The following is a 62,977-nucleotide window of genomic DNA, read 5'->3' as shown; positions in this document are numbered from 1 at the left end:
GTTATGTAACATCCCTAGCCTGTTAAGGCTGAGTTTACCACTTTTCTTCTTTTACAACAAAAGCTTTTGCAAATATCTATAAGGTCTATTAGAGTACTTGATTTTTAAAGGATATGATAAATGTATAAAACATTCTTCAAGAGATTTTATTACAAGCGAAATTAGAAAACATTAAACTTTAGTTGCGGAATATCATATTATTACAATATCTGATATGAAAAGACTTTGAAAGTTAATAATTATTCCCCACCCCATTCCGGCCTCCTATTCCAGCGCCCTTTTTACCTGAAAACAAGAAATAAAACTGAATGAGCCCAAAGGGACCCAGCAAGTAAAATCCACAACCATAAATAATTTTACTCCTTATTCTCAGTTTTGAAAATTGTTTTCACAAATAAATATACATCCAGCCATAATAATACATGTATGTACAGTTGCATCTCTCGTAGCATATACGTACTATTACATCTAGTAATAAATCATCGTCATAAATCATTATCATAATGCATCATTATAAATCATCATTGTAAATCATCATAGTATATCATCGTTGTAAATCATCATAGTATATCATTTTCTCATCTTAGGGCCCATGTACACTATTACCCATGTGTACGAGGGTTGCGAGTCCTTGTGACCATGGTACTGAACTGTGGCCTCAGCCATGCTCGACCGTCAATTAACTTTTTTCTTGGTGCACTCAACGGTCATGTTGATGGAATACCACCTTTTGACATAGCCTCCTTCAGTGGTTTCGCCTCCATCCGAGTATCGGTACCGAACTCCTCTCATCCTTACTTATCTTAGGGCCAAAAATACTCTCATCCATACATGTGTCCTCATTTCATAAACATTTAACTCATTTCTTGTACTTTTCTTTGTACTTCTTTTGATGCATCTTAGGGCAACATGTATGAGAGTTTATCACCATTCTTCTTTCTTATAATCATCATCATTTCTCAACTTTTTTTTTTTTTTTTTTCAAAATGGAAACTTTTCCAAATATAAACTCGTTGTGCTTAGAAAACGTTTAAAGAAATAAAAACTTTCTAAATAATTCTTTTAGAAATCTTTCATGCATGCAACATATCTTCATGACAGGTAAATAAAATAATCATTTACAATTTGATACAAGAATGTATAAATAGCATGACATTAAGTAATTTTAGAAGGGGTAGTGAATTTACTTACCTCTAGACTGAAGCTATGAGCAGTCTTTAAACTGCTAAATAATCATCTTGAAAAATATCTTGTTGTTCCACTCTGTTTATTCACAGCTAAATTAATAATAATTCACGAAAATCAATTAACTCCAGTCTACTCCTTTAGGGGAGTTAACCCATTAAAATTCAACCCAAAACATCTTATAACTCAGCTCAAAAATAAAGAATCAACTCCCAACACTAATTCAAAATTCTCAAGAGTGAAACCACCCGATATCATCCTGATTAAATCGAAAGGTTCTCATCTAAGACTCGTTACTCAACTTAAAATCAAATACTCATAGTTAAAGGAAGAAGAATTTTACCTTAGAATAACCCATTTTTATTGTTCTGCGAATTTCTCTTTTGGTCATCCTCTAAATCTCTATTTCTCCCCCTCAGCATCTCACCCGCTTTCTCTTTCTCATGCTTCTCTGTCCATTTCTCATTCTATTGCAACATTCTTTCTCCCTCTGTCTTCTCTTTCTTACATCTGTAAAGCTCCCTCTCTCTCTATCTTCTTGTTTCTTCCTCCCCGTTAAGTAATAAGAAAAGAGAGTAGGTGAAGTCAAGAAAATGAAAAGGAAAGTCCAAACCGTGTGGTAAGAGAAGGAAGGAAGAAAAATTGAAGGAGCAATGAGTGGTAATAAGTGACATTGGGGAAACTGGGGGAGGAGAGGGGTTAGTGTGCTGGTAGAAAATAAGAAAGGAAGAAAAGAAAGTGGGTAGGACCTCATGAAAAGAGAGAGAGAGAAAGTATAGTATAAAGCATTAGTTAATAATTCAAAGTAGGAGAATAAGTGAGTGTGGGGCTGCTGTAAAGAAAAATGGGGAAATGAGAAGAAAGAAAAATAAGAATTAGGTGGATTGGTCGGCAAAGATGGGGGAAAAAATAGTAAAAAGTAATAATAAAATAAAAGAGAAAGATAAGGTGATTATGAGCAAGTATTGTAGGTTAACTCGCATTTTAAAATAATTTGTCTATTGTCCTCATTTAATCAATCACCAACTATTATAATCATACTCCAAATTCTATTAATCGGTCATCAATTATCATATCTCTTAAATCACCCAATAAATATAATCAGATATAATCTCAAATCAATATTATATGATCTAATAAATTTCTCAAGAATAAATACCATTACTTAATCATCATCAAATAAATATATCTAAAATAAGACTTTTAAAATCTAGGGCGCTACAGGTTATCATAAAATAATAACAATAATAATAATAAATAAATAATTGGAAAATCTTAGCTAACAACAAGACGAAAACAAGATTTCTCAACCAGTCTGGTTCTACCCTTTTTTTTTTAATGAAGACCTAAGTTTTATTTTAAATTGGGTCATAATTTTTTTTTTTTCCAATTCAATCTATAAAATTTCTATAAATCTGTGAGAAAAGTAGGATGACTATCTTTATTAATGTATTTTTGGAGGTGTTTTTGTTTGTTTTGTTTTTTTTTTTAAAAGTGTTTTATTGTGAGGTACAGGTCAAAACTGTTTTTGTGTTTTTATAAGTGTTTTGTGTGTGAGTTGTTTGTTAATGTTTTTGATTTGAAAAGAAAACAAAAGACAAAACAAAAATTTAACAAACAAAGCCACATGCTTCTCACATGCTTTATTAAAAAAAAGTATATACTTTCCATATGTTCAAGGTACAAAGACAATTTTATAATTTGAGTTGAAATTTTTTTCTCCAATCTAATTTGAAAAAAAAAAAAAAACTCTATTCAAAAATTAAATAGTTAATATTAAGTGAATGACAAAATTTTTTTCCAAACTGGTATGGAGGAAATATCCTCAAACTCATGTAAAATAGTGCCAAGCGTCTATAAACATTTAAAAGACACATTAAATTTAGTCTAAATTAGTAAAATTACTATTAATGATGTTAAAAATTTAATGTGCCTTTTAAATGTTTATAGATACTTGACACTATTTTACATGAGTTTGAAGATATTTCCTCCAAGCCGGTTTGAAGGAAATTTATGTTCGTAGGTGAATGAAAGATGTATCCTCCTATTGCGGCCAATTTTTAATGCTTTTCATATGCTCAATGTACCCAAGACAATTTTATAAATTGGGTTCTCCTATCCAAAAAATCCAAATGGAAGGAAAACTTTATTCAAAAATTAAATAGTTCATATTTAGTGAATAAAAGATTTGTTCTCCTATTATACATTCTATTAACTTGATATATGTTCAAAGTAATTTTAAATTATTTTTAAAAATACATGTGAGAATTACATGTTTTATTAAAAATATATACTACATATAAATTTTAGACAAATATCAATTAAATAGACTATATTAAGAATTTTTTTCTCACCCAATCTAAAGAAAAGTTTTATCCTTCCATAGAATATAATGATTGAAAATATTTAAAAAATTATTTCATATTAGAATATAAAATCTATGGAAAATAATTATTAAATTTTTCGATAATTGGAAATTCTATATACAAATTCCGTATATACTTTCTCTTGGAGCTCACTCACAGTCACGGGAAAATGTCTTTGAGCTCAGATTCGCTCTGGACGCTCGCGCTTTAAATTGAATGCGACCACGTGTCCCCCGACTTTCTCTAAACAAAAAGCGCCAAAAAAGAAAAGAAATTAGTAATCAGACACCTGATCCCAAAACCAAGCGTCACTCCCACTCCCACGGCCACGCCCACGCTCCCGCACGCACACCGTCAACACTCGCTGTTTGGCTCCATTCCCATGTGATCGTCAGCTCCTCACGTTCACGTTCACTCCAATCAAATCCTTTCTTCCTTCTTCCATCTTCCGATATTTTCCTCTTCTCCTCCGAATACTCCAAAACCAAAAGCTCTCTCTCTTTGTCCACTCTCCCGTTAATACCACGCATATTCTCTCATTTTTTGACTCCACCATAGAAATCAATCAAAATATCTTTCTCTGATTTTCTCTGTTAAATATCTCTCCCTCCTTGTGCTTCATCTTTGGACTCTTTCGCAATAGTAGGAAAGCTCAGTTCAGTGTATTTATATTCCTTTTCGTGGTTACAAACAGAGGCCTTGTTTTGCAGATTGTTATGGCGGCTATCAGAGAAGCTAATGGTTCCGCTGGTTCTGCCATTTCTGCTAAAGTGCCTGCGGTGGCGCAGCCGCTGGCCGAGGAGCCAGCGGCGATTGCGTCGAATATCAATTACCACGCGCAGTTCAGCCCTCATTTCTCGCCTTTCAAGTTCGAGCCCGAGCAAGCCTACTACGCGACAGCGGAGAGCGTTCGCGATCGTCTCGTGCAAGTACGATTTCTGAGCCTGTTTGATGTTTGTGATTGAATTGTTAGATTTAGGCAGTTTTCAGATAATTTATTGCTTAATTTAGTTTTAGTATCATGCTGATTTCGCTAGTTTTATCCGTATTTGGAGCTTTATAGATGTAATGTACTACAGTTCTTGTGATAGTTTTTGGGACTTCTTGTTCTAGTGGAGGTGCTAACTATATTTTGTGTTAATTTTTCGTCTCGGATTTGATTCGTGCTTGTTTCGCTTAGACTGATATAGACTATAGATGCTTGATTCGATAGATGATAGCAATCGGACTCGTTTTCGGATATTTAGACATGCGTCCGTGTTTTTTTTTTTTTTTTTAAAGTTCAGTTCGTAATGGTTTCACTATGGCAGTATGTCAGATATTTCAATCGAATTGGCACCGTGTGTTAGCAATTTGCAATTACGCAAAAAGTTCTCCTTGGAGAAGCTTGGAGAAATTTTTGGCCTATGCGGCACATAAGTTTTTAAAGGCAAGAGGTGCTATTTGTATGTTCATTGCATGCTTTTGAGTAGGGGATGGTCTTGTATTGTTATGAGAATAATCTCAAAGAAAGAAACAGGGGAAGTAGAAATAAAGGAAGTGTTCATATGGTTTTGAATTCATACAATGGTTATGCCCAATGTCAGCAGTTAAGTATTAGGTTATTTGTATTTAGTTATTCATAAAAGCTGGACTACTGGTGTTACTGTTAATTATTGATAATTTTTTTTTTTTTTTTGCAGCAATGGAATGAGACCTACGTTCATTTTCACAAAGTCGATCCCAAACAAACATACTACTTGTCAATGGAGTATCTTCAAGGACGAGCTTTGACTAATGCAATTGGGAACTTGAAAATTCAAGATGCATATGGTGATGCTTTGAAAAAGTTGGGGCATAAACTCGAGGAAATAACAGAGGAGGTAATCCTCCATTTTCTATAGTAAATAAGCCTTCATTGACAAAAAAACATGTAGGCTTTTTTTTTTAATGGAGTCTTTTTCCATGTAATCTGTTCGACATAATGGGGGATTAGAATGGGTTTCTCCTAGCCACACACACAGATTTGTAGGCGTGAGCCATCAATAATCATAGTGCCTTGTTCCATTTATAGTGGGGGTCCAAAACAGAAATCTGATTCCACTATTTCATCCTGTCATTCTTCTTGATAATAACTTATCTGTTTACTAAATTGGATTTTAGTTCGTTTCTAACAGATCTAGTGACTTTTATTCAGTTTTAACATGCAGTATGTTTATGGTCATTAGAAATGAACTTTTGTAGGAGAAAGATGCAGCTCTAGGAAATGGCGGTCTGGGAAGGCTGGCTTCATGTTTCCTAGACTCAATGGCAACATTGAATTTGCCTGCATGGGGGTATGGTTTGAGGTACAAATATGGGCTGTTCAAGCAGCGATTTGCCAAGGAGGGCCAAGAAGAAATTGCTGAGGATTGGCTTGAGGTTTCGTTTCACCTGAAAACTCTGCTAAGTATTGTGAGTTCATGGAATGCTATTAACACTTTTGTAAAAAATTTGCAGAAGTTTAGTCCTTGGGAAATTGTTAGGCATGACATCGTATATCCTGTCAGATTCTTTGGCCATGTTGAGGTTAATCCTAATGAATCGTAAGTGTCAATTGAAGATTTAATTCTTGTTTGTATATTTCAGTCCAAGAATGGCTTCTTCTTTTTTTATGACCAACAGGTCCTAAATAGTTGAAGATTGCTTTCTTATTATAAATTCATATGCAACTTGATTGCTCTCTAAAACTAAATAAGTTCACTTGATGATGCTTCTGTGTATTGCAGCCGAAAATGGGTTGGTGGAGAGGTTGTGCAAGCTCTGGCTTATGATGTACCAATTCCAGGATACAATACTAAGAATACTATTAGTCTTCGTCTCTGGGAAGCAAAAGCTTGTGCTGAGGATTTCAACTTATTCCAATTTAATGATGGACAATACGAATCTGCTGCACAACTTCATTCTCGAGCTCAACAGGTTGGTTATCAGTTACTATAGTTATGTAAAATAAAGTTACCCAGCCAAATCAAGATGAAGAGATAGTTGCACAAACATACTATAGTAATGAGAATAGTTTATTAATGATTTTCATTTTACTGAAAAGAGTGGTCTGGCAAGCATTTGTGGACCTACCCCTTGTATCAAAGAACAGGCACTATTCAGTTTGTAAAAAACAAATTTCATACTATGCTAAGCCTTTACCTTTCTCCTTTGGCTAAAAATGTTGGTTTTCTATTAGTTAAATCTATGCTTATGACTGGATCTCAAATTAATTAATATTCTGGTTAAATTTACACTTAACAATTATGTATGTCCACATGCTCATGCTTCTTAACGTTCTACGGAAATAGATTGGTATTAAATTCTGCTTTTGCAGATTTGCGCTGTTCTATATCCTGGGGATGCCACAGAAAATGGAAAGCTCTTACGGCTGAAGCAACAATTCTTTCTCTGCAGTGCATCGCTTCAGGTTCTCTAATTCCTTCTTTATTTCATTCTCTGTTCTTGTCTGTATGACTTCTCTCATTTCTATTGTGCTGAAATGGTACCAAAATGCTTGCATTTTATAAGACACTTATCCCAGTAATGTGAACTGGAAGTAAGAAAAAGCCATTTATCCAGGGGAGAGATTCAAACTCATAGTATGTTGGTTATAGTGCACAAGGATGCATAGGGCAACCTCTCTTAAATATAAAAACCAAGAAAGGTCATCACACTGGCATTATGCTCGCAGGGGATTCTACTAGGATGATGTGAGGTTGTAATACATTATGGATACCTTAAGTTGAGCCTTAACACTTGGTTTACTGTTGGCAAGGACACCCTGTAAATTGGAATTATTACAAGTTAATTGCCCTTGCATTCACTGATTAGAAAGCCATGTACAGTTGTTTGTCTAGTATGCGGTTCTTACAATATCCGGCTCTAATCTTGGGACCAATTACAGGACATCATATTCAGATTTAAGGAGAGGAGAGTAGAGAAGGGATCAAGGCAATGGTCTGAGTTTCCTAGCAAGGTTGCAGTACAACTGAATGATACTCATCCTACGCTTGCAATTCCAGAGCTGATGCGATTACTATTGGATGATGAAGGACTTGGATGGGATGAAGCTTGGGATGTCACAACAAGGTGCTTGTGCTTTATGTTTTTTAGAATGTTTTTCACTGAGGTTGTTGCAGCACACCCTTCTTTCTTTTGTGGTCTTTCATCATGTTTGCATTGCACTTTTGTTAATAAGCTCAAATTCAGATATTAATGATTGAACCAGGACTATTGCCTACACCAATCACACAGTCCTTCCTGAAGCACTTGAGAAATGGTCACAAGCTCTGATGTGGAAGCTTCTTCCTCGCCATATGGAGATCATAGCAGAAATTGACAAGAGAGTATATTGCTTACCAATTATTCACCCCCTCTTTTCTTTTGTCTCTTATGTATTTGTATTTTGAGTATGGAACCGTAAATATCTCGCAGTTCGTAGCAATGATTCAAAAGACACAAACTGACCTTGAAAGTAAGCTTCCCAGCATGCGCATTTTGGATGATAACCCCCAAAAGCCAGTTGTGCGGATGGCAAATTTATGCGTTGTTTCTGCACATACGGTAAGAGGTGCATTCTTTGGAAATCTATAAATATTATGTCTCATGTAGCTCACTCGATGTAGTCTTTACCTGTCTATAGATTTATTGTTTGTCAGAATTATTTAAATATCTGGCCTTAGTGTCATCCATGAATTGATGGTACTGCGAAATGCTACAATTCCTTTGCTCTGAGTTTGTCCAAATAAGTCTTATTATTAGGGGTGGAACTACTAAGCCCCTCCCAAACCTCAAAATGTACTCTAATTTTTTTATACCCCAACAATTTTTTTTTTTTTTTTTTTTTTTTTTTTTTTTTTTTTTTTTTTTTTAATTTTTGCCACCGCACCTAAAATCCTAATTCCACCCTTGCTTATTATTATCATGTTGGAGATACCTTTTATTGGTGTGTCCCCCCCGCCCCCCGTCCCAAATCCTGTCCTCTTGTATTGATCTGAATTCTTTCTTTGAAATTTTAGTAACTCATTGTTGGCTATCTCTTTATAGGTAAACGGTGTTGCCCAGTTACATAGTGATATCTTGAAGTCCGAGTTATTTGCAGACTATGTTTCTATATGGCCATCAAAGTTCCAAAATAAAACCAATGGCATTACTCCTCGCCGATGGCTCCGATTTTGTAGTCCTGAACTCAGTAACATTATAACCAAATGGTTAAAATCAGAACAGTGGGTTACCAACCTCGACCTACTCGCAGGTCTGCGAAAGGTATGTATTAGAAATAATATTTAATATATTTAGAATATTTTTCTTTTTCTCCATTGTAAAACAGCTTCCTGTAGTGTACAAAGTTTGTATTCATTACTGACACTTTCTCCTATAGTTTGCCGACAATGCAGGCTTCCAAGCTGAATGGGCCTCTGCCAAGATGGCTAATAAGCACCGTTTGGCACAGTACATAGAACGAGTGACAGGGGTGGACATTGACCCAAATAGCCTATTTGACATACAAGTCAAGCGCATCCACGAATATAAGAGACAGCTGCTGAATATTCTGGGGGCAATTTATAGGTACAAGAAGTTAAAGGTATAAAAGACATCCTATGCGTACATAGAATTTAAATATCATCCTTGATTTAGCATAATTCTTGTACTATCTTTGAGAACTTTCTTGAAAATGGATTATTATAGGAGATGAGCCCTGAAGAGCGGAAGAATACAACGTCACGCACCATCATGTTTGGTGGAAAGGCATTTGCAACATATACAAATGCTAAAAGAATAGTCAAGCTGGTGAATGATGTTGGTGCTGTTGTCAACAGTGATCCCGAGGTCAATAGCTACTTGAAGGTAATTTGATTCGAATTGACTTTCCATATGAAGTTATTGCCGACAAGGATGGTTCATAATATATGGGATTATGAGCCACTATTGTACATCAGGGTCTCAGACGGATTACTACCTATTATCATTAACTTGTACAAAGCTAGAATTATCCGTGAAAAATAACGTTTGATCTTTCTGTTGAATGGCCATGCATGCGTTTTCTTTTCTCTTTTGTGTGTGTATTAGATTTGTTGTGAACCTGCTGAAAGTTAGGTTTATGATGCTTCTTCATTATACATAGTCAAGCAGCTGGTCATTGATATCAATGCAAGGCACAGTTTCTGGTTCAATGTGTTTGACTTCATGGTGCATTTAGAAAGTGATGAAGGAGAGAATCTTTAGGATATGAATAACTGTAGTACCTTTGTGATGTTCCTCAGGCTAGTGTCTTCTGGGCTTTTAACCATAGAATTTACAACCCTTGATATTCTTTCTTTCATTTTTCGTTTTCGTTTTCGTTTTTATATTTTCTTTTAAAAAATTAGCATATCCTTCTCTCTGGATTTCAGAATTCGCCATAATTTGATTGCTATGGGATAGCAACAGCTCATTCCTATAAAGCCATATTAGACATTTTGAGACAAATATCTTTGTTTATAGTTTTTGCATGCTATCTATCCCTTAATTGAGTATTATAAGTCTTCCTTATTACGCTGTGTGAGTTGTACATGTGCATACATATTATAGACTTACTCACACATGCTATCAAGGTTTATTATAGACTTAACTGCTTGTTACTCGCAAAATTTCAGGTAGTTTTTGTTCCAAATTACAATGTATCTGTAGCAGAGATACTTATTCCAGGAAGTGAGCTGTCACAGCATATTAGCACTGCAGGCATGGAAGCGAGTGGCACAAGCAACATGAAATTTGCACTCAATGGTTGCCTCATTATAGGTACTCTGGATGGGGCCAATGTAGAAATCAGGGAGGAGATTCAGGAAGAGAATTTTTTCCTCTTTGGTGCAACAGCAGATGAAGTGCCTAGGCTGCGCAAGAAAAGAGAGAATGGACTGGTACGAAGTTGCAATTTCTTAATATTTGGTAAAAAAATTCTTTTTTATATCTTAAAAGATGTAAATGGTACAAAAGCTCCTCATTCCTATGGATCCTTGTACGCATCTTGTCCTATCAGGAAAATTGCATTGGCACTGCCTAGATTGAATGGCTGAAAAACATGCCAAAGCCTAATTGATATAGATTAAAGCTAGGGCCTACTATAGTTTAGTAAAGCCAAAACTATGACAGGATGAGTTCCATAAACATACAATTACCTCAAGAATTGCTAGTGGCATGGTTTCAAATCAAGTTATCTAATGCATTAAATATTTAAATCTACACAAGGACCTTCCTTAAAGCCACTTCTGATTCAAAAGTAGTTCTTCTGTTCCTCATATATTATTGGTTTTTTTTTTTTTTTTTTTTTTTTTTTTTTCTCTCATCATATGTTTTCCTACTGTTTTTCTTCCTGTTTGTATTTGAGTATATTGGCTTACCAGTGAGCTACCAATTATTTCCTCTTCTGAGATTGGCCCTTCTTGTGAATGACACAGTTCAAACCAGACCCTCGGTTTGAGGAGGCCAAGCAGTTTATTAGAAGCGGGGTGTTTGGAAGTTATGACTACAACCCACTCCTCGAGTCTCTAGAGGGAAACTCTGGTTATGGTCGTGGTGATTATTTTCTTGTCGGCCAAGACTTCCCAAGCTACATGGATGCTCAGGCAAAAGTAGATGAAGCTTACAAGTAAGATATCAGCACCCCTAAATTTTAACGTCACCCTACAAGCTACGTAGACTGAAACTTCTTGTTAACATGTATGTAAGCTACTAGTAAAAAAAGCTTAAGCTTGCTAGTCGGACGCCTCCTTCACCAGCCTAAATAAGTTGATCTCTTCCTTAAAATGAAACTACAACCCTTGTCTGGGTTGTTAAGCTAGCAAGCTATCATTCGTAGCTTAGATTAAATATGTGAACTTGATCCAATGTGCTGAACAGCTCAAGCTAGGCTAGTTGGACAGCCTCCTCACCAGCCTACTGAAGCCAATTAAGCTCAAGAGTTGAGCATGAGCCTAGCCAATAATGCAAGCCCGGCCTGGTAGGGCGTGCAATTTGTGGTCATTCAAACTGGACAAGGATCCTCTCCATTTCACTTGAAATGGAAAGGAGCCATTTCATGGTTAGGATTTAATATTATTGCATCTAATGGTGTACATGATGCCGTTATATGCAACAAACCTTGACTATGAAATAAAAAGATAGAAATGCACCTACCTTAGACACCCAATTGAAGACTTTGCACTATTATTAAAATATTGGTGGACAAGGAAATCATGAGATATAATATATATAACTTGAGCTTCTAATTTTCCTTTTCATTTAATTATTGCAGGGATAGGAAAAGGTGGCTAAAGATGTCTATTCTGAGCACTGCTGGGAGTGGGAAATTCAGCAGCGACCGGACAATTGCTCAGTATGCCAAAGAAATCTGGAGAATTGGGGAATGCCGTGTACCATAATTGCCTCAAAGGTCCCGCTGGCTCCAGTCTTCATATAATACAATGCTGCATAAGATAAGAAGCACAAAATGGAGGGCGAAAAAATAAAATAAGAAGAATAAAAGAGGAAGGCAAGATCCACATGTACCAACGGTAGATTAAATTCATCACATTTTGTTTTGCTTAAAACATTATAATTTGCTAAGAAATAAGTTGAGGGTTAGGAATTTTATTTTTGAATAATGTGCCTTATCCTTTGTTGTATATGCACGATATCCTTCATCATAATAATTTGGTTTTTCCTAAGAGGGGTGAAAAAATGTATGGAGAGGAGGAAAGGCTTTGTTTAGATTGTTTTGTTTTTTGTTACGACCATATATATATATTTATAGATGTTTGTAACAACAATGAAATGACAGTGCCTTATAAAGATTTATATGCAATGATAAATTTTGTAAGGTTTTATCCTTCAATAAAGAATTTCTCATATGAGAGAGAGACCAAAGTTGAAAATTGATAAATTGAATCCTTTTTCTTTTCATAAAAAATAACCGTTGCATTTTGGATACTACATGCAAAATGTAATTTTCCGTGCAAGTAGATGTGAATCATTTGCTTTTTTAAAAATAAATAAATAAATTTTTAGACTATAGTTTTTTGATCTATTTGAACAAGCTTGAATCTGTAAATGATGTGTGTTAATGTGAATTTCATCAACCTTGATCAGAGCTGCTCTATTAATGGTTTACCACATTGACTAGTATCAATAAAACCCTTTTGACCAGTCATCAAAATCTCTAATATGTGTTTGTTGTGCGAAAGGTGTTGAAGCTCTCACACAATCATTCAATCAGAACAAATGTGATATAGTATTTAAAAGAAAAATAAAACAAAAGGTGACGGTGATTGCGGGGCAAGTTGATTTAAAGCAATAAAAGTTCCGGTTGCCAAGTAGCCAAGCAGTTTAGTATTTTATTATGGTTTTCTCATAGCCAATTCATTCAATAATATATTTTACCCTATTTGAAGTATGATTAATTTGGCGTTTTAGCCTCTAAAATTCAGAAAGTGACAATCACAAACTATCAAATCATGATAAGTTTGTCACTTCATTAAGCTTCTGTTTTTTTTTTTTTTTTTTTTTGGACCGAATGGAAGTCATGTACCATTTTCTGCCAAACTACCCATAGAGATTAAGGTACTTCAGCCACCCCATTTGGTGAGATTGGGGGTGTAAAAACACCTTTTCTCCTTGTGGACCATAAAGGTGGTACTTTCGGCAACAAAAAGGCAAACCCACCGCCCTCAATTTTTCTCTTTTATTTTTTTATTAACACATTAACTCAGAATTTAGCAGCTAAAAAGTCACATGCAACTGGAAGTTTTGACTTGTCATGGTTCGATAGTTTGTAGGGTTAAATGTCACTTTGTGAACTTTACATACTATAACACAAAAGTGATCATGATTCGATGAGTGAAGCGTATTTTCGCCTTCATTAGATCTCCACTTGCGTCTTCGTTTCTAACCCTGAAAGTGTCATCATACCAGAGCAATCACAATGCCAACCCGCATCAGTTACGACAACAACAAAAACAAAAACAGCATCATACATTCACACACAAGACAAGATACTTAAAGCCAACTATTATTACAACAAGACGTAAATACTCGATGAGAAAGACAAGCCATAAACTCCCAAATATACAGTCAGTTGTTTGTCCACAACAATATCTCAAGACCAGAACCCTAACTAGCTAAATAGGCAGATAGCTTCTCACTCTTTATACGAGCTAGAACAACTAACAGACCTTGAAGCTGATCTAGAACTTGGAGTCGCACTAGGACTCCTAGAGTAGCTTCTAGAGTATTCACGCCTTGATCGAGTGCGCCCCGAGCTCCTAAGTCTAGGGGAAATGCTACGAGAATAACTCCTCCTGGAACTCCTCAGTCTAGGCGAAATGCTGCGAGAGTAGCTCCTCCTCGAGCTCCTCCTCGGCCTGGGTGAGACACTGCGTGAGTAGCTCCTCCTTGACTTCCTCCTTGGCCTAGGTGACATGCTTCGGGAGAGAGAACGGTACCGATGCCTCCTACTGTAACGGTCATCAGGTGAGTAATACCTGGTATCATAATGAGAGTAGGACCGATCCCGGCGGCTGACAGGTGACCTGCTATAAGGAGAGCGAGACCGAGAGTCGGACCGGCGCCGGCTGTAGTAAAAAGAGTATGACCTCCGCCGGTCATAATAAGGGGAGTATGACCTCCTACGGCTATAATAGGGAGAATATGACCTACTCCTACTCCGTTCTGATGAATAACGTGGCGAGCGACTGCGGCCCCTTCGATAAGGAGAGTAGCTGGGAGATCGCCGAGAAGAGTAGCTAGGAGATCGCCGAGGAGAATAGCTTGAAGATCGATGGCGCACTATATGCAGAAAAAAGTAACAGAAGAAAATAAGACACAAAAAGACAATACATCCAAGACAAACAGAGCCATCAAGAAATTAATTTGGAGTATAAAAACATTCTTACCGTGAACTGTTTTCAATCCAAGGTACCTTCCTGGAGTAGGAGTTCGCCCTCTCCGCCTCCTGGCCTGTAACAAATGCAAATCAAGCATGAGATCGTGAAATTATAAGTCAACTCAAGAGATGAGGGCCACAGCTAGATCGAATCTTATATAAGGGAAAAAGAAGGGAGAGAGAGAGATCAACAACACAATAATAAGAAACTGAAACGTCACTAAATATTTAATTGCTAGAAAAAGGAGAGAAATGCAGGGCATACAACCCCATGTCTGATACTTGATGTATTTGATTTGTTTGTTTAGTTGTAGTTTGAGTTTGGTGAAGAGCTGCTACACACAGCTAACCTGCTGCCACAAAAACTTCAAGTGGAAAGAAGCAAACAACTTTCAAACTCAAAACTAGTAGCAAACTATCTGATATTTTGATACAATGTTGAAAGGAGCGCAGCGGCCAGTAACTAATAAAGCAGCCAGTAGTCCACAAACAAAGTTAAATGTCAGAACTTTTACCTTCTCCACCATTATGACACGGCCTTCAAGAACAGAATGGTTCAAATACTTAATGCAGCGATCAGCCTCCTCAACAGTTCCCATCGTAACAAACCCAAAGCCACGGGATTCTCTGGTCCAGGGATCAACGACAAGATGAACTTCCGCCACCTATAAAAGAAAGATCCCAATAGATTATGCACAACATTCTAAACCCCAATAAAGAAAGTGACTCAGAATAATAAATTCAAAGCTGACTGACATTTCGAAGCCAAGATCATTCAATGGCAATAAATTTAGCAGGGAAAGATGAAGTGCATACCTTTCCCTCACTTGCAAAATGCTTCTCAAGTTCTCTCTTTGTGACCCGAGGTGACAATCCTGTCACATACAGATTGTTACCAGGATTTTCCACCGAAGGGCTCCTGCAGCCAGATCAAAAAGGAAATGAAACAAGAACCATAAGATAAAACAGAAGAAACACTGCGATCCAAAACCAAAGACAATGGAAATTTTATGCCACTACCTTGACCGGCTCCTTGATCTTGACCTCGACATAGACCTCGACAGAGACCTCGAGACAGACCTGTGCCGCCTGTATGGAGAAGGAGATCGAGAATACCTGAAACATTTTCAACATGTAAGGACATAGTGATGAGAAACATCAACATTAATACAACCACATTGATAAAGCCATCATCACCCATTCTCAGGAGCTCCATTTGAATTGCAGAGAGCCAACAAGAGAGAGGGGAAGAGAGAGAGAGAGAGAGAGCTGAGAGATTCACACTCTATGCTGGCTTGTGGAGAGCACACGGCTCCCTGGTTGTACTAGGGATTCTTTTGTTCAGATGTCTATTTGCAATTTCCATTGCAAAAGAGGAAGCCCCCAAGTTGGGAACAGTCATTGGTATTGAACTTGGCACAACTTATTCTTGTGTTGGTGTCTACAAGAACGAGCATGTTGAAATCATAGCCAACAAACAAGGAAACTGTATCACCCCATCATGGGTTGCATTCACTGAATGCGAGAGACTGATCAGTGAGGGCTGCAAAGAACTAGGCAGCTGTCAACCTTAAGAGGACCATCTTTGTCGTCAAAAGGCTTATTGGAAGAAAGTTTGAAGACAAGGAGGTTCAGCGGTACATGGAGCTTGTTCCATGCAAGAATGTGAATAAGGATGGAAAGCCTTACATTCAAGTGAAGATTAAGGATGGTGAGACCAAGGTTTTCAGCCCTGAGGAGATCAATGCTATGGTTCTAACTAAGAAGAAGGAAACAGCAAAAGCATTCTTTGGGAAGAAAATCAAGGATGCCATTGTCACCATTCCTGCATATACTTCAATGATGCCCAGAGGCAGGCTATCAAGGATGCAGGTATTATTGCCGGACTGAATGTTGCCAGAATTGTTCACGAACCAACCACAGCCACCATCACATATGGTTTGGATAAGGATGGTGAGAAGAACATTCTTGTTTTTGACCTAGGTGGTGGGACATTTGATGTCAGTATCTTCACAATCGATAATGGTGTTTTTGAGGTCCTTGCCGCTAAAAGCGACACTCATCAGGGAGGTGAGAATTTTGATCAGAAAATTATGGAATACTTCGTCAAATTGATAAAGAAAAAGCATGGAAAGGACTTCAGCAAGGACGATAGAGCTCTTGGGAAGCTGAGGTAAGTTGAGTGTGCCAAGAGAGCTCTTAGCAGCCAGCACCAAGTCCGTGTGGAGATTGAATCACTTTTTGTTGGTGTTGACTTTTCTGAACCACTGACCCACACTTAGTTCGAGGAGCTGATCAATGTTTTGTTCAGATCCGGAAGACCATGTGACCCGTAAAGGCTATGGAGGATGCTGGATTGGAGAAGAACCAGATTGATGAGATTATTCGTGTCGGTGGAAGTACCAGGATTCCAAAGGTTCAACAGCTTCTTAAGGACTACTTTGATGAGAAGAAACCAAAAAAGGTGTGAACCCAGATGAAGCAGTTGCTTATGGAACTGCAGTACAAGGAAGCATCTTGAGTGTAGATGGTGAAGAAACCAAAGATATCCTTCTCCTGGATGTGGCTCCACCAACCCTTGGAATTGAAACTGTGGGTGGAGTGATGACCAAGTTGATCCCAAGAAACACTGTTATCCCAACAAAGAAATCTCAGGTTTTCACTACTCACCAGGATCAGCATACAACCGTGTTCATTCAGGTCTTTGAAGGTGAGAGGAGTCTCACAAAGGATTGCAGGATGCTTGGGAAATTTGATCTTACTGGAATTCCACCAGCTCCAAGAGGAACCCCTCAAATTGAAGTCACATTTGAAGTTGATGCAAATTGGCATCCTAAATGATAAAGCAGAAGACATGGCACTGATAAATTAGAGAAGATCACCATCACTGACGACAAGGGTTTCCTGAGCCAGGAGGAGATTGACCGTATGGTTCGTGAAGGAGAAGAGTTTGCAGAGGAACACGAGAAGGTGAAGGAAAGAATTGATGCTCGCAACAATCTTGATACCTGTGAGAAGGACAAGATTGGGTCCGCTGTGAAGGACACCCTTGAATGGCTCGACGACAACCAGAACACCAAGAAAGAGGACTACAAAGAGAAGCTGAAAGAGGTGGCAGACAACTTCAATTGCATCATGTACTGGTGAGAAACCAGGAACTTGAAACGAGGATGAGAATATAGGCTTTATGCAATGAGACTATACTGTATTTATTCTCATGGTGGAAGTTATAGAGAACATACTTTCAGATGGTTTGTTATTACTTGTATTTGTTTCGTTTTTGTTAAAACAACTCTTTTTTCAAAAATAAAAAATAAAACCAGCATCGCATCTCAGAAAAACAAAACGTACCTTGACCTTCTGGAGTACGACATCTGTAACGGCATCAAACAGAAACAGAGATCAGTACTCAGAAGACAAATAACACAAAAATGCAGCCAAAGAATATTAAAAAGCAATCACAAACATATACATCCATAAGCGAAGCAGATAACCCTCCTAAATATCAAATTTCCAGGAAAGATTTGTCCAAGAAAGCCTTTTCCATGAAAACTACAAAAAAAGGATTATTTTTCTTATCAGAGCACTCTAAGTTACAACAAATTTATCTCTTTTCATTTCCGCGAAAACATTTTCAGTTCCTATATTTCTTAACACCATCACAATTCTAACAAAAGAAGGCTTCAAATATTTATTGAAAAAAAAAAAAAAATCGCAGAGCAACCTTTCCATCTCAAACCACAAAAATATCAAATCGATTAGATGAAATGATTTTCTATTATCTCAAATGATTTTCTCTGCTTAGAAAATCGAAAACAATCCACAAGAACGAATAATCAATGAACTTTCTCCAAAGAGTTCTATTCTTAATTACGTAATTATCAAGATCAACGTATAAAAATAAAATCATATTGACAAAAATCCATACAAAACTAAATCTTATTATTCTCGCGGGAAAATTTTTAGATAGAAAGAATCAGAGATCAGTCTAGTAAAAAAAAAAAAGGCAAGCAAAAAGAAGTGAAGAATCATCCGTATCTAATATAAAAAATCAACAATTATTTCACAAGCAAAAAGAAGTGAAGAATCATCCGAATCTAATATAAAAAATCAACAATTATTTCACAACCAAAAAGAAGTGAAGAATCATCCGAATCTAATATAAAAAATCAGCAATTATTTCGCTTAGTCAATCTCTATGAGACACAGCATAATTTGACCGTATATACAAAATCAACAATTATTCTCTTCAAGAAAGAAAAAAAGAACCTAAATTACCTATAGTGAAAGCCTAATTAGATCAAAATTTTCAAAAATTCAGAACTGAGAGAAAAAACAAGGTCCTACACATCAATATCTACAGCAAGCCTTGACGATCGAGAGCTCACCATAGCAATCGATGGCACAGAAACTCGTGAATCTCAGAGACTACTTCACCCTCTCGATCACACAGTATGGAATGGTTTGGGAATAAAAAAAATAGCGATGAATAGGGGAAAGTTTATATGGCAATGGTCCTACGAGAAGCTTCTGGAGAAGCGGACGCCAAACTCAATTCAATTCCGGTTTAACGGTTTGTGGGGACTCCCCACCCGGTTCGGCTTTCTGCAGTTCGTGAGCGGATCAACAAACGCGCGCCACGTCTCGGTACGGAGGAGTTTCCAGTCAAATGCATAGGAATTGTGAGTGTGAAATGACGGAATTGGGCCATGGTCGTTATACGTGGGTCATTGCCAGTGGCTGAGTTGTGTGGCCTATCAAATCGGAAAAGAAAAACAAGGTGCAATTTTTTTTTTTCGGTGGATAAATAAGGGATATTGTCAGCCACATAACGTGAGTAACTGATTCCTCTCCCGTTTCATACGTGAGGGCTTCAAATTAGTATCACACGTGGTGAGATACGAGTGGTGCGTGTAGCAATTTGTGGAAATGTTTGGTTTTTTGGAAAGGCCCCTCCTTTGAAAATTACGTGTACAAATTATACACATCAAGATCCATCAATTATTTAAAATTGAAAAATCTCATGTTGCAATACTGTGCTTCTTTGTTTTAAATTTAATGATTTATAAAATATTAGTTATTTTTGTATATTCGAGGTATTAAATTTTAATTTGAAATTGACTTTTATTTTACCAAGGTTTAAATGATTTTATAAACAATTAAATTTAAATAACATGAGATTCTTAAATATTGAGTAATCGAAAGAGATTTCAATCCAAATTATACAATGTTATATATTCGGTCAACAAATGCAATTATCAGTCCAGAAATGCTACTCTTTCCAATTCCGGTCCATTTATTGTGCTTATTTCTAAGATATTGATGTGATTTTTTTTTTTTAGTGACATAAAAAATGTCTTAAAATATATCATATCTTTTTTAAATAGGTGATGTGAATGTGAATGGTGGCATTGCTCTTTTGATTATGCCTTTGACTTATATAATTTTTTTTCACTTTTTTAACCTTGTTATAATTCCAAACTGGACTGAAGTTGTCTAAATTGAGTTAGGAAAAATTTATTGAATTCAATCTATTAGATTGAGTTGAGTTGTGTCCAAAATATATGTAAAAATCACTTATATTTTAGACACGTTAATTTAATTTTTTTCCAACGCAATTGAAAGCACTGTCCTTCCAATAATAATGGACATTTATTATCATGTTCTTTCAAAAAGGATGAAGGAGAAAACTCTTTACTATTTTCAGAATGAAGATCAAAATCTTGTAGGGGATGCCATCATAACATATTGTAAGTTAGAAGAGAACAGACGAAACTAGAAACACAAAATTGTATTTAAAAAAAAAAAATCTAAACTTTCTTTAGGATCATGATCATGATCACCATGAAATCCTAAAGACAGAAAAGCCCAAAAAGTAGCCCATAGTTATAATGCGCAAATTCTTTGATATAGAATACAACTCTTGAATACCGGAATCACCCATATGCAGAAGCAAAGAAATTCTTTGTATCCAGGATGCCAGCCGGTTAGAGTCCATGAGAACTGCAATACATATGACCAAAAGCTAAAAACAGATAATACAAGAAAAGAAGTTTTACTGCTGCGACGACCCTGGTGTTGAGGACCCTGATGGTCCAGATTCAGGAGGTGTAGACCCTGCTGGTCTAGACCCCGGCTGTGCAGACCCTGCTGGTGTAGACCCAGAGTGAGCTGTGGATCCTGGTGGTGCAGACCCAGGGTAAGTAGCAGATGGTGCTGAATGCTGATAATGCTGGTTCGTTGGTGGAGGCTGTGGAGGGTGCATTGCTGAATGATACTGTGGAGGGTACTGCTGATAAGGCATTGGCGGCATATATCCATATGGAGGAGGATACAACTGATGATGATACTGCCCCGGTGGTGGCGGCATACCTTGAAAGGCATAACGCTGGCCTTGTTGCTGCTTCTCTGGACCGGATTTGTTTTCACCTGACCCTGAGGGCCCATTAGAAGCCCCCTCATGGGATGGAATAAGGGCACCCATTCTTTGAGGATCCATTGACGGATAATAGGCTCTCTCCTGCTGAGGTGGAGGTGGAATATTGAAGTAATGCATCGGTTGGTTTTGATCCTGCGGCTGTATTTGGCTCTGCTGCTGGGATATAATTGCCCGAGGCAACATCCCACTATGAGCCACTGCTGCCTGCTGCCTTGCTTCATCTGAGCCTTCTGAATCTGGTTTTGGTGCTTGAGGTCTACCCCACATCAGCTTCAGCCTCAGGCCCTTTATGACCAGTTTGTTAGAGAGCTCTTCCGCAGCCTTCTCTGCACCCTCTCTTGTTGTGTAGGTTACAAAAGCACAAGCTCGTAGGGGCACCATCCTTATGGATTCAATTTCACCATGAGCATAGAAGTTATCCCTCAGGTCCTGTTCAGTGACCCTTTCATTAAGCCCACCAACGTAGAGGGTCTTAATGCTCTCATCATCAGGAGGCTCCAAAGAAGGCATCTCTCCTGCCTTGTTGAGTAGCTTCATTGCAACCGGATCGTTCACTCTGCAATTTATAAAAGATCAGACCAATGATAAATGCAAAAAACTTGTAAGGTTTATGCTCACGTAACAGCGGTATATATCTGTGTAAGCGCGCATGTGCACTCATTTGTGCAAAGCATGAAAGTGATTTGTTGCCAGCTTTTTGACATTAGGCACAGCAGGGAATACATTAGAAAACTAAAAAACTATTGGGTACAAAGAAGGTTGATATGACATTCAAAATTTACAAAAACCAAATGCAGCTGACAAATGGCTAACCGTACAAAAACAATGCCCTGGGAGGGTGGGGTGGTTTGGGTAAAGACTTATTTAGCTCTCTAGTTCACAACTAAGCAACTAACTACCTTTACCACACCCAATGAACTTCATCTTGAAATCAACCAAAGATGTCCAAAAGGCCATGGAAATAGTAATAACCTCTTTCCACCCCTGAATAGGAAGCGATCAAATCAAGTAAGACCAGGCTCTTTCATCCTAACTTACAAAAGGTAGTATTTCGTAAGCAAATAAACTCCTAGCCTTTGGCAGGAAAGACAAACCGCAAACAATTAATTAATTATTAACTAGAACTCATGTAAAAAATAATGATAATGACAAACTAATGCAAGTGTCTTAGTTACCCAAATGAACACAAAAATGAGCATGAAACATTGATCCCCGTTACATTTAAGAGAAGCTTTGCATTCACACCCACAACATTTTAGAGTCAAACCATATAGGCAAGAGAGAGAGAGAGAGAGAGAGAGAGAGCGAGATCAGCTTATATATGCCTAATTGTACTCAAAAAGAAAGAAATTATCAATCACTGGACATACCCGTAGTAACGATCTTTAATATTCTGCTGTGACAATTCCCCAGTTATGGGCATCTCATGTCTGTAAGGGCACTCGGCACCTCTTGTGCATTCTCCCCTAATGTAGAAACTGCAGACATGCGCTCTGTTTCTTTTGTAATACGGTGTTGTTCTCTGAAGCTTCAGAATGGTATCATTTGCGCGAGCTTTTCCAAATGACGATTCATAATCTATACCAGCCCTAGCCTGCATGAAGTATAAGTAATGACTTGATAAGCACAAAAGAACAACAAAAAACAGAAAAGATGACCGCTACTATCTATGCCAAAATTAGGAATGCAAATAAAAATGCAAAACTAAACCATCTATATGCAGTGAACGCTAATTATCGGTCAGTACCCTCCCTGCCTATATCAATTTTTTTCCACTTTCTAGTACAGTTGATATTGATCTACATCCAACTTACCAAACACTAATTATCGGTCAGTACCCTCCCTACCTATATCAATTTTTTTCCACTTTCTAGTACAGATGATATTAATCTACATCCAACTTACCAAAGCTCTTGCGAGAGAGAGAGAGAGAGAGAGAGAGAGAGAGAGGGCTTATACCTTGTTTAGGACTTCTGTCAAAAGAAATGAAAAAAGCTAAGGTTTTATACAACGGCATGTGCTAAACCCTAAAATACTGCAAAGTCCCTCGTGAGCAGAATTCAGTGACTATAACATGTTCCAGGACAATATTTTACTTATAACTGCTGAAGAGGAAATAAATAGAACAAGTGAGCAGAATTCTGTGACCAAAGAGCTCTAAGAAGAAAACCCGAAGGAGATTTACCAAAATCAGAGCATCAATGGAATACACTTGGTAGTTATTCTAGTATGGTTACTAAGACACAAAAGAAGAACCAGGTCATGGAGGGAGATGACAGACATGGATAGATGATTAACAGAGTCAGTACCATGTGCGAAGTGCTGGACCAGGCTTATCAAAAAGAAAAAAGTGCTGGACCAGGAGAAGGTCAATGAAATCATGGGAGCTACTTGACACACAGAAAATGACTATCAATAGAATCAAGGAATAAATTGAAGACTAGACAAAGGAGATCAATGGTACACATAATCTTTTATCTAACATTTTCTTTCATGGATTATGTGCAAGACCCAAGCAACCATGTAGAACCACAAAACTAAGACACAAACACTTCAAAAATGGAAACTACATAAGAAATGATTTGGAGAAGCTCCAAGGAGCACGAATTGTGCCAAGTTCTGAAAAAATTTGCTCTGATTTCATCATTCAACAATGAGACTTGCTGAACATGCATAATGCAAATACAAATGCATTACATTTCAATGCAAAATAAAATTAGATATTCATCAACATACTCTTTCAGGCATAAAGCTGCAAATGAAAATCACAATAATAGACACAAAAACAGAAACATATCAATTGTTGTTTTGCATCTACATGTTACAGCAAAGTCACTATGCCACTCTGTAGTTTCATTATTTTTGACAATGTGCTATGTATTAAAAGTAATCTTGAGATATGAAAAAGCATACCCTGCGGTCGTGCTCCTCAGCAAAATACTCTCTATTCACATCACTCTTGGGAATGGCATCATTGGAATTGATGGACAGTGCAGTGTCTCGAACCTGAACTGGCAAACCATATTCGAGATCCAGAAGGCAAACTTGGCAAACATTTTTCAACTTACTGCATGTCTGGCAAATCTCGGTTTTTTTAAATCTCGCATCACGACCAGGCCTCCACCTAAAAACTGTAAATGGCCGTGTACAAATCTTGCACTCCTTATCAAAGTCGGCTTTCGTCTGTATCCAAATATGCACGTACCAATACTTAACAATAGTTGAAATTGGCTATTTCTGACTTATCAAAAGAAATTGGCTATTTCTGATAAAACATTCCAAATCTGAAACCACTATTATGAAATTTATATATATTAATAAACCAATCTGAAACCACTATTAATAAACCAATCTTATTAAAAGCGTAAGGCGCCTGAAATTTATATATGCACCACTACTAGAAAATTAAAATTTATATTACTATATTTTCCACACAACTCTTTCACAATCAGCCATCCTATATTGCATTTAAGAATCTCAACAACATAAAAAAAAATGTAGGCATTAGTGATATACAGTTATCAACCAGTTCTACAATAGATTTAAAACAAGTATATGGGAAGAGGTGATTCATGTATGAACTTGAACAAATTGCTAAAGCCCTCTTACATGATTCATAAAAGGACCAAATAACTACTACCGATCACTGAGAAATTCCTTGAGCCCATCATTGTCCTTTTAAGGGCCTAATAATGAATGTATAATAAAACAGTATCAAATTTGAATGAGGTTACGACACACTTTCCAGACCATCTAACATTGAGAATAAACAAACAATCTTCTTTTCACCCCTCCATAAGCACATGGAGAGACACCACTACTAATACACCGTAGCACTCAAAAAAATTCACATACAAACCCAGTCCACCCCTATCTCAGGTCCAAAAAAAAACCCACGATCTCTTTGTGACCCATCGTTTGTCTCTTTACCACATCAACTTCTCACAAATTAGGGTATCCCTTTTTGCCTTAACCTCTTTTATTTATTCATTTATAAGCGGTATCCCTTTTTGCCTTGCTAGTCTCGCCATCTATATTATTAGCCTACAGGAATTCTACAGCATCCGGACAATCCTCAGACACTCCTCGAATAAAAACAAAAACATAGAAAGGGACTCGCATGATTGAATAAAAATTTGCACTCTAACAAATCCAGGGCAGAAAACGAACTCTCATTATTGAATAAAAAACCCAAACAACAACAAATCAAACAATGAAGCTTACTGATTTAGGCATCGCATGAGCTATTTAACCACAAATTCTAAGCACAAATTTATAAAAAATTTATATAACAAACCAAAACTTAGGGTTCCTAAATGATAACAAAGAACTTAAAACTCTAAATGGAAAATATGCAGGTCAATTCAAACAAATAAAACCCTATGGACCGCTAAATGAGATTAGAAGATGATCGTACCATGCGAACGTAGGGGTTGTCACCGAGGCAAGACTCGCAGATGATGGGAAAATCGGAGCGCTCCCAGCCATCGGCCTCAAGATCCCTAAGTAACCTATGCGCCATGCTCGCCTTTGGCTCTGGTTTGCCGTCGGTCAAATAGGGCTTCGCCGACTAGGATTTCGTCACTGAGCTCGGTCTTCAGAGCGTCGAAGCTGCGAACCTTACGGGGCTCCGCAAGAGAGGATGGTTGTGGAGTCGGTTATCCAATTAACATTATTTATTTATTTTCTTCTTCTTCTTCTTTGTTTCGTGCTTTTACTGCCAACGGGCGGGTTACCCGACTCGGTTAAACGGGAATAAATAAACCCGGTGTGAGAAATACTGAAATACAATGAACAAATAATTATGAATTAACATGAAATAAAATTGGTATGATTATTTTTCTTTTTTAACTTCGTTGTTTAAGATAAAAAATTGATGAAAATTACAAACAAAACAAAAAACGTGAATTGAAAGTAAGTATTTTAAATGTTTATAAATTATTCTGGCAAGGAAGGCTCTTATTGAATTTTTTTTAGAGAAAAAAATATAAAACCAGTATCTTAAGATTCATTGCTCGTAACTCATTTTTACTAGGCCTGTACAAGTAGTTGCAATTAGTAATTATTGGCTCTAATCTCTAATCACAACTGCCTAAAATTGTTATTAGATTTTAATAACTGGCATTAACTGCTACTGCATTGTTTGAGTAATTGGCGGTTATTAAAATCAATAACCGACGGCTCATAATTGCTTTTTATATATGGATTTTTTGGTTTATTGATCGTGGTTTGAACCTTTTTGTTGAGCTTATTTTAAATAATTTTGTTCATATATATATATATATATATATATGTATATATTGGTATGCGATTAGTGGTTATAGTCACTCTGTTTATACACCCTTATTATTTACAATTAGCTTGGTATAAAAATTGGTCAAAACTTCTTTACATTGAGTAAAAAAGGCAAATAAGTATCTAAATTGAGCTTTTGTCGATCTATTAATGTGTCATGTCAAATTCAATTAGATAATAACACGTGTTACATAAAAGATAAAAAATAAAACTTGAGAAAATAGTTGACTTACCCTTCATGGGCAAATGAGAGTGGCTTGAGGCTAAGAAAGATGCTCTTTCAGCGTATATTTAGAGCATTCCTATTAAGCTCTTTAAATTTGTTATTTCTTTAAAAATTTGCAAAAAAAAAAAAAAAAACTTACAAAAGTAATCATTTAACAAGCTCTTTACTTTATTTGAAAACTTTAATCAATAAGGCTCTCAAAAGTCCCAAAGAGGTAGCTTAATCGGCTGAGACCACACTTTATGAAGTGGAGGTCACTAGTTCGAATCCCCCTCCCCCTCTCTTGTGCGGACATGTAAAAAAAAAAAAAAAAAAAAAAAAAAAAAGGCTCTCAAAATACTAAGTACCAAAAAGTGAAAGTTATTTAATTTTTAATCTTATATATTCATTTCCCTTCTCTCTCATCTACCAAGAACAAAAAAAAAAAATTCAAATTTAACTTTTATTTGAAGAGCTCAATATGAATGCTCTTATAGGTTGTTTTGGCACCTTTTTGGTTAAGCCGCTCCTAATTCTCGAATGGTCAAAAATCACGTCAGCACTAATCAGATAACATGTGTGATGTGTCAACAACAACAACAACAATAATACCTACGAACGTTAATGTCTTAAGTAACTTCTCGTCAATTACTTAAAAAAAAAAAAAAAAAGCACTAAGTAAATAGGCTACTCATTAGGCTATGATAAGTTGTGTTTGGCAAAATATTTCATCCCCTCAATACTATTTATGCACCCTTTTCACAAAAGAATTAATATCAAAATATTTTTACTTTTTATATCACAATATTATTATTTAAATAAAAAAATACTAAAAAAAAATCATTTTTCAATATAAAGAATTCAAAACTTTATACCTAATAAATATATCAAAAACAAAAGGATTTGCCAAACTTATCATAGCCTAATGAGTGGCATTAAGAGAATTATGGGTTCTTACAAATACCGCAAAGAGAAGTGCATCAGTGCATGCACAGTACTCGAGTAGACGGTATCTTAAAAATAGCGAACACCTTTCTCCACTGACTTCACATTCCGCTCGTACTTCCCCGAATTGGTGCATACGCATACCTTCCTAAATCCTAAGATAATATTTTGTAATTTACCATTCACGGCCAAACAGGCCCTATGGAGTAAAGAGCAGCACTCGGCACTGCGCACCAGACAATACTTGGCAACAAAGCAACCCGCGAAAATCACAACGCCTAAAGAATCAAAAAACCAAGCGCTCAGTTTTCAGAGCGAATACTTTAAGCGCCGTGGCACGAAATGGATCGAATCGAAGCGGCAAACGAGCTCGCTTTCCGGGTCGGGTTCTCCGGCCACAGTGGCCATCTCAGGGTGGAGCCTATCTCAACGGTCGAGCGCTCCGACCCCGTCAAGTCGCTTCCTGATTTCATTTTGGTCAGTGTTCTGTCCCACGATATACTTCAGAAACTATTAGCTGTTTACAGTTTTGGTTACTTTTAATTTCATGCTTTTTGAACTCTGTTATAGATGGTTGCTTTTAGGGTTTGGCTAATGTGTGAGAACTTGTATCTCTTCTGGATTTCAAGTATAAAGAGAAAAGCTTGCACTCTCACGTCTATTAAATTTGATTGGAGCATTTTCTGTTTTATGTGTTATTCGGGTTTTGGAATTAATGCATATTGAATTTTGGTTTCGCTAGATGAAATTAGAAAAGAAACCGAATTGAATTTCGGAAACATAAAAATTTTCAAATTCTGGGAGTTCAGTTTTTTTTTTTTTTTTTTTTGACGTGACATAAAAGTAAAAACAATTTTCAGCATTTTGTGTTTGATGTTATTTGTTAATAATTTTGTTTTGACGATAGAAAACAAAAGACAAGAAACAAAAATTTGAACAAACGTGGTTAATCAATATTTCCTTTTGAAAATGAAAGCAAAGAAAACAAGTTAAAAAATTTGTTCCTCTCAAGTTGTTTGAACATCTGCATGTTTGCATTCAACTTGTTCATTTCTGAAAAAGAAAACAGCTTGTAGTTCTGCTACCATAAGAGAACTTATTCTTTCCATTTTAATAACTTAGCTAATTTCTATTTCAGCCACCCGCATTTCCTAGGGAAACACCCGAGTCAATTAAAGCGTATATAGAAGAGACGTATCTCTTGCCGAGATTAGACCCTGAAGAGTTTTCACCTGAAAAAGCTGGAAGGCAGTGGGATTTTGATTGGTTTGAAGAGGCAAAAGTACCTTTAGAGCCATCATTACCACGTTCTGTTGTGATTCCTACATGGGAATTACCATTTAGACGCCAGAAGAAGGGGTCAGTGCTAGAAAAATGGGAACCCAAATCTGTTGAGGTATGGGGCTCTCACTTCTTTGATGGGTGTGCTTATCAGTTACAGATACTCCATTTAGCTTGACATTTTCAAAAAAAAAAAAAGAAAGACGGTTGTTAATTTTATATTGTTGTTCTCCTACAATTGATAATAAAACACCGAAATATTTGGGTTTGGTGGTATTCTTAATTGCTGTCTTGTTACCTCCTTGTTTCTGACTTTGGCCTGGGAGTTGGCTTATTATATTGTTTTAGGTGGATGTATCAGAACTAATGCTTGGAGCTCAAGACTCTGGGTCTTTGCCACGTGCAGCTGGACCTGCAAAGGATCTCATCAGGGGAAGCATCAACAACCGCCCTTTTCGTCCAGGAGGTTTGGATGATTCCCAGTCTTTAGAAAGGAGTCTTCCTGAAGGTGCTTCAAATGGTGAATGGATACGTGAAGTTATGAATGGTGGCCCTGCTCAGACCAGTGTTCCAAGCTTGAAGAAAGGATTGGACCTTGGCAATCTCAAGGTTAATCTACTTATCAATCACACGTAAAACTTTAAACAAATTACTCAACTAATTTTTTAGAATACCATAAACCTTAATGATTTTATTTGATACAAGCTCTTTTCCATTACCTTTTCCTCCAGGCTTATCCATGCTCGTGGAATGTTTATAAGGACCAAAGTTCGCTTAAGAGCACATCAGGCGAAAAGCTGGTGAGTTGCTGTGCTGTTTTGTTTTAGCTTCTTAACTTGTAAAAATCTATCCGAGTTTCCTTGCTCACATATTCTGTCTCAAGCTAGGACTTCCTAGTGTCATGAACTTTTTTAATAGTATGATATTTTATGGTTGGCTAATGATTTGTGTTGTAATGATATTTTATGGCTGGCTAATGATTTGTGTTAGTTGTGTATGTAGGATGAGTTATCTGTACAGTTTGATGACTTGTTCAAGAAGGCTTGGGAAGAGGATGTTGTTCCTGAATCTGAGGTCGATGGTATGTATGATCTGCACTTTGAAATCCTTGTCATGGGTGCATCTGTTTATAAAGTTATGATCTTATGGCAAAACATCATGCAGAGCTTTGGCTTCTGAATGAACTTAGTTGTCCTTGCATTGCATCAAGTATATTGTTCTTTATTTATAAAAAAGAACAAGCGATATTCTTAAATGAAAAGGTTGAGGTGGCCTGTTCATTATGATTTTTATATCCAATTCAAGGGCCAAATTGTATGCCGACTTGACCGAAGTGGGCCAAAGCTGACTTTTACAGAAGTTTTGCACTAAATTCTAGTACGTTTGAAATTTGAGTCACTAGAGAAGTGTTCAAAAAGGAAAAATGGGCCCCGAAAGAATTTGTTTCTTTTCCTCTAAGCACTTCTCTCTTTATGTCTCATTTAGGTAGCCAAAGGGTGCAATGAACTTCTCTTTGTTTCTACTATTCTCAATCAGAATACACTGCCCAACTTCTAATCCATGAAGGGTTGAAGAAGCATTGCTTTTATTCTAAGCTGTGTATTGAAAAGTTCAATGCTTATAAACCATTCACGATCAAGTTTCAGAATTTGGGATTCAATGGAGCCAATGGTCTTTGGATCATATGGCATCTCCTCTCCCCCGTAAACAAGAGGTGGAGAGGGAAGTTGAGTTGATCCTGTATTAGTGTTTGAGATGTATTTAACTATCAGAAGAAGAATTTGGGAATTGATTTTGATTATTGTCGACACTGAATAAGATTAAATCTTATTGGGGAAAAATATTGCTTTATAGGGGAAAGAAACATATTTTGTTTCCCATAATTTAAATATTTTCGTATTATTATTGATTTTTGACTAGTAAAAGTGGTTTAACTCGGACTTCATGCAGAAAGACACCATATAATTTACAGTTCATTTTATCAAGCAAGTTTTCCTTGTTTTGAAGCAAGACAAAAGGATAGCTTACTTCATATTTTTTTTATCTCTGGGAACATATATCACTTTTTTATTTTGCAGTGAGCTGATGCGTGTTCTGGAGACCTAAAGTTTATATCACCTTTCATATATTTTCTAAATTTGGCATTTGTTTTCTTTTGACCTTTTGGTGTTGTCTATGAGGTAAAGGGCTTTAGGAAAGCAGCACCCTGTTTGAATAACTAGTGGTTTTCTGCTTAAGAACTACCTTTTGAATGAATAAAACATCAATGGTTAACTTCTGCAGATGGATATAAGTAGGAAAATTTGCTTTCTTCTTTCTTCCTTGCTATTACATTCAGGAGTTCTGTTTGAAGTTAGTGAGGTACCTTAGCGAATGGAATAAAAATCTGTTTTATGGTTAGATTAAACAATCACCACTTGATAGGACTGAATGATGTCTTTCTAACAATATTGGCATGCCAAAGTAGGCCCAGAAAGGTTGGTTTTGCAAGCATTTAGTCTTTTCTTTTTTGGGCTGATGTCCAATGCTGACTGTGAAGGGCCATTGTCAGAAGTGGAGTCTGTTAAGTCGGAAGCGGAGTCTGTTAAGTCAGAAGCTGAAGCAAATGAGGCTGAGGTGTCCAGCAGTGCAAATGAACCTGATTTGTTTGGCGGTGCAAATGAGCCTGAGTTATCTCTATTGGATGATATCTTGTCAGTAGAATCAGGAGGATCAGCATCAAGATTGGATGGGATTAGTGATGGTGCTGGACGGCAGCCACAGGAGGTAACTTCCTCAAATGTGAACAGTATCATGTTATTTGCCTCGGGGTGTGCCTCTTTCCACTGTTGCATGTGCCTTTTTATTTTATAAGTTTATCTATTGGCAGGCCTGGGCTATTATTGGAGGTAGTGAAAGGATTGCAGAACGCTTCCATGAACTTGTTCCTGATATGGCATTAGAATTTCCTTTTGAATTGGATAAATTCCAGAAAGAGGTATTGATCAATGCAAATCTCTTCTGCCATCTCTTAAGATAAAGAACTATAATTTGCGCCAGTGTGCACCAAAAAAGGCTGAATTGGACATTGCTGTTTCTTCTTCACATCATCTATGTAGTATTTGGATACAACTGGTATTTTTGGAATTTTCATCAAAGCTTTTGTGTAGCATGTGGGTTAATATATTTGCAACGAACTTTTGTGCATGGGTAAATCCTTTGCGCGTGATGCTATTTGAGTTTTTCTTTTCTTCTCCTTTTACTGTGACATCTTTAAGAGTGGCTGAGAACTATGTTATATTCAGCTAAAATCATAATTTTTTGTTTTGTAATAACAGGCTATATATTATCTTGAAAAGGGAGATTCTGTTTTTGTTGCTGCACATACATCAGCTGGAAAGACAGTTGTTGCCGAATATGCGTTTGCTTTGGCATCAAAAGTAGGACTTGGACTTTGCACTCTTTTTCTTTTCTTTTTTCAATACCTCCGTTGATTGAGTAGTTGAATGTAGTACATACTTTTGGTCTCCTGAATTTTTAGACTCTACCTCATGCATTAGAATATTAATATTCAAGCAAGTTTTGTTGTTGAGTTATATTTACTTTCTATGCTAAGATTTTTGACTTCATCTTAATGTCATGCAGCATTGCACAAGAGCTGTATATACTGCTCCTATTAAAACCATCAGCAATCAAAAATATAGGGATTTCTCAGGGCAATTTGATGTTGGACTTCTCACTGGTGATGTTAGCTTGAGGCCAGAGGCTTCTTGCCTAATCATGACCACCGAGATATTAAGGTCAATGCTTTACCGGGGTGCAGATATAATACGTGATATTGAATGGGTAAAAGGGCTCCTTTTTCTTAACAGTAATTTCCACCCTCTTTTTGAAAGATTAAGTTCTTCTAGTACTTTCATTTTTGCGATTTTACATGTTTCAATATAAATTTATGGACACTTTTTCTTGCTTTTTTGCTGCATGGTGAGGAGACAGGTTATATTTGATGAGGTGCACTATGTCAACGATATCGAAAGAGGCGTTGTTTGGGAGGAAGTTATAATCATGCTTCCAAGACATATTAATTTTGTTCTCCTTTCGGCCACGGTATATGATTCTTCCTAATATGTATATACTTAATGAAATCTGCTTTTGAGATGAGTTGCTTTGATGTCAATTTGATTACTTCGATGACTTACCAAAGCTTCTGTAATCATAGTCCTGTGGCTAGTTTATTTGTTGCTCGCTTCTAAATCAGCTACAAGCATGTAAAGTGTTTCATTGGATGATCACTCCCATGAGTTTGAGGCTAGGGAATTTTTTTTTTTTTTTTGGTGTCATCATGTGTAAACTCTTAGTCTTTTAAATTTCTATTATATGGATCTGTCAGCCCACATTTATTTGCTGGTCTTGGTCATTGAAATTCTGATGACCTATAATTGTCGGTCCATATTTTGTGATAATTCACATTTAAGCTTTACGCACACTTTGGAAAGTTAAGTCCCACATTGGGTGGGTGAATTGTGATGGTATTATATAAGTGTCAAGTCTCACATTGGTTATTTATTAAGTGAGACTAAGCCTTATAAGTGATTTTAAGGAGCTTCGATTGTAACTTTGATTAGTTCTTCTAGAGTAATATCGCAAATGTGATTAATGTTTTTTCCTTGGGTGCTGACAAATTGCATCAGAGCAATGTAGTAACACTAAGTGGTACTGGGACATTGAATTATGATGTGGGACCTCCTTGTCCAAAATTTAAGTGGGGGAGATTGTGATATCCCAAAAAATTAGTTCGACATTAGGTAGGTGGTTTATGAAGGGGTTGAATAGGTGCCAAGTCTTACATTGGTTTCTTATTAAGTGAGACAAGGCTTTCTAAGCAATTTCAAAGAGTTTTAGTTGCAACTTGACTAGTCTTTTCGAAGTGATAGCATAGATGTGGCTAACTCTTTCCTTGGATTGTGACAAATGATATCAAAGCAACCCGTTAACACCATTCTGTGTTGTAGCACTACGTATGACTTGAGCCTTGACACGTCAAGGATTTTAATAGGGGGATTGTGACTCCCCTGAAAGTTAAGTACCACATTAGATGAGTGAATTGTGATGGTGTTATATGAGTGTCAATCCCACATTGTAAGACGAGACTTGGTTTTATAAGTGATTTCAAGGAATTTCAATTATAAATTTGACTAGTTCTTTTGAAGTAATAACATAGATGCGCCTAGCGCTTTCCCTGTGTCGTGACATTACATTACATTTGTCTACTGATGTACGTTATTTTAAATTTATGAAGAAGTTTGGGGTTCTAGTCTTGCTTTGCCTGCTTGCTCAAAGTCTGAAATGTACTTTCAAAACTTCCTTTGTCAGTTGTGATTGTACTAACGGAAGCACCTTCAATTTTTTATGCCGGGTAACAAGTGAAGTAGCTTACATTACCTTGCCTATTTTCTTGTTAATTGGGTTCCACCTATCTTTATATTGTGAATGCTTAGTTTCCTGATATCATGAGGATTATGTTTAAACTGCTTCTTTTTTTTTGATAAGTAATAAGAAGTTTTATTAAAAAGCGTATAGGCGCCCCAAGGTACACTGGGAGTATACAATAGGATCACCTAACTAGAAGGAGAAAAACGAAGAAGAAAATCATCATAACTAATCGAAACAGGAGAGACATGCGCAACGGTCCAAAGATACAAAGTTTGAAAGCAAGAGGCTAAAATGTCTTCCCAAGTCCCCTCCACATCCTCAAAGCACCTATTATTTCTTTCCCTCCATAGACACCAAAAAAAGCACGTAGGCACCATTTTCCACACCGCGGCACTCTCCCTCCTCCCCGAAGACCACCAACAAGCGAGAAAATCCGAAACCCTCTTCGGCATCACCCAAGACAACCCAAACCAACCGAAAAAGGTGCTCCACAAAGTATAAGCTACCTCGCAATGAAGGAGAAGATGATCCACCGTCTCCTCGGACTTCTTGCACATACAACACCTGTTTGTCACAATCACCCGTCGCTTTCTAAGATTGTCCAGGGTCAAAATTTTTCCCAAAGCCGCCGACCACACAAAAAAACTCGCCCTCAGAGGAGCTTGGGTACGCCACACACTCTTCCACGGAAATCCTCCCCCAACAGGACTCGCCAAGGCGGCGTACAGGAGCTTGACCTTGAATCGGCCTCTTTTGGAAGAATTCCACCACAACCTATCTTCACACCCTCGCCTCACTTGAGCAGCATGTAACACCTGGAAAAAAGAAGCCAACACCTCCACCTCCCAATCATGCGCTTCTCTAGAAAAGCTCACATTCCACTGGTTAGTGCCTCCCAGCACCTCTAGATGCTCCGCCACTGAAGCATCCTTAGCGCAGGCAATGCTAAATAAACCTGGAAAGGCATGCTTAAGAGCCAAATCACCACACCACAGATCGTGCCAAAAGCGCACCTTAGACCCCTCCCCAACCTGAAATCGAGTAAACCTTTGGAAATTGGCCCACCCCTTCCTGATGTTCTTCCATAACCCCACCCCCAGAGGACCACCCGGCTCCAAGGAACACCACCCTCCCCAAAGACTACCAAATTTCGCATTCACCACAGCCCTCCACCAAGAATCTCTCTCTAACCCATAACGCCACAACCACTTCCCTAAGAGGGCGCGATTGAAGACCCTAAGGTTCCTGATACCCAAACCTCCCTCCTTCATCAGGGTGCAAACCTTCGCCCACCCCACCAGGTGGAACTTGAACTCATCGCCTAGACCTCCCCATAAAAAGTCCCGCTGCAACTTCTCGATCCTCATTGCAACACTACCTGGAATGGGAAAGAGTGACAAATAGTACGTCGGCAAGTTGACGAGAGTACTCTTGATAAGGGTTACTCTCCCCCCCTTAGACAGATAAGATCTTTTCCACCCTGCCAACCGACGTTCTATCTTCTCAATAACTCCATCCCAAATATGTGTAGCCTTAAAAAAAGCCCTTGGCACAATTCATATCTGTTCTCAGGGCTCCGAAGAGCAAAGAAGGCTATGCCTCAATTGGCGGTGGTTCTCCACTTCGACAGATAACTGATGCGCAGGCATGATATCTTCTGTTAAGATTCACCTGGATTTTCTTAGTAGCAAATATTTATTATCTTTCTGATTTATAGGTGTATTCATCTATTATTATTCCATCAATTTGATAATTAAAAGGCACGTCCTTTCGGAGGCGCTGGAACTGGAACCCCAGCGGTGGCGCGTGTAGGCGCGTCCCGCTAGAGCTCGGTTTTCTGTTTTCGTGGGATGCGTTCGTGTAGATTAGGATGGAGCGACGTTTTTCGGTGGAAGCTAAAACCTTCTTTTTCTCGACGAAGGCTTCGAAGCTTCGTTTGGAGGAAAGAAGGAAGGGTTTTGTAGGGCTTATTCTGGTGGGTCAGCGAAGTGCTTCCTGGTTGGCAGCTACGGTAGAAGAGGCGTCTCAGTCTCAGGTGAAGGAAGATTTCGTCAAAAAATTTAGCGAGGAAGGGAAGTCTTTGTCGGTGAGCGGGGGTAGTAACAAAGCTGGGAGATTCCTGGAGGTGGTTGCCTATCTGGAGGACGAACGGAAAGGTATCATCTGGATCCCAGAGGCCCGCTCTGGGCGGGGTTGGCGGAGGTTCGTGGTTGAGCTGCGTTCGTTGCTGGCTGCGCAGGCGAGTTCTCCAGGGTTTTCGAATTCTGAGAGTTCCTCTCCGGGGACAAAAGATGGACGGTCTTTCGCCGAAGCGTTGCGGTCTTCTTCCTGCGAGGTGGCGGACATTGCTGGGGCGCGGCCTCTTTCGTCGCAAGAGCTTGACTTGTTCCCGGTGGCGAGCGGTTTCGAGATGGGGAATGCTGGAGTGGAAATACGATTCGCGATGGATTGTTACGATATGGAGAAAGCTCATCCCTTGGTTGAGCAAAGCTTCTCTTCTCCGGTGGCGGCGGCAGCTAAGTTTAGAAGGAACAAGACGATGAGGCGTTTAGGGTTTTTCTGCGATAAGCTGGACCGGATCCTTCACGGGCTGGGTGAGAAGCCCAAAGGTAAGAGGATTAGGGTTGGTTCTTTGGGTTATGATGGGCATAATTCCGGGTCGGTTTCCGGGTCGGCTGTGGTTCAAATTCCCGTGTGCGGCCCTGTTTTGGATCCCGATAAGTTCAGCGATGGGTTTTTGTCGCACTCGGATAAGTCTTCGCCGGAGTCTCCTGGGTTTGCTGAGAATGGTCAAAGTGGGGATTTTGGACGGAAATCTTCACCGGCGACTCCTGTGTCTCCGGCAAGGCTTTGGCGCAGTTTGAGGGATGACGCTACTGCTCCTACGGTGGTGGCTACTGTTTCGTCGGTGGCTTCTGTTTCGCCTGTGAATCATTTCTCTTTTCCTCCGGTGATTCCTGCGGTTGCTTCTACTTATCCGGCGAGGCTTCAGTGCAGGATGAGGGATGAGGCTTCTGTACCTCCGGTAGTGGCTACTGTTCCTCCGGTGAGGGCTATTGTTTCTCCGGTTTTCTCTTTTCCTCCTGCACCTGCCAAAGCTTTGTTAGAAAAACAATCCTATGTTTCCAAGTGTTATACACGGAGAGCGAAGGATAAGGAAGCTAAACAGCTTCATAAGAAAAAGATGCCGATGGGGGTGAAGAGTTTGGAATGCTCCGATATCTTTGAGGCTAGGGGCAGTGGCTCGAGTAGGGTTAGGGATGTGGGGTGATCATGTGTAGGGTTAGCCTTTGTGTAGGGTGTTTCTTGTGTAGGGTGTTTTGATTTCGGGGGTTCTTGGGTGGATCTTTTTGGGTTCCTTGTGGGTGCTCCTTGGGAGCTTAGGGTTTTTATTGGGTGTTTAGCCGCTCTCTTTTATACTCTCTGTGTAATCGTGTTGCGCCCTGTTTGGGTTTTTGATATATACAAATTTACCTATCAAAAAAAAAAAATATGTGTAGCCTTGCAAGAGGCCCCTAATGGCAAACCAAGGTACCTAACAGGCAATGAAGCAACCCCACACCCCAGAATCTCAGCTAACCTGTCCACTTGGACCACATTCCCCACTGGAATAACCTGCTTCTTGCAGACCTTTTATTTATTTATTTATTTATTTTGTACCAAAATTTTCTACAAACTGAGTTGTAGGAAAGTTGGAGACTTCCTATAGACCAACCTCTAAAAGTGGCATGTGTCTGTTAGCATGTGAGAAGCACATGTTTTTTTTAATAGCATGTGCTTCTCACATGTTTAATAAGAAAGCATGTGCTTCTCACATGCTTAAAGAGATTGGGTTAGAGGAAACTCCTATAACTCAGTTTGTTGGAAATTTCTGTTTTTTTTTTTTTTTTTTTTTTTCTCATAATTATACTTTTCTAAAAATGTCTTAGCTCATGTTTATTCTGTGCCTTCTCTCATTTCAGAGCCTCAAGATGGGTAATCCAATTCATTAAGTATTTATTATCATTTTACAGGTACCAAACACCTTTGAGTTTGCTGACTGGATTGGTCGGACAAAGCAAAAGGAAATCCGGGTAACTGGGTAAGTAGTGAATCTCTATGCTAACTGTAGTTCGGTTTTACTTTCACTGGAGTTTGCAATTTTGTGAAATTGTTGGTTTTTTTATTGCTTTCTTTTCATCCATTTTTCCTGTTTGCTTTTCTTAAGTAAGAATAAAGCAGAAAGGAAATTTATATAATGCATTTCCTGTTTGTGTATAAGTTTCTGTTATTATGTTTTTGTTATCAGGACCATGAAAAGACCAGTACCATTGGAGCACTGCCTATTTTTTTCTGGAGAACTTTACAAAATATGTGAAAGTGAAACATTTATGCCTCAGGGATTGAAAGCTGTTAAAGATGCATTTAAGAAAAAGAATTTAGCTGTGTTTGGTGGTGGTATGGGATCTTATGCTGGGGCCTCAGCTGCTCATGATGCACGTCGATCTCAGAGACATGAATATTCTAACAGGGGAAAACAGAATAAGCATTCTGGGACTGGTGGGGGGAATCAATACAATGGGAGCAGCCAGAATAATTGGGGATCAAGGAGATCAGAATCTTCGTTGTGGCTGTTGCTTATTAACAAGCTATCAAAGAAATCGCTATTACCTGTATGTTAGAATATATCTTCCTTCAGTCTATCTTTGTTACTCTGGCCATGTTTTATTTCGATGATTCTGAAATGAAGCTATGAGATCTTATTGCAATTTGTGGTTTGTAGGTTTATCTCACTGTGTTAGAATTTGTTGCGGGTGTTTGTCTTTCTAATATATAAAACATAAATGAGAATGTAAAACAAATTTTGGAAGAGTATAAAAGCTAGGTAGTTTTTTTAGAGAAATTTTGATAAAGTACCTGTCTTCAGCCATAACAAGGAAAAATTGCAGAAAAAAGCTGTCCTTATATACATCATCTCAATTTTCATCAACGGAAGGTAATATTTGTTTCCCTCACCAAATATGAGCTAATATTCTCCACTCCTACATCGGTGAGATAGTATTTTTTTTTATGAGTAATCCATGAAATCGTATATTGTTCTTTATAATTTACTGCACCGGACATGTCACTTGCAACTTGGCATTCTTGAATGGGCCCCAATAATTTAGAAGGATTTCTTTTTTGGTGATATTTAGAGTTGTAGAATTCCAGTTTGGATACTAACAAAAAACTTGAATTTCCAGTTTGGGATTGCTTTGGAAATATTGTTAGAATTTGATGTGCTTATGTTTGTATGATAAACTTGATAAGGTAGCTTAATTTGGCTGTGTTAGCATCTTATAGCTGTTTCTTTATTAAATATATAACGTTAATGATACAACTTAGGAGCTTTATCTTGCCTTTACTTGCATGTGTAGGTGGTTATATTTTGTTTCTCGAAGAATCGCTGCGATAAATCAGCTGATGGTATGCGTGGGACTGACCTCACTAGTAGTTCTGAGAAAAGTGAGATTCGCGTTTTCTGTGACAAAGCATTTTCAAGACTGAAGGGATCTGACAGGAATTTGCCCCAGGTTTGGCAGCTTACAGATTCTTCTTTGTTAATTTATATCTCATTTGAGCTCCGGAGATTTTGAAATGATGTGATATACAGATTCTCAGAGTTCAAAGCCTACTTCATAGAGGGATTGGTGTCCATCATGCAGGGCTGCTCCCAATTGTTAAGGAAGTTGTTGAAATGCTTTTTTGTCGTGGTGTGATCAAGGTAACTCTCTCTTTTTTGGATTGTTTGAGTGTTGTATGACGTTCATATTGGTTTTAAAAATGATCCTGCTGTTATCCCCTGATTCTCTTTAGAGGTTAAGAAAATGCTGCAATCAAATTTGTTATCATGCATTAGAGTTGAGGTTTCACTAATGTTATTTTCATGTGTGTTTGAGTTTTAATGGTCGTCTAATAAGTTCCCTCTCTGTTCTTAATTTGTAGGTTCTATTTTCAACAGAGACATTTGCAATGGGGGTTAATGCTCCAGCTCGAACGGTGAGGCTCCTGTGGTAGTGTTACTTTAGTTGGAAGTTATTTAGTGCTACGGTATGAAAAGTTGGAGTAGTTTTATACTTTATCTTTTATTCTGGAGTTGCATGGGTCCTTTCGTATTTGAAGCATTGAACGTTCAGTTTTTTTGAAAGTCAATACAACTGGCTGCTGCATGATCAATCAAAGCAGTTAGTTCTAGGACATGCTAGGTCACAGTAACTTATTTTGTTTTAACTTTTTGAGATGAACATGAAAACAATTTGAAGATTGGTAACATGTTTTTATCTGATAGGCCTTTCTTTTTCTTCTTTTCCCCTCAAAGCTTTATGTTCTTATTATTTATGGTAATAGCTGATATGAGTTATACCTGACACACTTCTAATTAAGAATAACTGAGAATTAATAATCATGACAAGTTACCAAAAGTCCATAAATGAAAGTATATAATGATAGTGTAAAGGCATTCTAATAATTATAAAAAATAAATAAATAAATAAAAGTGTGAAGGCGTTCTAAAAACTGTGGTTTGTGCTATGCCATATCCAGTTGCAGATATGACATTTTTGGTATTTCGAATTTTGACCTAACTGAGGTTTTTACAGGTTGTTTTTGATACTTTAAGGAAGTTTGATGGCAGGGAATTTAGACAATTACTGCCAGGAGAATACACTCAAATGGCAGGTCGTGCTGGCAGAAGAGGACTTGATAAAATTGGTACAGTTGTTGTTATGTGTCGTGATGAAATCCCAGAAGAGAGAGATTTGAAGCATGTTATAGTTGGAAGTGCAACTAGGCTTGAGTCTCAGTTTCGGCTGACCTATATCATGATCATGCATCTTCTTCGTGTTGAGGAATTGAAGGTATGTATTCTACAAATTTATTCTCATCCAGGATAAAGGATCGTGGATAAAAATTTCTCAAAATAAAAAGGGGGCCTCTTTCCAAATTGTAGCAGCTAAAGATATCCATACAAATACCCATCATCCATAACTTATTTAGAACATGATTATTCATCAAAGAACTTACGCAAAACATGAACGTGAAACAATACGCAGATTTTATGAATAATGTTAAATTGCCATTTATCCCAAAAGTTTAAGCTAATAGGAAGAGATGAACTTAATCATTTAATTTATATTTTAACAGATAGAATGAGAGCCTAATCCCCAGCCTAGTTAGTAAGATCTTTTGTCTCATAGTGAAATGGGTGTTTTAGTAGCTGTATCTACAAGAAACATTTTTGGGACTAATTTCCCATCATTTGTTTTGAAGAACCCTACAAGAAACTCCTGCATTCTCGCATAAATTACTATTCTGGTTAAGTTTTATCTCAGCCACTTTTAACCAATGTTGGTTTGGGACCTCAATTGTAGGTGGAGGACATGCTGAAAAGAAGTTTTGCTGAATTCCATGCTCAGAAGAAACTTCCCGAGCAACAACAACTTCTAATGCGAAAGCTTGCTCAACCCGCAAAAACTATTGAGTATGTCAAGGGCAAATCTTGATTGTTATTGGCAGACATAACTCTTCGTAATAAATTTTCCTTACTTCAGGCTTCAATGCACATTCTTTTTATGTGCGAGTACCGCAGATGTTTTGTCTTGTCTTATTTTGGATACTTCTTGTGTTTTCGATAGTTATTCATCATTTGATGTATATTAAATGTTACACTATTCCTTGAATGTAGTGATAATCTTTACTTGGCACTCAAATGCCTTAACAGGTAATAGGATTGCTTAGCCATCTGAAGATCTACAACTTTAGATGCACCTGATTGCAGGGATATTTTCTGCTCTCTGAATCTTGTTGGACTACTCTTACTTTGGCAATTTGCTTTATTTGTCTTGGAATCTTCTCTTAGTCCATGTACTGGATGTTCATTCTTAAAAGATGGTTTCTCAACTTTTTTGAGTAGCGATGTATAAATCACAGGTTTGGAAAACTAACACTTAACAACATAATAAAAACTTTTATCATGGAGAAATTGAATCATATTGTTTTAATAACACTAGTTTCAGATGAGACACTTGTGGCTGTATTTTGAACATTGTGCTGTTTCACATATTATGAAGGAGAAAGAAGACTGTCTAACTTGTAAGTTTTGGCCATGTATACATCTTGTAGACATGGAGGTAGCATTAATGGCTGTATAGATGATCTAGAATTTCATTAGAATTGCATAATGTGATCCTTAATCTATCAGTTTGTCCTTCTTAGGGATGATCCAACTTTGTTAAACCTCCAACCCCACCCCCCCCCCCCCCCCCCCCCCCCCCCCCCAAAACACGCACACACCCCCCAAACAAAACAAAAACAAAAAAGGATCCAATCTTTTTCCTCTGTAATCATGGTTCAATCCGATGGATGAGAGCAAGGGAAGGCTACTATTCAGTTTTAGTTGTTAGATGCTATTTCTGGTGCGGTTTTTTGTCTTCCATTCTATGTAAGAGTTTTGAAGCATGTCTCTTTCCATGTAGATGTATAAAAGGTAAAGCAGCCATTGAGGAATACTATGAGATGTACTCCGAAGCTGAGCAATATAGCGACCGGATTTCTGAGGCAATCATGCAGACCCCTGCTGCACAACAATTTCTTACTCTTGGAAGAGTGGTTGTTGTAAAATCACAATCGGTGAGTTCTCATTTATAATTAATGCTGCTCTTCAAATAGTAATATGGGTTGGTTTGGTTGGCCTATAATAATGGAGAAGATACTTTTAGAACAAAGTGTGACTAAAAACATATGAAACATTAAGAGCAAAAATAATAACTACTAAGATTAGACTAAAAACAGTTTCTAAATTTTATTGGAGCCGTAACTTTGCCTCTTATGCTTCATCCATGCGGGAGAGAATCAAGGTGGCCTCTTAAAACCCAAGTGAAAAGAGGTGGAGTGGTGCTTTCCATGTTTGTATAGCTAATTGGTGTTGCAGTGATGATGCTAGCTCCCTTGGCCATATATTTAATGGAATATGCTGTTAGATTCATACTGCATATATTATAGTATATTAGCCATCTCAATCTATTTCTCAGAAAAGGTCATCAAACTATTTTATTAAAAATAATTCATTTAATTGTTTGGATGTATACGTTTCCTTATTAAACCTATATCATTCATAATTGGTAGGGCCAGGACCACTTGCTTGGAGTTGTTGTGAAAGCGCCTTCTGCTAATAACAAACAGTACATTGTTTTGGTGCTGAAACCTAATTTACCATCAATGGTGCAAAGTCCCCTTGCCACTAGTACTTTACAAGATAAAAGAAGTGCTGAGTTCTCAGAAGGTTATGTATTGGTACCAAAAGCAAAACGTGACTTTGAAGACGAGTATTTTTCTCCTGCCAAGTCTCGCAAAGGATCAGGGGTCATCAACATAAATTTACCTCACCATGGTACTGCTGCTGGGGTGAGTTATGAGGTTAGAGGAGTTGATAGCAAAGAGTTTTTATGCATTTGCAATTGCAAAATAAAAATTGACCAAGTTGGGCTTCTTGAAGATGGTAGTAGTGGTGCATACTCCAGGACAGTTCAACAGCTATTGGATCTGAAATCTGATGGAAATAAGTACCCTCCAGCCCTAGATCCATTGAAAGGTATGACCATTTTTCAGTGAACTTAATAAATTAAGTTACTTGTAAAAATAAATTACGTTGTCGGGAAAGGTAAACAATCTGACTTGTTTAATGCATTCCCTAGATGAATATGAAGCAAATAGTGTACGTGAAATCTGATAGTAGGGTATATTTAAAGAATTGGTAATTTCGTTTCAGATCTGAAGTTGAAAGACATGGATCTTGTGGAAGCATACCACAAGTGGACTGGTCTATTAGAGAATATGGCAAAGAATAAGTGTCATGGGTGTATTAAATTGGATGAGCATATGAAATTAGCAAAAGAGATAAAGAAGCACAGTGAGGAAGTCGATGCTCTAAAATTTGAAATGTCAGATGAAGCACTTCAACAGATGCCAGACTTTCAGGGCCGGGTGTGTTTGCATGACACTAATCTTTCTTGTCAATATTTGCACATCATCCTGCTAAACATTTTGTGTTCATTTTCAGATAGATGTTCTGAAGGAAATTGGCTGTATAGATGCTGACCTTGTAGTTCAAATAAAAGGCCGTGTTGCTTGTGAGATGAACTCAGGGGAGGAGTTGATTTGCACTGAATGTTTATTTGAGAATCAACTGGATGACCTGGAACCAGAAGAAGCGGTGGCATTAATGTCTGCCTTTGTGTTCCAACAGAAGAATACTTCTGAACCTTCTCTTACTCCCAAGCTGTCTCAGGCCAAAAAGAGGTTAGCTCCCCCTTCTTTTTCCCCTTCATCTTTTCTCCTTTTATCTTAAAGACCTGATAACTAGATTTCTTGTTATTTACTTGATAGATTGTTCCCCCTTACAGAATGCTGAGAATGTATAGGGTTCTAGGATAGAACATTAGCTTTTCCTCTACTATGATATCATTGTAAGATTTTTGTATCGAGATTTCTTTGACAACGGCCATGATTTTCAAATTCTAAATACGTGCTTTGTTAAACTTCATGGAAATTCCTAGATAGTAGTTCTGCAAATTTAGCACTGATACGGTGCTTGACATTGGGGTTTTGTATTCTCCTTCCAAAAAAAATTATAAATATAAATGTTTGTTTCCAGATTATATGACACAGCAATAAGACTTGGGAAGCTTCAAGGCCGGTGCAAAGTACAGATAAATCCTGAAGAGTATGCTCAAGACAATCTTAAGTTCGGTCTGGTTGAAGTGGTTTATGAATGGGCAAAGGTTTTTATTTCAGAACTCTTAAATTCAACCTATCACTCATTTTGGGAGTTGGTTCGCCATCTCACACAGCTTTGTTCTGGCAGGGCACTCCATTTGCAGATATCTGTGAACTTACAGATGTCCCTGAAGGTCTAATAGTGCGCACCATTGTAAGACTGGATGAGACATGTCGTGAATTTAAAAATGCCGCAGCTATCATGGGTAATTCTGCACTATACAAGAAAATGGAAACTGCCTCCAATGCAATAAAGCGCGACATTGTTTTCGCAGCTAGCTTGTACGTCACTGGAGTGTAACCTTATCATCAATCAATGTGGAAGCATGGAAAGGCATCTGGAGAAGCGTATATGGAACTCTTGCTGCTTGCATGTACATTAATCAACGCCTGCTCAATGTGCTGAAATTCCGCGGATTTGTTGATTTTTTAGCCATGTGATTTGCATAACTGTTCCAAAATTGAACCTTTCTGATAAACAACGACAGTGATGCGGATAAATTATTGCAAAACAGACCGGGATCGGCGCCCCTGCCCAGGCAGGGAACTCTCTCTCACAGGGGGCCTACAATTCCCTCTGCCCTCCCTCTTTGGGCTGGGAATAACAGAGGATCCGGGTCCCTTGGTAAGACTTTCATTAATGTCAATGTACAGTATGAAATTGCTATTTCTGTCGGAGACTCTTTTTGTTGTTGTAGTATTAACCCAATCCGTTAATCCCAGCATAGGGTGGGGTTTGCTCACAGTACAAAATTAAAGATGTTCAATCCATTTGTTATATGCAGGCTTTTTTTCTTAGATAATGGAGGATTTGGCCTTCGGTGATTAAATTTTTGAAAATCTCTCATGGCTCAGATAAACGGTGAAGATTGTAAGATTAGAGAAGAAGTCATTGACAATGGTAAAGGCTAATCTTTATCTTGAAATTTTCGCCATTAATCTGATTCTCAAGAGATTTCCAATTATTTAATCACTGGAGGCAAGCCAAAAATCCGATTGTGTGTGCTTGGGCTGTGCTCTTAAACTTTACAATGAGGGTAAACTATTCAAATTATATTAATAAAATGAGGGCAGAGGGAGAGAAAGGACTAGGAGAGAGAAATAAGATGAGGAAAAATTCAAATTATATTAATAAAAGCTGCTACAGTATTTTAAAGGGTTGGCTGGAGATGTAAAATGGCTCATAAGGCTCTACTAGACTACTACTACTAGAGATGCTCTAAACAAACTACTAATAAATATTAATTTATGTGCAGAAATCATGAATACTAAACAAATTGATTTCAAATAGCTAAAATGGCTCAAAAAGGCAGAGGCTTCTTAGCACCTTTTGAGCCATTTAGGATATTATAATCTCCTTGTTTAGGTTTTATGGATTCTTGCACACAAATTAATAATGTTTGTCAGCTGCTTATTTTAGAGCACGGTCCAAATGCAAGACCTAGATCTTTTATTGAACACAATAACAACCATCTTCCAATTCAATTGTCGCTCCTGTTTGGCTTGTCTGAAGCATGAGTTACCTGAAAGAAAATTCACTCACATAATTCAGAAACTTAAGGCAGATATGAATTGAAATGCTCATAAAGGCAACCACACTGTTGTACCATATTATCACCAGCCGGAATCCAGTCGTTTGTCGCTGGGTTACAATGGCAAGAGGCGTGGCAGCTGGTGTCAGAATCAGGTTCTAGATGGAAGCATTTGCCATCAGCGTCCTCCATTTTGATGAACCCTGTTCCTGTCTGGAATGGCCAAAGTATTTATTAATCATATAATTATATTTTAATATTTTTCTTTCCGTAAACTATTTTAATTGAAATGGGTAAATCAGGACATTATATACGTGTGAGACTAGAAACGTTTAGGTGAAAGATCATGGATTCATGCTTCTGATTAAATTTTATAGATCTGGATATGTTATCCAGACATTAAGATCAACAAAATTAAATCTTGACCGTAAAAATCTAAAACAAAAAATAAAATTATCTATGCATTTTCTGCCTTTTTTTTATTTTATTTAAAAGCAATGTATGAATATAACAAATTATTTTTTGTGTTTTTTCTTTCTTTAGAGGAGGTTCATCCATGAAAATGTGGGTCAGTGATAATCAGATACAAATTATTTAATGGGGAGCAGGAAAAAAAAAATGCAGTTAGGTGATAATACCGTGTGATGATGCTTATCGACACAGTTGAGATCCTTGTAATACTCTGTCTCCACAAATTCCTCTCTCACTTCTCTTCCATTGTAGACCAGCTTCTGCTTTCATCACATAAATCAGCTAAAAAGAAAATTACAAAGCAGAATTTGCATCTAATTGTATGAAATTTAACCAAGTGAATCATAAGCAAGCGTTTGTAGTCCAACGGTTAGGATAATTGCCTTCCAAGCAATAGACCCGGGTTCGACTCCCGGCAGACGCAAAAAACTTGAATAATAATAAATTTTTTTTGGGAACCAACCTGGGGATCATCAGTTTCCAGACGTTGGAACTCAACGAGCTCAGGAATATCGTCGTTGCTTTCCTTGTTATTGGACAGAACGTCGACGTATTTAGAAGAATATTCACTACGCTGAGGCTTAGTGTGGCGCTTGGGAGCATTTTCATCAAAATACTCTCTTGCCTTTTCCTCCAGCTTTGCCTCGTCCTCCGCCGACAAATGAATGTCGCTTCTGTTAGGCCTCCCACAACACTCCATTTTTTTTCTCTTATCAAATTTCTCTCTATTGACTCCTTTCTTTTGATAATTGAGCTCTCTACCAAGTGCTAGATTTTTATAGAAGATGGTAGATATTTTCTTCTTGCCTTTGGCCTTTATTGCCTTTTTTTGGGTACGGACATTTGGGAGATCGAAAATATCAAACCTTTCTCAAGAAATATCTTGGAAAGCTTATCCTTTTGGTCAGAGTTGGTGGCATTGATTGAAGAAGTGGGCCAAAAGAACAGACCAGTCACGTTTTCTTACGCAGAATTGTCAAGGTCTTCTCCTGTCATCTTCTTGTTCTTCTTCCTGACCTTGATGGGGTTTATTTTGGGGCAAATTTTCTTTTGATAGATGAGAGTTACATGAGACCAATAAGGTTTCATATTCGCCCAACAATAAAGAAATCTGGCTACCAACATGGTCGATGGCCTATGGGGTATTCGATCTTAAGATGGGCCATGTTCATTGAGGCCAAATACTTACTCATTTTAATTATTTCTTTTTAAATAGGGTAACGGTTTGTACATTCATACACTACATCGTGGGCTACAAAACAGAACTATTGAAATATCTTTTCAAATGGGCTGACAAGCCCTCATGACCAAGATATCAAGCCTATTTAATTTAGATATCGATCCATTAGCTTGGGAGTACGGAATCAATTTATCATACCACATGGCCATGTAGCTGTCATCTGGGCCATGATTTATAGCTAAACCATCTGTTCTTAACTTCAAGGATAAGTTTTGTGATGGGAAGCAATTGTTAACAAGTTACTATAAAAGATGATTCACAAGTCACAACTAGGTAAAGGGAACTGCTCATTTGCAGTTTACTCATATTTTTCAAATACTTACTGACTTAGTTAAGTGTACTAAAGCATCAATTGGGCATCCAACAAGCAAAAGAGCTCTACTACATAATTCGGTCAATCTACTCATAGGTTGGAATACCAATGGATAAATAGTGGAAATAATATATTTATTTATTTAGGAATTGATGATGCAGTTGATTCTATAGATTCAATGACTGAAAAATACACAATGAAAAGCTTACAAAAAAAAAGTTTTTTTCTTTCAAGCCTTTTAAATTCAACAGATTTAATGATTAATTTTTAACAAATAACAGTTGAAGAAAAAGAAAAGAAAAGAAAAGGAGAAGAAGAAGAAGAGGAAGAATAAAAAGAAGAGACGATGATGACCCCCACGAGAGGCCCTCGTCCACGTGACTGGATTTAGCAGAGTCAAACTAAGATTCCAACTTTATCGGCTCGTTCGGCTTCTAAAGCTACAAACTCGCCATCTCTACCACACACCTGTCCTCTAGAAACATCCTGGCATACATAAATGGCTATCTACCACACGTGTACGACTAATATCAGCGACTCCGCATACTTTCACAGCCCTAGTGAATGAGCGAAACAACTCCCTATATTTTAATTTTGTAGTCCCACTTGCCCATAGTAAAAGTCACTCAGGCAGGTCCATACTCACTTACTCAGCAACAGCTTTCCCAGCAAAAGGTCCCCAAGTCCACCTCTCCACCGAAGCTTCACTGTTTAGCTAGCGGTCCACCGGTAAACGGAGTGCCTCATTTGACGCACTGGCCGCAATTTCCCGGTAACCATCCGGAAAAAGAAGGGCAATCGGCAGCCGCCATTCTCCGTTTCGCAGAGATCCAGAGAAGCAATAAGGACTCTCTTTTCCGGCGCGCCGACCAATACAATAGGTTAGATGACATAATAAGACTACTAGACTAGCCTTTAAATGGGTTTCATTTGTTACACATTTCTTTTAACTCACCGAGTCACTGTGAGCTTATTTATCTGATCTGAGTTGCTTCTCTCTGTTCTTTGAATTTTTCACAGAAGGGAAATGGCTAGCAAGGTGTCGAATTTCTCGGATCTGATCCAGCGAGTAGCGGCCTCATGCTTGCTGCACCCGCTCGCGGCCGGGCGGCACGATTCCGGCGGGAATCGATCCGGAGACGAGGACGAAGAGTACGAGTCCGATGATCAGGAAGACGAAGAAGAAGAGGGAAGCGAAGAGGAAGAGGAAAAGGAAAGGTGTAGGGCTTGGGAGGAAACAAAGGAGGAGGTGCGAGTAGAGAGAGTGGTGGAGATGGAGAGGCTGATGAGCGAGGTGTTCGACGCCATTTCAGCGATGAAGAGGGCCTACGTGGGCCTACAAGAATCGCATTGCCCGTGGGACCCGGAGAAGATGAGGGTGGCTGACGTAGCGGTGGTGGCGGAGCTGAGGCGGCTCGGGGTGTTGAGGGAGAGATTTAGGAGGAGGATGAGGAGGGGTTGTGGCGGCGGCGCGTTTGTTGCACGGAGGAAGAGGGTGAGTGGTGGCGTGGCAGTGAGGGAAGTGGTGGCGCCGTACGAGTCGGCGGTGGATGAGCTGAAGAGGGAGGTGAAGGCGCGGGAATCGGAGGTTGAGAGTCTCAAGGAGAAGCTTAGGAACGTCGCCGTTTCAAGCCTGGGCCCTAGTGGGACCAATGGGAAGAAGGGAAGCGCTGGGTCGAACCAGTCAAGGCGGAAGCTCAGCAGCAGTACTATACAAGGCCAAGGTAAAAATCCGTGTTAAAACATTGCCGTTTTGCTCCCGAGACAACACCCACTTTAGTAGGACATCCATCCTGTTTGGTATAAATAATTTTCTCTTTTGTCTTTTGGGGACAAAACAAATGGAAATAGTGACTAATAAGACATGGGTCATGGACTATGTTTCTTAGGTAAATTCAGCTTAATCATTACTCTTTATTTTCAATTAGATGGTTTACTTTACATATGTTTATTATTCTTATTTTCAATTAGATGGTAAATTCATAGAATAAGATATCTTATTTTATTTAACGTTTTGCATGGATGTAATGTTAGAAAGCTTATGTACCTTATTTGCATTTTTGCAACGGTTGCAGCATGCCCAGCACCAGAGCTGTTTGAAGCGACAATGAGGCAGGTGAAAGAGGCATCCAAGTCCTTCACATCCCTCCTCCTCTCCCTCATGCGCTCTGCCCGCTGGGACATATCTGCCGCCGTGCGTTCCATCGAAGCCGCCGCCGACACTGTTCCGGCCACCACCACCACCTCCTCCTTAGTCATTGCACCCCACCACGCAAAATACGCTCTCGAATCCTACGTTTCACGCAAACTCTTCCAAGGCTTCGACCACGAGACCTTCTACATGGACGGCAGCCTCTCCTCCCTCCTCAACCCCGACCAGTTCCGCCGCGACTGCTTCACCCAGTACCGCGACATGAAGGCCATGGACCCCACCGAGCTTCTCGGAATCTTACCCACCTGCCACTTCGGCAAGTTCTGCTCCAAGAAGTACCTCTCCATCGTCCACTCCAAGATGGAGGAGTCGTTGTTCGGAGACTCGGATCAGCGGCGCCAGGTCTTGGCCGGAAACCACCCCAGGAGTCAGTTTTACGGCGAGTTTTTGGTGCTTGCCAAGGCTGTGTGGCTGCTTCACTTGCTGGCCTTCTCGCTCGACCCGGCACCTAGTCAGTTCGAGGCCAGCCGTGGGGCTGAGTTTCATCCACAGTATATGGAGAGTGTTGTTAGGTTTCCGGGTGGGCGGGTGCCTTCGGGTCAGGTCGTCGGATTCCCGGTTAGCCCCGGATTCAAGCTTGGCAATGGGTCGGTTATCAAGGCTAGGGTGCTCCTCATATCCAGGACATGAGGTAGAACAAGCAGGGTTGTCTCTGCACCTGCCTGTTTCATAGACAATGGAATGAGTTCTTTTGGATTATTAGCTGATTGCTAATGTTGTTAGGATCATTAGGCTAGTAATGTCAAGGTAAATGTAAGACGCCTTTTACTACAAATCTTTTACAAATTGACATGATAATTCGTAAGTGGTGCATATTTAATTAACGGTTGACCTATCAACCATACGATTTTTTAGCTATTTTATTAATTATGAACTGGCATGTCAAAATTGTAGTAACTCCAAACATTTTGTAATGCCATATTAACATTTGTTGTTCTAGAATGGATTTAGCTCTTTCACATTGTGGAATAGTATTCTCTTCATTTGTTTGCATTTCATGATCAAAATTTAATGTTATTGTATATAACAGTGTAAATAACCCATCCGATATCGTTAGATTCAACAACATTCAATCATAACCATTTCATGGGTTCCTATTTGTTTCATTAGTCCTAAGTGATGCTTTTCTATTTTGTTTTACATAATACACCATGTTTAATGACTAGAGCTATTGATTTGACTACTATCATAAGAACTAAATGTATGAGAATCTCATCATGATATAACCATTTGGTTGGTATTTACCATCAATCTACATTCTAAATGAGATCTAAACAAGCAAAGCCATAACATTCCTTCCTCACATTGATCCTAAGAAATATAGGACAAATTTTTTCTTCTCGACCGAGTTGGTAAAACAGTCCAATAAATATGTGATTTTCATATGCATTTCACATGATTTTCACATGCATTTTAAACACATTTCAGTTTAATAGAATAGATTGAAAAAAATTCTTTCATTCCAATTTAGAGAAAATTCTTCCATTCCTCATGTCTAACCACAGGAATAAGAACTCTCTTTTAATTAATTTTTTTTTTCCTCTCTCTTTCTTGCCCGTGAATAAGCAGACGTTGAATATAAATTATATAATATATTGGTTTATTTCATTCAACTTACAATGTAATCATATAACATGGGGAGGAAAGCAGCTTGCTCTATCACAAAAGGGTCTGATGGTAATGACGAAAAACAGCCTCCCAAGTAAATATAGTTTCTCAGTCAATTCATTGTTACAAATACTAATCTGTATGTAACTGAGGGGAAAAAAGAATTGCAGGGGCAATCTCATCTCTCTGGAGAAAAAAAATTCTAAAACAGATGAAGAAGCAACACGTGGACAAAAAGCTTTGCGTTCCCCCTTGCCAAATCTCAACCATGAAAATCAGAGATTTAGGCTTCCCCTCCAAAAAAATTCTTCGCCTGTCATGGAGAGGAAATGATGAACATTTTGTTTTCAATTACAGAGTGGTTTAATCGACATATTATAAGCAGGTAGCTTAACAGTAATTATAAACCACAAGACCCTCAAAATGGTTAAAAACATAAACAAGTCATGGCTTATCCTACAAATCGAGATAATTTCAAGTAGCAGATCCACATTCCATGAATGGGGACCTCAAAAGTGAAAAAACTCTGAAAAAGCTTGGAACACTTTCCCTTGGAAGCCAATAAATGAACGAAGCTGGAGATCATGGAAAAATTCTTACCAAATGCGAGAGAATTTGTCAAATTCATCTTAGTGGCCCGATTGTTAATTTCTCGAGTCTATTAATTAATCTGGAAGAAAATGCTTTAACATTCCAAATTCCAGTATATTTTCTCCATGTAAAAAAGACTTTGAACTAGTGTAACTCTATAATAGCAATTTCCAGAATCAGCTGTATGCAAGTGCCTAGATTTAGCTAAAAATCAATACCAAGATGCATGAACATATCAACATAATTTGAATATCTTACTCGCTCAAAAGTTAGAAACATAATCACATTCCAAGCTCCGAGCCGACCAAAGTTAGGGAAGAACCCTTTATAAAAGGCAAGAAATCCCTGCAAAATATTGGTTTCCATGAGTTGCTGGTTCTTATGAAAGATGATAGTCACAAAACAAACATTAACGTCCAGTTTTTAATTAACATCGAGTCACGGCACAACTTTAAATGATTTGCCCCTTTTTAGTAAGATACACATGGATCCCATGGGTCTTAATGTCACGGGGCTAATTTTTCGCACCAAACCAGCCACGTGATGGCCCTAAGCAACGCACCACACAGCGCCTTAGGCAGCCAACTCGCCCTCACCAACTGAGGTTAGTGGAAGCCAAGCACAGCACAAGCACAGCACACTTACTTTTTACGGGAGCAACACCTCCCAACCTTTACAATTCACTCAACGAATCTGTACAAGGACGGACTAGGGTCCACAGCACACTTTGGAGCCCTTAGTCTCAACACCAACTCAGCCCTAAGGCTTACAAGAGATACATGAATGACCCAGCCACCAAGGCTTTACAAGACAACAATGAAACTCTCACACAGCCCACTGTTTCTCACTACAAAGTCACTCAGCACTCCCCCAAGTGTGTGGCCCTCTTCCACAACACTTGTCTGTTACAAGCAAACCAGAATCTCCTATCCAGCAGCAAGCAACATCGGCCTCCAGCAGCACTTCGGCAGTCTCCAGCACTCACAAGCCTTCTCTGCCCTAGGCACTCCTTCAGCTCACTTTGAGCTCTCAAGCTACAGCCAAGCTTTCTCTCTTAGCTTTTCTGTACTCTCCAGCTTCCTGAGACTTCTCAGCCTTCTCCATCAAGCAGCCATGCCTTGCTTAAATAAGCCCCAGCATGGTTCTCAACTCATGGCAGTGGGCTGCCACCTGGCTCCAGCCCACTGCACCCAATGTAGCTACCAACAGGCATGCTGCCTCTCTTCAGCATGCCCTGCACCAGCCAACCACGTGTTGCAGGCCCCCTTGGCCCATTTGAATTCGTCCAACCCCTTCAGCTTGTGCACTGCCACAAGGCAGCCAACTTGTAGCCATCAGGAGGAAGGGCTTTGCTGCAGTGGGCTGCCACCTGGCTCCAGCCCACTGCCTGTTGCAGCTTCACCATTTCCAGCAAGCAACCAGCCACCTGGACCATGCTCCTTGGTCCATTCGAATTCAGCCAACACCATCAGCTGATCCTGCTACAAGGCAACTCATTTGTAGCATGCTTTGCTGCAGTGGTCTGCCACCTGGTTGCAGCCCACAGCATGGTGCAACATGGTCTCCTCCAGCAAGCAGCCTGCCACCTGGACCATGCTCCTTGGTCCATTTGAATCCAGCCAACGCCCTTGCTTAGCTTGCTGCCACAAGGCAGCCCTTGCAGCTCCACTGCAAGCATCAACTGCACCATTGAGGCCCAGCAAGTTTCCTACCACCTGTCCAAGTCCTGCAGGCAAGGCAGAACACCATTCTGTCCACTGTAGCAGGCAATGATCAGCCATGGGGCTTGGCCAGCGCCCCACACCATCCCACTGCTACACTCAAGGTCATTCAGCCTTCCAACTCCACTGCAAGGCAATCATAGCACCCTGGCACAGCAGGTCTTCTTGAACAAGGCAAGGGCACCATGTGGCTGATCCAGCAAGCCACACCATGCTCAACAGCACCATCACTTGGGCAGGACAGTGCCACCACGTGGCCACTGCCTGCAGGCATTCCAGCATAACTCAAAGGCATCTTGGGCGCCATGTGGCCCCTCTCAGCAGCATACTGCACCATGGTCCAGACAGACAAGCATACAAGGGCCTGGGCCACGCCCAGCCCACTCACACAAGCCATCCCAGCAATCCATGCGCCCCACAGCAGCTCTTGGGCCAACAGCAACATGCCCAAGCACCTTGACAGTGCATGGGCCACTCCCTTTGATCCTTTGCAGCAAGCTTTAGCCTTCTCCAAGCAGCATCCTCAACCTTGGCATGCCCCTTCATGCCTTGGCTTAGTGGCCAGCAGGGGTGCAAAGCACTCATGCCCCTGCTGCCACACCACAGCCACATTAGGGCCGTGACACTTAAACTCATTTACCCTGTTTCGGAGGAGGAGATCCTATTTGGAAGACAAAACAATTAGCAGCCACAGCTACCACTGATCGAACCCTAGATGGCATTGATCTGAACACCTTTACGATGGTGGGAGAAGATCTAGGGAACATTAGACAGGATAAGTGATTCTCAGAACCTTGTTTCTAGCAAATTGCTTAAGAGCCTATGGCACATGTCCGGCCTCTGGTTTAACACAGCAGATACCTAGTTTCTCATTATTTTCTATTTTTCTTTTAACTGTTTTCATTTTACAAATAGATAACCTTCTAGAGAATCCAATCTGAAGTGTTTTCCTGAGATGCACATCAGAGAGAGAGAGAGAGCGCAAATGTCATTTAAAAATACACGACAAAAATATCAACTTTAGAGTCAAATCAACATACCTCACTCTTCAAAGTTTTGATGAAGCAATCAAGCGTGTTTTTGTAAGTAGAATCTCCCATCATTCTAGATTTCACCTGGAACATAACAAGCATGGCATCCAAGCCAACATTGACTGACTAGCTCATCCTTAAAAACTATATAAAATCGCTTCATATGATAAGAAACAAATTTGATCACAATCTTTCACTAGCACAGCCGCATAAAAGCCTGCAGCGAATAATTTTGCAGATTATGCTACAACTGGAAAACAGCTTCAACAACAAATAAAAATTAGGAAAGCAAAGAAAACAGCACAGATTCATTCATATGAAAATATCATCATCATCAAATGAACTTATTAAAAATGTATGGATGTTATTAGTAATGTTTACAAGGTTTCATGAATGAGAGACAGCATGTGGCTCTTGTTTTTTAATTTGTCCATCACTACTCCAATCCAAAAGGGTTGGTAGTGCTTGTCTATAATTAAAAAAAAATAAAAAAATAAAAAGATTATCCAAGATTTCCGTCATGTCTATGTAGTTATAATTTTTCCTAGGTCTTGCAAAATTTCAAGTAAACTTTCAGAAAACTAATCAGACCGGGCTGAGTCCCATGTGAAAGCGAGAATTTAACACCTTATTAGTCAGAATTGTAGAAACAAACAGATCATTAAAGACAGAATGACAGGGTGATCTCCTACGCTAGTGATTGTCAAGTTGTCATATACAAGAATAAATTTAAAGCCATAGGAAGGTGAATAGGTGATAATGGACTAGTTGAGGACTCTAATCATATAATTCATGGCTAAAAGTAATGGGAAAAAAAAAAAAAAAAAAAAAAAAAAAAAAAAGGCCTACCACATCAACGGGAGAACCGATACAGACAGCAAAAAAACCTGCACCTAGACCAGCTAGCAGATGAGTTAAAACATTGTCCATGAACCCTGGAATTTTCAAAATCATCTGCATAAGTATAGAGAATTAGGAATTTTGGGATTTGGGATCAACTTAGCATAGCAACAGTCAGGAATTAAAAAACAAGTTCAGCCTCAAAGACCTAACACTATGATATTACCTGTTTCACTTGGTCATAACTGGCTAGTTCAGCAGCATTTATTATAGCATTTCGTGCTACATTTGGGCCAAGCCCAGTCCACAGGGCCCCTAATCCTTCCTAATTTTTGAAAGATCTTAGAATTAATACACTTAGATACTAAAAATAGAAAGTGCAGTATTATAGCAAGTATACTGACCTGCTTCACAATGGTGGTATAAGCATCCAAAGCTCCAGAATAACGCCTAGGCACCCCAGCTGGCAATTTTCCTTCAGCTTGAAGTCGAACTTTGACAAGATCAGTTGGATTAGCCACTAAAATTGCTATAGCACCTGTCAAGGTAAAGATAGAATAGACATTTAAAAACTCTAAACAAGAGTTTGATGTGCAATGATCGTCTTGGCAAATAAAGAAGTAATGGACACAGTGACAATAGTTTTGAGGATTAGGCTGAGCGAAAAGTCAATGCAGGTTTTATACACTTTCGGGCAGCAGGCAAAGCAGTCGCCAAATACTCACCTGTCAAAAACGCAGCAAGTATTTTGTGGTACAAAGGAATATCTCCAATAAATTCACCGCCAACAAGATATGTTTTGACCTGTCAACAAGCAGTTTATGCTCACACATAAAGAAGTGCCACCAAGATATCATGAATAATTAACCATATTCATGGAAGGAACATATTATAGACTCACAGGACCATATAAGCTAATCCTTAAGCCTCCATAAATGCACTGCCGTTGTAATCCTGGAATAATGCCTTTCCAAAGTGCTGGTAGACCTTCTTCCCTAGCAATAGTAGCAATAGTACCCAACAAGCCCCTATATTTGGGTATACCTACTGCATCCACTGTAACTGCTTTCTTTTGAAGCTGAAGCCTGACTTTAGCAATGTCCAAAGGAAGAGTACAGAACTGCCAAAAAAAATCCATGAAAATGATGATGAGTAAAAGCAGTTCATATTTTTTAGATCAATTGATGTGTGCTGTGTGTTTCTAGAACAAAAAGAACTATAACATTAGTAAAGAAAGCAAATGCATAGAGCATAAATCATTATAACATTATGCTTCAATACCAAACAGATTATGTAAAGCTGATACCTTAGCTCGTGCTAGAACAGAATCCATCAAGCTCAGACCTTGTATGGCTGTTTTACCTTAGTTAATGGGCACCGAGTCAATGCACCCATTTTGAAATCAATATACAAGTCATAAAAATGAAGTAACGGGTTTAAAACGTCATCATAAAGCAAAAAACTTTATACAGAGAACACATTTCAAAACAGAATTTCAAACTGTTTGAGAATGAGATGGGGGTATCGGTAGTTAAAGAGGCTCAAACAAGTGAAGGAGAAAAGATGAATATAGGAGTTAGTGTAGAATAATAACAATACTCATTTACTAAAATTATTCAACAGTCTAAATAAAAACTAGGGCAATGCTACCTGATGCCTAGAAAATCACATTTAAAAGCATAAATCGTGAGAGAATGTGTCTAACCGTCCAAAATCCCCGAGTTTGTTTTTTCTCTCTTTTTCTTTTTGTCCTCTTTGAGTTTCCAAACTCCCACATGATTTTTTTTTTCTTTCTTCTTTATCTCCCTCCCTCTCTTTCTGCTATTTTGAGAGGGATGACCAGCGGATCCGGTGACTATTTCTCTATTTTGCAACTTTTTGGCGATAGGCTTATCGCCAAAAACTGCTCTAATAATTTGTTATATGATAAAGAGCAGGAGACAAAGTAAACGTTCTTCCCATCCTCAACCCCCCATCAAAAAAGAAAAATCGATAATTTCTTACTCAAAATTCCAGTCTACGCTAAAATTCGTGATAGCATTTAGAATAGAGAGATATTATGACCCATTTCCAACACAAGAAGCACCAGCTACTCTTAAAGGATTACTAGTACTTTTGAAATTCAGCTGAACGACATTTCCTAGAACAGTAGAACCTAAATGAGATACAATGAAAGCAAATCACCGAATTATGCCACCAAGGTAATACTCACCTGAACTTAATTTAGAATTCTCATAACCCACATAAAAAGTAAACTCGTTGAGCTTAGTACACTAGAGAATTGTACAAAATTAACCAAACCCATAAATGCAAATTAATTTTCCAAATCCACTAAAGCAAGCACGATCAGAAAGATCAACAGTACCTCGGCAAAACAAGCCGCGAGAGCGCTGCACAGGAATATCTCAGCGAATGAAATGTCCATCTGGGGCTTAAGATCTGCCATGGAAACTGCAAAGAAAAGCTGGAACGCTGTGATTGGGCAATGGAGAGGCAGCTTTGGTTGAAGTGAATAAGGAGAACAGGGCTGTATTAGAGTAATAGTGAAGGAAAGGAACGTGAAAAACGCTTTTATTGGTCACCATTGAAGGCCGTACAACTGGGTTTTTCACGCCTCCTTCCTTATCACCGTCATTTCAATTATTTTAGGGGAGGGGGAGTTGTTAGCAAGTAATCATTTTTAACTAATTTCAACTCTTTTTTTATTTTTATTTTTCTTCTCATATATTAATTATAGTAAAATCTCAGAATATTGAAACCATCTTTGTGTTCACATTACATGATTTCATAAATAAATATTTTTGGATCTGATAATATGCAAAGTGTACCAATATGATCCAACCACGTGACATTGACACCCAATTAAAAACCTATGTCTGTCTTTGTTTTGTATTCTTCCTGTCCTGCTCAAAACAAGTATATAAATAAATATCTCAAAATGCAAAATAATTATGAAATTGTATTCTTAGACCATTCACATTCAGCAAATTTGTTCTCCCGAGTTAAAGAATCATCTTTTTTTTTTTTTTTTTTCTTTTTACTTTTTCATTTAAATATTATTTTTTAATAATTTATTTATTCTTTCTTTATTTTTTATTGAGTTGAGAGAGATTATCAAAATTAAAAAATTAAAAAAATAAATAAACTTTATTTTTACAGTTGGTAAGTAAACGATGCTTAGTTAAAATAAGATTTGGCTAGCCAAAGAAAAATATTCTTACTTTGTTGTAGGGATATTTTGACAAAATAAGTTCTTAACTTTTGTAAAGATATGAATTAATTTATTATTCAAAAAAAAAAAAAAAAATTATGTTGGACAACCTCTCCAAGGCAGGGCCCTTCAGACCCACCTCTGCAAAGTAAACTCTGGTCCCGTACACCGCACTCTCAGAAGTTTTTCTACATGGAACTGGTTAAATCGCTGACTTTTCACCCGAAGATGTGACTCTCAAGGGATTGTTTGTACCCATGAGGTGTTGAACCTTTGACCTTAAAGGGAGCAAATCCTCAAGACCAAGGCCTTCACCTTAATTTTCACTTAGAATGATTGTATGACCACCGTAACTAGAGGAAGGTGACCGTGGCCTAGGTCGATATGAACGATAGATTTAGAATATGTTTAGGATTACGTTTGAGAAATAGAGCTTTTAAGTCAAAAAGAGCTTTTGCGCAAAAGCTTTATTTTTAAGCTTTTGCCAAAAGTGTGTTTTGATCATTTTTATATATTTTTTATCCTTAAAAACACTATTAATTTTTTTTACCAAACAAGTACTTTTTTATTCAAACGGATTTTTTTAGTGTTAAAAGTATTTTTAGGCTCCTCAAATGCAATTTCAAACATGCTCTTTAGTGTCTTATTATGGAAGAGCTTATTGCTTTAACCTTGGATACCTTAAATAAATTAAATATTTGGCAACATTATAGATGCTGGAATCAAAGTGCATAAGGATGTAGATTTTTTTTTTTTTTTTTTTTTTTAAAAAAAAAAAAAGATATATGTTATATATTACACTCACATCTCATATTTATCTTATAAGGTTAATGTGACAATGCTTATCGGCCCTTAATTTTTTATTTTTTTATTTTAACAAAAATTGATATAATGACTAATAGACATTTCCATATTAACTCAATAAAATAAGGGTAAAATGAGGTATACTATACATTACCTCTTTTTTAACCCTTATTTAAGGAGACGGAAGTAGAATAATAGCTTTAGCCTTTATGTGAGTAGATCCATGTTTTTTTGTGCAACAACCAACTGTTGAAGACTCGAAGGGATAATGAATTGATGTGATATAAAAATAAAACATTATTTGAATTTTTTTGAGAAAAAAAAGTAAAATAAAAGAAATCTTTACCATACATTTGTGTTATTGGGAATTTGGGCTCATTGTGAAACAAGTTACAAAAAGAATCTGAGCCGAAGTATATATACCACCATTTTATTTTCTTTTTATTTGGTGGCTTTCCATTGATAGTGAATGCTAAGACATGGATTTGATGGAGGAACAAACCCAATTGAGGTCAATTAGGTATTTACTATTTAGAAGTTAATGCAGAGTTAAAGTTAACATCAACTTTTATTACTGATCCTGACACTACTAAAATTGTAATAGACATGTCTTCTGGACTTTAATGGGCAATGTAATTTGTCGACAAAGACTATTCACAAAAAGTAATTATACCGTTTTAGAAACAAAACTCAAAAGATTTTATTGAAAGAAAAAATATAGCTATTTGAAAGGGTCAAGAGATTATCTCAACTATCTTTCTTTATCTCCCGATTATTACGTGAACATGGATAAACCATGATCTATCAATCATCAGATGAACCTGAAATGTGAAACGACATAAAACAGTTACCTAAAATCTTATAAAAATGGTATAACGCATCAGGTAAAGGGGTTCATCCATCTTAAAAAAAACTATTCATCATGGCTATATACTCACTCCACGTAAGAATGCTAACTTAAGAATTTGAGCTTCTCTAGTCTTCGGGCTTGCGAATCCTTTGAGGCTTTTACTATTTTGTAGACAGTCCGTACCAAAAAATGATATAACAAAAGGTATACAATGGATCCGAATCTCTAGTAATTTCATGAGAAAATCTTTACAAAGGTGATGGTTCGAGATCTGTTAAGATAAATAGGTATTGTAAAAACTGTTTAATATTTATTATCTAAATTACTAAGGATTAAAAAGACAAAATTGTTGGATACCTCTATCATTCATGGTGGTTGTTATTTGTTAATGGTGGTGGGTTGCAAGGAAGTTGGAGGAAGGAAAGTTGAATTGGGTGACAATAATATAGGGAGTTATAGGAGGCAAGAATTGAATTCATTCACTCACTCTCTTTTCCCACTCACTGTCGTCAGGATCGACTTACGTCAAGTAAAAAAAAATAACTGGGTATCTCCAATTAACAAAATGGACGATCCAGATTTAATAAAACCTTATCCTTTTCACACGAGAAAAACACATAAAGAAAATTAAACCAGGTGATGTAGGAAGTGTTTGGATCGCGAGAATCGGAAATAAAATGAGAGAGAAAGGGGCAAAACTCTCTTTAATAATTCTTTTAAAATGCTTTTTATATTTTTCGGTATTTTGTGAGACCAAAAATATTTTCAGTTTAACCGAAAAAGCTTATTTAATTTTCATAAAATAGTTTCAATTTTTAAAAATTATAAACTATTTTTTGAATTTAAGCTTTTCATTCTTAAATCAACAAATTTAATAAAGACATCACTGAAACCCCGGTGAGACTTTACCGGTAATAAATTTTTTTAGAATAATAGAACTTTGTCTTTCTCTTCCTCTTATCTTGTAATATTCCTTTTGCTTCACTATTTCCGTTGATCTTTAAAGACAACTCATTTGACACCCAACCCTTTAAGCCCCCCAAATAGGGGTGTCAAGGTGGTTACAATTAGTGGTTATTAAATTTTATTAACCGCTAGCGGTTAACGGTTGGCTACTAACCGTCAGTTAGTGATTGGCTACTAACCGCCGGTTAGCGGTTAGTAAAATAGGTAACCACCCGCTTTTTGGTATCTCTGTAGCATTTTTTACCCTAATTTATTTTTTGTATTTTTAGTGTCTTCTTGGGCCAAATTGCTATGAAAATATTATATATTGAAAAATAAACAATATTTGACCCCAAATTTACATTTACTTGTACTTTTTTAAAAAAAAAATCATAAAATATTAAATCATAACCAGTTAAATTTTTTTTTTTTTTAAAAAAACACAACATATAAAATAAATATAAAAAAAGTTTAACACAGCATATATAAACAAAATTAAAAAAAAAAAAAAAAAGTTCAAATAAAACATTAAATGATACAAATAAAACATTAAAACTTCATCAATCCTTGTACATAACATACTCTCATTTGGTCATCTAGCAAATCTTGTGAACATCAAAACAAGAAAAGTTATAAACTTAAACATAATAATGTTAAGGCACAAGCATGTACACATATCAAAAAATTGTTCAATTTATTTTTTCAAAAAATGGTTAAAAAATGGTCAAAACAGTGTTCAAAAAATACATTAATATGTCAGCTTGGCGAATTTTCCACAATCAATTGCTT

The 62,977-nt window shown here is 37.9% G+C and overlaps 8 protein-coding genes and 1 non-coding gene across 15 annotated transcripts; 4 read left to right on the top strand and 5 right to left on the bottom strand.

Annotated features, from left to right (window-relative positions):
• Positions 1 to 3,977: 3,977 nt before the first annotated feature.
• On the top strand, positions 3,978 to 12,281 carry PHS2 (alpha-glucan phosphorylase 2). The gene is made up of 15 exons (XM_059573702.2): positions 3,978 to 4,480; positions 5,234 to 5,413; positions 5,775 to 5,951; positions 6,030 to 6,115; positions 6,299 to 6,488; positions 6,889 to 6,981; positions 7,459 to 7,643; positions 7,783 to 7,900; positions 7,989 to 8,117; positions 8,601 to 8,819; positions 8,935 to 9,138; positions 9,243 to 9,401; positions 10,190 to 10,453; positions 10,991 to 11,181; positions 11,827 to 12,281. The coding sequence occupies exons 1-15, from the start codon at positions 4,268 to 4,270 to the stop codon at positions 11,951 to 11,953; spliced, it is 2,535 nt and encodes an 844-aa protein (XP_059429685.1). The 5' UTR covers positions 3,978 to 4,267; the 3' UTR covers positions 11,954 to 12,281.
• A 1,241-nt stretch (positions 12,282 to 13,522) lies between these two features.
• LOC148584269 (uncharacterized) lies at positions 13,523 to 14,740 on the bottom strand (the record flags this gene model as incomplete). Its single annotated transcript, XM_088518829.1, has 3 exons — positions 13,523 to 14,354; positions 14,462 to 14,525; positions 14,717 to 14,740. Coding segments are annotated over 3 exons (735 nt in total), but the record flags the coding sequence as incomplete, so codon positions are not given.
• SR45A (RNA-binding (RRM/RBD/RNP motifs) family protein) lies at positions 14,546 to 18,946 on the bottom strand. 2 transcript variants are annotated; one of them, XM_088519103.1, is made up of 6 exons: positions 18,840 to 18,946; positions 17,803 to 17,825; positions 15,472 to 15,567; positions 15,268 to 15,370; positions 14,967 to 15,116; positions 14,546 to 14,801 (listed from the first exon to the last, which is right to left on the bottom strand). In XM_088519103.1, exons 1-6 carry the CDS (start codon positions 18,840 to 18,842, stop codon positions 14,787 to 14,789), a joined length of 390 nt encoding a protein of 129 aa, XP_088375229.1. In that variant the 5' UTR covers positions 18,843 to 18,946; the 3' UTR covers positions 14,546 to 14,786. The 2 variants fall into 2 exon arrangements, with proteins under 2 accessions (XP_088375229.1, XP_088375228.1); XM_088519102.1 differs by having other exon boundaries at positions 14,546 to 14,816; positions 18,840 to 18,945.
• A 1,388-nt stretch (positions 18,947 to 20,334) lies between these two features.
• Positions 20,335 to 25,569, bottom strand: LOC132163691 (zinc finger CCCH domain-containing protein 49). Its single transcript, XM_059574058.2, has 4 exons — positions 25,308 to 25,569; positions 23,804 to 24,073; positions 22,261 to 22,484; positions 20,335 to 21,446 (listed from the first exon to the last, which is right to left on the bottom strand). The coding sequence occupies exons 1-4, from the start codon at positions 25,410 to 25,412 to the stop codon at positions 20,507 to 20,509; spliced, it is 1,539 nt and encodes a 512-aa protein (XP_059430041.1). The 5' UTR covers positions 25,413 to 25,569; the 3' UTR covers positions 20,335 to 20,506.
• A 1,824-nt stretch (positions 25,570 to 27,393) lies between these two features.
• On the top strand, positions 27,394 to 45,490 carry LOC132162735 (RNA helicase, ATP-dependent, SK12/DOB1 protein). Of its 2 annotated transcripts, none has more exons than XM_059572960.2 (23): positions 27,394 to 27,812; positions 28,474 to 28,731; positions 28,965 to 29,225; positions 29,348 to 29,416; positions 29,619 to 29,697; positions 31,168 to 31,382; positions 31,486 to 31,593; positions 31,934 to 32,035; positions 32,241 to 32,441; positions 32,592 to 32,702; positions 38,042 to 38,109; positions 38,317 to 38,680; positions 39,425 to 39,580; positions 39,661 to 39,771; positions 39,993 to 40,046; positions 40,646 to 40,903; positions 41,417 to 41,526; positions 42,521 to 42,674; positions 43,170 to 43,635; positions 43,813 to 44,027; positions 44,104 to 44,342; positions 44,698 to 44,824; positions 44,908 to 45,490. In XM_059572960.2, exons 1-23 carry the CDS (start codon positions 27,678 to 27,680, stop codon positions 45,118 to 45,120), a joined length of 4,074 nt encoding a protein of 1,357 aa, XP_059428943.2. In that variant the 5' UTR covers positions 27,394 to 27,677; the 3' UTR covers positions 45,121 to 45,490. The 2 variants fall into 2 exon arrangements, with proteins under 2 accessions (XP_059428943.2, XP_059428942.2); XM_059572959.2 differs by having other exon boundaries at positions 31,156 to 31,382.
• A 436-nt stretch (positions 45,491 to 45,926) lies between these two features.
• LOC132162736 (uncharacterized) lies at positions 45,927 to 47,587 on the bottom strand. Its single transcript, XM_059572961.2, has 4 exons — positions 47,286 to 47,587; positions 46,990 to 47,082; positions 46,427 to 46,564; positions 45,927 to 46,342 (listed from the first exon to the last, which is right to left on the bottom strand). The coding sequence occupies exons 1-4, from the start codon at positions 47,520 to 47,522 to the stop codon at positions 46,301 to 46,303; spliced, it is 510 nt and encodes a 169-aa protein (XP_059428944.1). The 5' UTR covers positions 47,523 to 47,587; the 3' UTR covers positions 45,927 to 46,300.
• Positions 47,175 to 47,246, top strand: TRNAG-UCC (transfer RNA glycine (anticodon UCC)). The gene has a single exon. It is a non-coding gene; the product is annotated as a tRNA-Gly (tRNA).
• A 1,400-nt stretch (positions 47,588 to 48,987) lies between the features above and the next one.
• On the top strand, positions 48,988 to 51,549 carry GIL1 (glucose-6-phosphate isomerase, putative (DUF641)). The gene is made up of 3 exons (XM_059573679.2): positions 48,988 to 49,256; positions 49,396 to 50,099; positions 50,451 to 51,549. Exons 2-3 carry the CDS (start codon positions 49,403 to 49,405, stop codon positions 51,215 to 51,217), a joined length of 1,464 nt encoding a protein of 487 aa, XP_059429662.2. The 5' UTR covers positions 48,988 to 49,256; positions 49,396 to 49,402; the 3' UTR covers positions 51,218 to 51,549.
• Positions 51,550 to 52,159: 610 nt separating this feature from the next.
• On the bottom strand, positions 52,160 to 59,037 carry LOC132163397 (mitochondrial uncoupling protein 2). Of its 5 annotated transcripts, none has more exons than XM_059573680.2 (9): positions 58,744 to 59,035; positions 57,280 to 57,498; positions 57,104 to 57,182; positions 56,783 to 56,916; positions 56,605 to 56,703; positions 56,388 to 56,492; positions 55,548 to 55,622; positions 53,045 to 53,131; positions 52,160 to 52,508 (listed from the first exon to the last, which is right to left on the bottom strand). In XM_059573680.2, exons 1-9 carry the CDS (start codon positions 58,822 to 58,824, stop codon positions 52,479 to 52,481), a joined length of 909 nt encoding a protein of 302 aa, XP_059429663.1. In that variant the 5' UTR covers positions 58,825 to 59,035; the 3' UTR covers positions 52,160 to 52,478. The 5 variants fall into 5 exon arrangements, 3 of the variants coding, with proteins under 3 accessions (XP_059429663.1, XP_059429664.1, XP_088375074.1); XM_059573681.2 differs by lacking the exon at positions 58,744 to 59,035 and adding an exon at positions 57,685 to 57,782; XM_088518948.1 differs by lacking the exon at positions 53,045 to 53,131 and having other exon boundaries at positions 58,744 to 59,037.
• Between the last annotated feature and the right edge of the window lie 3,940 nt (positions 59,038 to 62,977).

This window comes from Corylus avellana, chromosome 8, assembly GCF_965113065.1.
Source record: "Corylus avellana chromosome 8, dhCorAvel1.hap1.2, whole genome shotgun sequence".
In the NCBI taxonomy this organism is placed as follows: domain Eukaryota; kingdom Viridiplantae; phylum Streptophyta; class Magnoliopsida; order Fagales; family Betulaceae; genus Corylus; species Corylus avellana.
The sequence above is the reverse complement of the archived record's forward strand: the minus strand, read 5'-3'. Positions and strand labels throughout refer to the sequence as shown.

What these genes read in the sequence shown, in the direction of transcription:
- PHS2 (XM_059573702.2), top strand. Translation starts at nt 4,268, where the DNA reads ATGGCGGCTATCAGAGAAGCTAATGGTTCCGCTGGTTCTGCCATTTCT. An exon ending in TTCATTCTCGAGCTCAACAG is followed by an intron (nt 6,489 to 6,888) that starts GTTGGTTATCAG and finishes CTGCTTTTGCAG; the next exon opens with ATTTGCGCTGTTCTATATCC. An exon ending in AAAGTAGATGAAGCTTACAA is followed by an intron (nt 11,182 to 11,826) that starts GTAAGATATCAG and finishes TAATTATTGCAG; the next exon opens with GGATAGGAAAAGGTGGCTAA.
- SR45A (XM_088519102.1), bottom strand. An exon ending in TCGTACTCCAGAAGGTCAAG is followed by an intron (nt 15,568 to 17,802) that starts GTACGTTTTGTT and finishes AAAATGTTTCAG; the next exon opens with GTATTCTCGATCTCCTTCTC. An exon ending in GTGTCATAATGGTGGAGAAG is followed by an intron (nt 14,817 to 14,966) that starts GTAAAAGTTCTG and finishes TTCCACTTGAAG; the next exon opens with TTTTTGTGGCAGCAGGTTAG.
- LOC132163691 (XM_059574058.2), bottom strand. Translation starts at nt 25,412, where the DNA reads ATGGCGCATAGGTTACTTAGGGATCTTGAGGCCGATGGCTGGGAGCGC. An exon ending in ACAACCCCTACGTTCGCATG is followed by an intron (nt 24,074 to 25,307) that starts GTACGATCATCT and finishes ATTTGGATACAG; the next exon opens with ACGAAAGCCGACTTTGATAA. An exon ending in ATTAAAGATCGTTACTACGG is followed by an intron (nt 21,447 to 22,260) that starts GTATGTCCAGTG and finishes TATAAATTGCAG; the next exon opens with AGTGAACGATCCGGTTGCAA.
- LOC132162735 (XM_059572959.2), top strand. Translation starts at nt 27,678, where the DNA reads ATGGATCGAATCGAAGCGGCAAACGAGCTCGCTTTCCGGGTCGGGTTC. An exon ending in CTGGACGGCAGCCACAGGAG is followed by an intron (nt 31,383 to 31,485) that starts GTAACTTCCTCA and finishes ATCTATTGGCAG; the next exon opens with GCCTGGGCTATTATTGGAGG. An exon ending in CGTTTGCTTTGGCATCAAAA is followed by an intron (nt 32,036 to 32,240) that starts GTAGGACTTGGA and finishes AATGTCATGCAG; the next exon opens with CATTGCACAAGAGCTGTATA.
- LOC132162736 (XM_059572961.2), bottom strand. Translation starts at nt 47,522, where the DNA reads ATGGAGTGTTGTGGGAGGCCTAACAGAAGCGACATTCATTTGTCGGCG. An exon ending in TCGATAAGCATCATCACACG is followed by an intron (nt 46,565 to 46,989) that starts GTATTATCACCT and finishes TGGCCATTCCAG; the next exon opens with ACAGGAACAGGGTTCATCAA. An exon ending in TTCCGGCTGGTGATAATATG is followed by an intron (nt 46,343 to 46,426) that starts GTACAACAGTGT and finishes ATTTTCTTTCAG; the next exon opens with GTAACTCATGCTTCAGACAA.
- GIL1 (XM_059573679.2), top strand. Translation starts at nt 49,403, where the DNA reads ATGGCTAGCAAGGTGTCGAATTTCTCGGATCTGATCCAGCGAGTAGCG. An exon ending in CAGTACTATACAAGGCCAAG is followed by an intron (nt 50,100 to 50,450) that starts GTAAAAATCCGT and finishes CAACGGTTGCAG; the next exon opens with CATGCCCAGCACCAGAGCTG.
- LOC132163397 (XM_059573680.2), bottom strand. Translation starts at nt 58,824, where the DNA reads ATGGCAGATCTTAAGCCCCAGATGGACATTTCATTCGCTGAGATATTC. An exon ending in TCAAAACTTTGAAGAGTGAG is followed by an intron (nt 53,132 to 55,547) that starts GTATGTTGATTT and finishes AATATTTTGCAG; the next exon opens with GGATTTCTTGCCTTTTATAA. An exon ending in TGTTTCTAACTTTTGAGCGA is followed by an intron (nt 52,509 to 53,044) that starts GTAAGATATTCA and finishes TCTCCATGACAG; the next exon opens with GCGAAGAATTTTTTTGGAGG.